This window comes from Homalodisca vitripennis, chromosome 3 (assembly GCF_021130785.1).
Source record: "Homalodisca vitripennis isolate AUS2020 chromosome 3, UT_GWSS_2.1, whole genome shotgun sequence".
NCBI classification, from domain to species: Eukaryota; Metazoa; Arthropoda; class Insecta; order Hemiptera; family Cicadellidae; genus Homalodisca; species Homalodisca vitripennis.
Window position 1 is genome coordinate 86,756,802 of NC_060209.1, and position 72,089 is coordinate 86,828,890.

Genomic DNA, 72,089 nt, shown 5'->3' on the forward strand with positions numbered 1-72,089 from the left:
TCCTACTAAGGCTATGAATATTAGTGATGTTAACCTCTGTATGTGTTCGAATACCAAAATTATCCTAAAACAATTTTAAGGGTAGGACTTTTTTCTTTATTTATGATACATTAATTCCCAACGCAAACTTTATATTACTATTTCAGATGACAACCTCACATAGGTCTTATCTTAGGACTACAGTTAGATATTGATTAATGACAAGGAAATTATATATTTCTAATAAAATATATGGTGTAAGAAAAATGCATGTTTATAATAATTTGTTTCTGAAGTAAATTCATAGTTTGTAAATAAAATATGTTCTTTCTTCCAGCCATCTTTATGCACATACATGAAATAGTTAATACCCATTACCTAAAACGGATGTTCTTTGGCCATAACTATAAGAAGAAAGCAGGAATTCTGTTTGAATGTTTTCCTACCCTCTGTGGATATATTTCAGAAATGCTATCTTAAAGGCCTGTAAACAAACCTTTTCTGTAAAAGTAAAAAAATCCAACCGAACAATCACTAGCACCACCTTAACAGACGAAATTCAAAGACAGCTTTTCAAGGGATTTTTTAACTTTTGTTTCCTACTAGCAATCAGACCTTGCTCGCAATTCCGTTTTTTATCAATTCCCAGTACAAGGTGCTCCTCGCTAAAAGCATATTATTTCAGTACGTTTCCCATTGCGGGGATGATTGCTACTTGTAGACGGTTCAGTTCGATAGCACCCACTAATCATAACGGCAGGTGAGGAACCGCACCGTACCGCACCGGCCCGGTCAGCGCCGCGCGGGGATGCAGCTGCCGCCGGGGTAGTAGCCTTGGCCGGCTAGCTGCCGTTAAGCCGGAAATCGTAATGAAGGCTTGCAAGGCTTCGGCAATGATTGGCCATATTTCATTACATACCGTGTGGTCTCGATCTGGCTTCTAAGTCTTGAGCTCGTCAGCTGGATGAGGACCTTCGGTATCAACTTCCCGAGTCGTTCCGAAGAAGTCGGAAAAAGAAAAAAAAACTCCTGCAGTACTATCGAGTAGTATGGTTCTGGACTGTGTTTCTCACTCCACCACGCTATATAGCCAATCGCTAATATCGCATGGCTTATCCTCCTACTTAGGAGTGAATAAAGTTAACACAGTACAACCATCCCTCTTAAATCAATATTTTTCTTTTTATCGAAGTGTCTTCTACAGAAAATGATTTATATATAGAGTTTGATTGAATACGATATTGAAGTTATTAGTAAAAATGGATTGCTTAAATTATATGGTACAATGGAGAGACACAAATCTCCGGCCCCAGACATCAATGGCGCAGTATATTAGTTACGGCGGTTGTCGTAAAATAACCAAGCAACGTCGAGCGTGGCTGCCGCTTGGATGGGTGACCGCTGAGCGATCCTGTCCTTGCAAGCAGTCCGCCTTCCCGACCAGTGGCGGTGGTTCAGAAATCACCTTTAAGCCGTTGATTCCGAAGTTAAGTTCAGAGAGGACTTCTTATCCCTAATTTAGCCTGGTAAAGACGTTCTTCTTAAACTTTTTTTGTTTACGCTGCTCAAACAACTTTTCCAGCAGTCTCCACGTAACATAATTAAAACAATAGATTATCTTTCAAAACAACTAGTCAATCAAAAATAAAATAAGTAACACGATTCAGGGAATAAACAACTTTGAACCAGCGTGTTGCCGGTAAATAGAGCTGTCAAATTAAAAAGTAAAAGTCAATTTGTAAAACTACAACCACTTTATTCAAATGACTACGAAATTCCTGTCACAGGTCGCCTAGTCCCCGGGACGGTGAATATGTATAAGCTATTTCCGGTACACAGGCGAAGAGGTCTGCCCCGATATACACCGAGTTAACACTACGTAATGACAAATAATTACACTAACTCATGTAAATGGGCGAGGTAAGTGGAGTCATTATGTCAGTTTCTTTGTCTGTTGATGACTTGTTTGTTGGCTGGTAGACAGCGCGGCATTCCTTCTTCTCCAGCGTCCATAGCCCGCCTTGAGTTAGAGTCCCCTGGAATCTCTGCTTGATTTACACTGTTTTAAATTAGAACACGCGTTCCTTTGGAATTTTACGAGCAGCGACTTCATCAGTGTTTTGAAAAAAGCGATGACTTCACCCATGGATTTAGGCTTTCTTAGAGAACACGAATTTCTCTCATGTATGTTTATATAGGTTGTTCGTATTTTATTCTTTTTCTACACCATTTGTTAAAACAGGAGTATTCAGACCTAATATCTTTTTAGACCTAAACTTTTACCGTTAAAAGCATTTAAATTCGTTTTTTAATTAAGTAATTTAAAGCATTACATATCACACATATGCATTACATATAACTGGAAACTAATATAAAAATGTAGGGAGAAAAAAATAGGAGAACACATTTAATAGGAACGAATTATCATGGTAACCTAAAGGCAGAGGAGACAGGTTACGTAAGTTTGATTCTTAGCTTTGTAATGATATTCATTACACTTTGTTTTATCTTTATTGTTGAATCTAAAGGGACCAATTAATTGCACAATAACAATAAATTGCCCTCAATTTATCAAATTTTGTGATAAGCTGGTTCGGTTTGACTTTCATTTTAAATAACACCAGTTAGTTTACTTAATTTACTAAAAAAAATATTGTATGCAATTAGAATGTTTTTTTAAGTTTTAAACAATTGTATTTTATAAAAGAAAGCATTTAAATTTTTGATATTTATTTTTGATGTTTAAGAATACGTTTAATAATAAACGTACAAAACGTAACTATCCTACAGATTCGTTGTACTTATATTATTCATGTAAGTATAACAGGAGTTCAGTCATTTGCTACCGTTCTATGTTTGTATGATTCAACGATATATCTTAATGCTTTTAGACGTTTTAACATCTGAGGAGAAGATATACTTCAATCCTAGAAACTTACTGTTCTATTATTTGTATTGTACCACAATGGCAAATTACTAACTTTCGGTCATCTTTAAAAATATTCATTATCAATAAAATACTCCAAACAAAAGTTATTTGTCTTATAGATATTCTTCTATTGATATATGTTCTGGTAGTTAAGTGTCAATTGGCCTAACTTCTGTTTCGAATGCAGGAAATGTATGGGATGCTGTTAATTTTTTTGCGAATTAGTAGTCTCAGCCTAGAAATTATAGTTATTCCTAATAAGTTATTCATTCATCTTGTCTGCACCATCTTCACTCGCATTTAGTCTTGGAATGTGCAATTTGAATTTATTTGATAAAATTTCATCATATTTCTAAAGACCTACCCCATAAATGCATTGTCTGAGAGATTTCTTTGGGAATCTTGTACAATTCTGAATCACTTAAGTTGCATTTTCAAAACGTGTGGAGAGGTGTCTTTGCTCGTACAGCTCATAATTAACATTTTATGTAGTTCCTTGAGCTTGTAGCTTATCCTTAATTCTTACAATAATTGTTCCGAGTTTAATTTGCCAACCTCTCACCTAGTAACTTTGATCAAAATACAACTAAATACAGGCAAGCTGACAAGTAGTCCATATATCCTATATATATATATATATATATATATATATATATATATATATATATATATATATATATAGGGGGGATTTGTTATCTCCATTGTAATACCGCCGTCGCACGTATAGGACGCTTGAGTGTATGCTAAAACAATTAGGATGTTGTTTTACTTTGTAACTGTCTCTTTATGCACTCCTAAAGACAAAACTCAAAGTCTGATAAAAAGCTGTTAAACTACACATTACAAACATAAAATTATTAACCTACCCATCACAATCATTAAGCCACAGATTTCTAAAACATATGTCTCCAAGTGTGGCTATTGTCGCTGGTATATTTCACAGGTACTGAATAGATTTTGGGAAAGGACGAAATAAAGAGTCGTTGTAAGAAAAATACAATGAGTTACAGTTATCAATTTAGTTATTCATTGTTAGTTTCTATTCAAATAACTAAAGAAGGTTTCCAATTTCTATGATAATTATAAAAGGGTGTAAATTCGATAAGGAACTTTGCCGTATCACGTAATAGAACAGTATTAAAGAGGTCCAAATATTTAAGTTAAATTTTCTAAGACATTACCCACAGCTAATAATTACTAGTTTATAACAATATCATTAGTAAATAAGGTGTTAAACAGTAATTAGATTAGAATAAAGTTTGTTGCGTTGATCATATGAATTTCTACAGTTCTAAATCTGAATTATGAACATCAATTACAAATTAGAAGGTAAACTCCCAAATGACAAAACTTTTCTGTCCAAGTAAGCGCAGTTTAAAGTAACCAAAGACAGCCGAAGTAGAGAAGTAATAAACTGGCAGGTTTACATTTAATATTGGATTACTAAGAGAGCGCTCGCGCAACTTTAGCGCCCTCTCATCACAAACAAGTTAAAGACAAATCCGAAGTTAGAGATTAAGCGAAGAACTCATCAAGAATTCCTCCAAGAACAACCGCAGACTTGTTAACACTGTCGTGGAACATGTAAATGTAATCGTTAACTCAATCTGGGAACGTGTTAAGTGACTAACTGTTAATGAGCTTTAGAACAGGTGCGAGTTGATCGCTGTTTTAGATTAAACGTCACTTTTTGGATGTGACATTGTTCTGGAATTGTGTTCGTGGCTGATTTACAGTGTTTTAATCTTTCTCGAGACAACGTCAGTTTTACGCGTGACGACAGCTTCGTTCGAACTGCCTTGTTTGATTTTACGGGCGTCATTGAAAAGTAACTTGTCCAAAAATATAGTCTCTTCTAATTATGCACCGATATTTGCATAGAGGCGAACCATAGATTAAATTAATTGTATTATAAATTATCTATTTTATTGCTGTTACTCTCTAATTGTTATGTCGTAATTTTGTGTTTTTATTCCTTTATTATATAAATGTTGCAATATTTTATTTATCTATAAAAATATTTTAATTGCGTATGTTATGTTCGGTAAATAACTTAATGAAGTAACTTATAAATGCCTTAATTATATTGAACATTGACTATTTTTATTTTAAAGTGTTCCAATAATATATTTCTGTCAAAGGAATTTTTTGGATTACTATAGTACTTTTGAATGCTCTTTATTTATTAACAAACTAATAAAGAAACAAAACAACTTCTTTGTATTTGTTAATTTACTACAAAGTAACGTAGAGGAATTTTTAAGCGAAACAACTTGGGGTATATTTAATATACTCGCATTATATTTTAAAAATATATTACATTTTGTTTTTAATAAAATATTTATTTGTTTCTTGAACCAAAATGATGAATATTCACCATGTTCTAAATACCTTAGGTTGGTTAGGTGGTATATATATATATATATATATATATATATATATATATATATATATATATATATATATATATATATACGTCACCATTGTTGTAAATATAAACAGTAGTATTATTTCTTAATATTAAGAAGTGATAAGGATAAATATATTGGCGCTCGTACTAATAATAATCTTTTAACCATATTTTTTATATATATATATATATATATATACGTCACCATTGTTGTAAATATAAACAGTAGTATTATTTCTTAATATTAAGAAGTGATAAGGATAAATATATTGGCGCTCGTACTAATAATAATATTTTAACCATATTTTTGTTTTCCAGATTTTAGTAGAATTTATTAACCCAATTCTAATTTTAATTTGACTGCATTAACTTATACTACCACCACATCTTAACACATCGAATATGGTAATTTAATTAAATTTTCTTCCTATTGTCATTAATTCTAATAACAACCGGATAGCGTAATTGAAGTATCTTATCTTTTATCTGTAAGTGTAACTAATGCAGAGTTTTTAACACATTTTGGGTTGTACGGTAATGGTAGTTTTAAACCAGATTTTTGGTTTTACTCAATTCCACTTCCAGTAAAAACGCGTTTTGGAATCAATTGGAGTGTAAGACCATTAATCAATGAACTAACCAGAACCAAATGCAGCGTAAATTACTATGCAGACAGACTAAACCTGGATGTATTATTTTAAGATAGATAATCATCCACCTCTATTGATCATTAAAAAAAAACGGAAAGCTAAAAGCTGTTTTTATTATGACTCCTGATAGCATACATATTTAAATGAGAGCATTACCTTGTTAAGTAAAAACACTACAAGAAACTTAATTTTGAATTGAGGTTTATAATTATCGTTTTTAGCCCTGCAGTGTGGGCGAAGATAATCTCTCAGATCAGGGGTAAGTGCTCAGTATCCGCACCACCTGAACGTCATCAGAACGTAAACGGTCTGAACAAAAAGGGAGCACTGCCCTGTCTAAAACACTATCAGAGAACACCTGTTTTTGTTTGACAAATGGTAAGTACTTGTAGGGGTAGTGGTGGGAGTTGGGGTTGGCCAGCAGGTGAGCGATCAGTTGGCTGATAAGGCACCTGTTACACCGACCCATAAACATTAAATTAACTTGTCCGCGGTAATGTATTTTATATGTCCATGGTGGCGCGATAAAGTGTTTAGGAGATACGACGTCGCGCCGCACCGCCCCAACGCGGGAAAACAGTTCGGCGCCCTAGATAATCCTAGCCGAGCTGCATGTAAACCTAGATTGCTCTTTGTCGATCAAATTTCATATTTCAATATATGTTTGAAACATCTGATTACGTCTCAAAGTGGGTAAATTGAATAAACTGAAAAAAAAAAAAAAAAAAAAAAAAAAATACAATATCAGTTGTCCACTTGCTTGAAACCTTCCCTATTCCCTCATTAGTACAAAATCAAGTAAGTATACCCAAAGTATTGTCCTTGTGCAATCCGGTTATACGAACGAGGTTTCTTTAGCATTGTATTTGCATAACATTGGTTAGTTATTCCAACAAAGAAACAATTAAAATGTGTACTTGTTTGTGCCGTGTATAATACATAATGTTCTGGTAAAGCAGTTTTATTTTGTTAATTAATGCCTCGGCTTAAAGCTAATTTAGTTTGCGGTTGTTTTATGCGGGTTTGCGGTTAAGTACTTTGTGGCAGCGACATTTCGTGGTCGTGAACATCTCGTGGTAACTATCCAATCTTCGTAGGGCTAAGGAAAGTATTTCTGTTTGGAATGTATTTGGAAACGTTACATCCTCTGAAATGTATTCAGGAATGAGGATATTATGACTATGTGTTTCAAAATAAGTAAGTCAGCCATCTTTAATCCCAGGATTGATGTCCGTACAAACATCAGAGTATTACAATAAATTATTATTATCAGCTCTGAAGTTAAATATTGATTTATTAGCGTACATCCTCCTGTACTACAATTTGGACTAAGAATGTAAAAACAAGCATCCTGGCACTTAAAAGACTACGCCATTAACTAATTTAGGATGGTATTAAAGCAGCATAATGTGGAATGTTACATTCCTGTATGTCTCACGAGTTCCTAGTTTTCTAGACTTCTTGATATGAAAACGTTTTTCTGTAACGAAATAAGGTGGTTCGACTCCTAGGATGACGAGTAACAATAGGAAATAATGTTATTGTAAAATTCATATTATGTAAAACCATATAAAAATTATGACTTTAATTTCACATATGACTATCAGTCTTTGGTAAACTGGAAAAAATTAGGTCTGCTACTCACAGTTGCGAGAGAAGGGGAGCGGTTAAAACTGGTTTACCCATCTGATGACTATACAAATGTTAAAAAGTGGATAACATCCATTTAATTTGCAACAGACAAAACCAAACAGCCAGCTTCCAACAGACATTACCCGATCATAATACAATAGTTTAAAAATGCATTTGCTTATCGAACAAGTGTTTATAGTGTAGAACAATCTATAACATCAAGTGCATGTCAATGAATCCTTATGTATTCTATTGTATACTTCTGTGAATAAAGAGTTCTTTAAATAAATGTATTATATCTAGATAGTCACTGTACAGTAGTTCGACACGCTAACTGCAGCAGATGCCCTTAAGTGCTCGCTGTCTTATGACGTGATCATAACTCAGTATAGACCAGCAGTGAAAATGTTAATTAAAAACTTTTCTTTAAAAAAATACAACACAATGTTCGAGTCCTGTAGTATTTTGAGCAGACCATAAAAGAGCCTGGTTGAGTACGCGGCTTTTCCTGCGCTTTATGAATGTTTGTAAATTTACAACAACTATGACAGCCAAAGCTGACAAACTACTGAACATTTTTCAACTATTGAAGAAGAATTCATTTTGTGGAGTGACTTTTTTAAGTATAAGTACTAAGAATTATTAAATAAGAAGTTAAGAAATGAAAAAGAACTAACTAACATAGTTATTTATATTTTCTCCAAATTTAATTGATCTGGCTAACAATTAAGTGAAACTGTTGTACAAATGACAGGAACTTCTGAAATCCCACCACATTTATATGATGATTGTGTGTTAGTTCGATGATTCCCCAGAATAATAACAACAAATTGACGTAGAACTACGCGCTGAGATGCGATCTGAATCAACACAGATACGATAAATTTTGATCTAATTGTGTAGTTAATCTAATTAGCCGAAAACCTTAACAAAAACGTTAGTCAAATTTAGCAGAAGTTATGAAGTGTAAGAGGAACACTACGGTAAAACAGTATAATCAAATTATGTAGGTGACTTTGCAATGTTTCTAACTATTCTAAGGATTTCAAGCAATAATTATAAAATATTAATGTCTCCATCTACACCAAAGTTGAACATATTAGGGGCTTGATTAGAGATTGCGTGTGCTTAAACGAGAGCATCTGTTATGAGTATTATTGTATAATAATTTCGTCGCACAGGTTTTCGCGTAGTGGGGCACACAAAATGCGATTGAAAAGTCTTTAAAATATCATACGTACAGCAGCAGTCTTTAATACACTTTAAGTGACCCAAACTCCTTCCTCTTATTATGCGTCTCAGAGGCAGGGGGAAACTAACTAGATTAAATCCAAATCCAACGTCCCTGTTAGGAAGCAAGGTTCATTCAACCAGTCTGTATTGTCACGTATACCTCCACGAACTTTCACTAATCAGAAGGAAGTATAGAAAATATATCTCAGGTTATCTTCACTATAAAGGATACATGAAATGGAGGTTTCATAGAAGTTGAATTTTTGAATGCTGCACGAAAGATTGACGGAAGAAACGTAATTCCCCGGCAAAAGGAATCCCGGTCTAGGTGAAATCTTTGGATGTTGTAAAATATTAAAAGTGGAAACTGAGTTTTTATGTTAGTGAAACGACCTTGAGTTTTACTACATAAAATATTAAATTTAGATTTTTTTATGTATTATATTACAAGTAACACAATATATGATTAAACCAAATCTACACCTTTATTTCATCGAAAAGTTATGGGAACTTTTTAATTCAAAGATATAATTAATTCACATACAAACGCTGTTTTTTTTAATATTTTTTTTAATTTATAATTTTTAATAGTCAAATGACGAAAGATAAAAAAGTAATGAGGTCTTTAAAAGGGATATATCCCATAGTTAAACAATAAAAAAGTAAGAGTTTAACATTGTTCTTATAAGGGTAAATAAAGATGGTCGCTGGAACAACTGACTCTTAACGTTCTAGTTGGAGGTGAAATCGCCAAATTTATGTTTTATATATTGAGAATAGTTCAATAATGTCAGCCCATTTAAAAAATGAACATCATTACAAATTAATCAATCTTCCATCAGGTTGTAATTTATATTAATCGTAGATCATCACATATTCTATACCAGTGACGATGCATTCAGTAACCTGTCCTGTTTATGCTAACCTTCAAACTATTAATGTTTCTCCAATATGACATACGAGTACCAAGGACGGGACTCCGCTCGTGAATTTGTTCTTTACGCTGTGGCGAAGTGGATATCACAAATAGAGTGAAACATTGGGCAAACATATTTTTATTGGTGTCCATTCCGGTATTAACTCAGGCGTATTGAGACGAATATTTCCAGTTCAGAGTAAATATTACAACGCTACTTTTAACATTATCCCTGATTAATGATAGTTTAAATAACTATAACTTAAGCACTTTTAACATGGTTACTGAACCCAAATCACCAAATTTTCAAAAATAACTTAGAACAGTTACTGTTTTAAACGTAGTTTAAAGACGAGATACACGGCCAGGGTTGCGCTGCTACTACAGGTTATTGAGCTCAAGTCAAAAAACTACTAAACCACATAAACTATGGAACATGTAGAATGGCTGGCTTCTTCTATACGGGCAATGTGACTGTGTGCCTAAGGTGAGCGAAGCAGGGCTTGAATGACTGAAGGTGTTGGGCTTGCTGCTTATTTTTGTTCTTAAGATTTAGGCATGATGCAAGTACATTTTGATATTATCTTTAATTTTTTTGTGTGCCGGCTTTTAGACGAGAATAATAGTTGACGTAGTGAAGCAGTAAGAGATATACAAGGTGTAACAAAACCTTTCACACGAACATTAGGATATTCTTTCGATGAGCTAAAATATATCGCAATCAATAAAATTGTCTATTTATTTTCGCTTACTGTATGTTTGTGATTTTTAGTTTTTATTGTTATCTCAGAAACCAGTAAAGATAAAAAAAAATAAATTTGGTACAATTATTTTACTTGCAGTCTCAAATTAAGATGTTACAATAGTGTTTTTTTTAAAATCTGTAATAGTTTCTGAAATAAAAGCAAAAAAATATACAAACAGGCAGTAAAAGAATTAGTGTAGGCATGAGTTGTATTTAGTTTCTAGCTCATCTTGGTCCATGTAAAGATATCCTAAAGTTTATATAAAGGTTAGTTACACTCTGTATAGACATATATACTAAACCAGATTTTATATCCATTTAAAGAGTGATTTGCTTAAAAATTTATACATATATACCTTGTATTTGCGGAGCTGTTCTTATATTAAATTGGAATTGTATTGTTAATTTTGTATTAAGAAAAGATTTGATATTTGAAAAATGTACGTAATTGTTAAAAGAAAAACAAAAGGGGTTGTGATTTTCTCTCAATCCGTGTACTAACACCAAATATTTCTATAATCCTATTGCAACTCCTAAAAGATGATTAAGATTCAACTTAAATTTGGGTCCTGATTATCACCTATAACAAAATAATAAGTGCCAGATGTCATTCCACGCGGCAATTATTCCGGAAATTCTGCCGAAAGACTTGCCGTAGAGATTCCCATTTACACATTTAATTTTATTAATTTTAATTTCAGTACATAGACAGTATTTTTAAATACCTACCACTTTCACACACGATCTCATGGTATGTAAAATGTTATAGCTGTAATATTTAATCGAATTTTATTGACATTAAAAAATATTGCTTTAAAAACTGTCTTTTAAAATATCCTTTTTCAAATTTTGAGGACCCTAGCTCTGAGCAGGGGCGCTAAAAGTCATAGAATACCAATATATATTGACATAAGAACACGCGGGCTCTATAAACATATTCCGTGTACAATACGTAAGACAGGATCCTGTAATGACAAAGTTTTTGCTATAAAAATTAAATTTATTGCAGAATACCCGTGTTATAGGCGTTAGTGAAATCCATAATAAACAAGTCATAATATATAAGATAATAGCCAATACAAACGATTGATAACGGTCAATCAAGATGAAAATTGATTTACCGTTTCATTTTGCGGTTTCAATACTATTTAACTAAAAATAAAAGTGTAGTTCAATGTAAGAAATTTAAGTTTTATCTGTATTCTTAGTAATTTCAATTATTCTTAGAACATGTATATTTTAAAAACAATGATATTGATATTGAGAAAAAACAATAATATGGTCCTATGTATGCCAAATTACGGACCATAAGTTGCCATAAAACTGGCAAAACGTTTTTCGAAATTTTAAATATGTGCTTCTTGTTGTAAATAGAAGCTTCACTGCTTCATTAACAATGAACAACTTTAAACAATCAACATTATCATTATTATCAAAAGGCTGTAGGAATCAATTCATAATCATAAACATTATTTAACTTTACAATAAGTTAATTATAGAATTTTGGAATATGTAGAACTACACTATTGCTACAAAAGTGGCCGAGTTGCACAGACTTTTAGATTAAATTAACGAAGCTTTATTGACTGATGTGTAGGTTTTACCATTTTTAAAATCCATTTAATCTTTGCTGTATCTCTTAATGTTTCCAATATCCTTTCAGTGTTTATAAAATTTGGAACAATTATGTAATACCAAATTGGTGAACGTCGTTGGATTTTGAAAAGAATAAAAAGCTGAGAGTAAGCCATTTCTTGATATTCAGGTGTCGATTTACTTCAACTTTAATTAGTTATGAAATATTAAAAATAGGATGTAATTTATATACTTATGATTGGCAAAGGATGGACGTGTTTCGAACTGAAAACTTCAGCTCAGCAGTTCGTTTTGCCGCCAAGTCAAAGAATTAAAATATTGGTTAAAAAGTAAGTAATGGTTGTATGACTATGTTGCAAGGTGTAGGTCGCGTCATTAGTCATCTAGATTAATCTAACAATCTACAAGGTCACGCGAGTCTAGTGTTAAATAAATTCACATATACGACCAAAGTAAGCGAGCAATGTATTCATTTATAAAAAAATGGAACAAAATTGCAATTTGAGCGTTTTTACATTTGAACTAAATCGTGCACTTTTAAATTAAAACTCTACACAAATTGGTTGAATTGCGGATGTAAGCACAAATTTAGTTGAACATAATTGCAAAAATGGCATGAACAATTATATAACAATAAAAGTGAGTGATTCTAAAAATGATGACCATGTAATGTTTTTGAATGCTGCATTCGTACATTACAAAAGCCATAATTTTCCACAGATAGGCTATAATTGAAAAAACCTTTGTAAAATTAAAGTACGATGGGGGAGCTAAAATACTAAAATTTACCATAAGTGGAATCTTCTACAACAATAATTTAGGCTATTCTTTGTCTGAACTTTGTTTTTGACGGTGGAAGGATTGGGAAGGAAACATGATTTTTTGTGAGTTACCGATTTTTTTGTGTCACTGATCGATGGCAAATGTCAGGAATATTGTAGGCTACATGGATTAGGGTGTCTATTGTGCCATTTCTTAAAGACAGGGGTCCAACTAGGGGAGTGGGAATTCCATTGTACTAATTATTTTTTTATTCACCGTTTCATGAACCTTGCGTATAAAATCTTATGGCTTATTCAATTTTCAGCAACAAGCATAACTTGGCCAATATTTTCAAGGTCGTCTCTATTTCATATCACTGCTCCAGCTATTATATCTGTTACATAACTTGGCCTTTTTACTCTTGATTGTTTGGTTGATTGTTTTACATATTGATTAGGATTTTTCTTGATGGAGCAAAGCCTTAAAAATTTAAAAGTGAGAAAGAATGTTAAATTTTGAAGTGCAAAGGTTTAGTCATTTTATTGGTTGAGTCATTACGCTTTCATGACGACGGGTTTACATTTCGTTTATACAATATGGTGGTGTAATAACAAACATAGTAATACACTTTGGCCTTGTAATCAATAATCAATGTAATCAATAGAAATAACAAAAAATACACAAATACATAATACATAAATAAAAGGAAAACCTAAGAATTTTTCGCTAAAACAAAGTTTTTGTCAACTGTACATAAATAATATACAAGTAGGCCGTTTCACTTGAACTGCGCTAGTAAACCCCTAAAGGGATGATTGTATTTTCCAAAAAGAAAATACGTCAACTATGTTATAAAGCAAGTGATTAATTTTATTATTGACAGGACTGTAAGTATATAACTATCCCTTTTAATGTCTTGAAACAATTTTATCACATACTGTTTTGAGAGAATAACTGTTAAAGGGATGATTATAACGTACACAAGTTAAAATACAATATTGTTACTATTCATCCTACATGCACACTATTTTTGCCTATCAATTTGGATAGTGTTCCTTGGAAAAGTACCTAAAAAATTAATTAAAAAAATATTTTAATGGTAAAATAACAATAGAACTTTTAACAAAACAAAAAATTAAATTTTGAATAAGTAAACTTTTTATGTTAAACGCATTTGAGTCTGTCAGTTACAGGAAATGGTAGGAAAAAATAAAGCAAAACTATTTTGAAAGTTTGACATTTATTACTCAAAACAAAGTAAAAATATAACAATAAATTATGAATTAAACAACTAAAAATACTTTGTGAATTATTGTTAGGTTCAGTGACTTGCCTCTCTATCACGCAGCAGTATCCTCTTGACCACACTTTCACATTTCACTTTACTTTCACTTAAAAACAAACTGGCTTCACTTCACAAATAAAACTGACTGATAAGACCCAAAACATTTGAAAATCAATACAAAATAAACATTCATAAAGTTAAAAACACCTCTTTAGCACTTTCAAAATAATCATGTTTAATAAAGAACACACAGATTGAAAAAAATTGACGATGAAGAAGAAGAAATCCGAGAGCGGAGAGGGTAGACAGGTGGACGGCCAATAGGAGAGTGGAAGGCCAAGGTCATCAGGTCGGAGACAGACGACAGCGGCACTGCGCGGAAGACACTCCGAGGGCGCCAGAGGGAAGGCGGTGACCGGAGGGTCCGGGAAGATGGTGAGAAGGCGACGGCCGCTACTAGAATGGCACCAAGCAGTCGCTCCCAATTTTATATGTAAGTCAGGAGGGAAGGGGAAAACCCTCTTTTTATATATATATTCAGTATTATTATTCATCCAAGGAGCGGTACGCGGCGAGGCTCATCTGCAAGTCCTATAACCGAGCTAATTATCAAGTTAATATGGACATTCTATATGGAGGAGGAATAGCGAGCGGGATCGATGTAGGGAACTTCGTGAGTACGAGAGAGACAGAGCTACATTGATATTATAAGTTGACTCAATCGCTGTATTCATTTGTAAACTTAACCAGCCCGGCCGGGGAGCTCTCTCTTTTTCTCCCTCTGAGGCTTATGGCTCATGTAAGTTTCATACAATTTAAAGTGGCTGCCCCACTGCTGGCTGCTGTTATATTCAACATTTGAAGCATGGTATTATGCAGGCAGCACCGAGCCATGATAGCGTTCTCCACCAATACGGCGCCTCCAGACACCCCCACCACGAGAGGAGGACTTCTTAATTAGGCTTCAACCATGTCGCAGGCACGCCGACTCGGAAAAATGCCACGTCACGCTATAAGATACGTGTCGAGTGATGGTTCCAAAATTTAGGACATGGTATTGGCCTACTTACGATTTTGGTTGACTCGGGTGAGGGTTTTGGACAGTCGTTGAAGGTAGAGCGATATTGGAGTGAAGGGTAGGTGAGGTAAGTGAAAAGATAAAAATAACAATTTAGATTTCCGTAACTGCTAATTAAAAAGAGCATTTTCGCATATTTACAACAGATTGATACAACAGGAATCTTGGAATCCCTTTCGTTTAATGTATTCAATATACGACGAGGTATGGCCGTCTCTAATATTTACGTACAGCGCTATTTGAAAAAAGTAAAATATTAGCCCAAATGAAAATTCAATAAATTAGTGTTTATTTATTTGATCCAAAATAACAATCACTGATGCTATCCATAGCACTAACAAAAGAATTTCATTATTGATGCGTATTCACTTCCACAGCCATAACGAAGAGAACATTCGCAGCACTCAGGGGTTGTTCCCCTCACTGGTCCCGACTGACACACTGGCCGTAATATGAAGCCCTGCTTTCCCTACGTGAACACCCACTAAGCAGGAGAAGTTAGAATTCAGTGAAAGTCAACAACTTCTTAACCAGGATAAAGCAGAAACAAATTTTGTTTTTAATTTGATTGAAATTAGGCCAAAACCACCACTATAATGGGAGTACTTCCAGAAAGTATCCTAATGTTTTACCCCACTATACCAAACTATAAACATAGGATTGTGCAATATATAGTGCAATTGTGATACGATAAAACTGTTAATTGGAAATTTTCTATAAACTGAGAATTGTGTTTGTCTCGTATTTTCAATATAACAAGATCTCTTTATCTATTTTTCTGACGATGATGTAAGTAATATTTTATGTGACTGTTGGTTTTCAATTTATCAAACTAAGAAAAATTTCATCTAAGATAAAAGTATTGTTTGATATTTTTAACCCTTTTCAACCATTCCAGTCCGAGTACTTAAAACTTTCTTAAAGAAAATTCCTCTACGTCTCCAAAAAACTAGGTTGTATGATTGTACAATGCAAACTGGATATTGGCTCATTTGGAAGAGTAGAATTATTCAGATTATATGCCTTAATCTGTTTTAGATAAACATTTTCAAAGTGTTTGACTCACGGGATCTATTTTACTGCTCAATTGTTCAAATGCAGTAACAGATAATATAAAAAAGTTTCGTCGTGAGTACAAATATGATCACCAATAAACCGCCTTCTCTAACATATAGCCCTACATTTAAATTTAATTAGGTGCAAGAAGTCGGTCTAGGAAATATCACAAGGTTGTGATACTGTATGTGATCGTAACACGTTTTACCACTAATCTACTTTGTTTTATACTGTCTTCCCTAATCTGTCTGAAAAATACTCGCACACGCTAGTTGCTCAAGAGAAAGGGCAGGTATGACTAAAAGGGCACTGGTCTATCTAAAACCCCTCAACAAACCACAACAGCGTCTAACCTACGTCGCTAGTGACTGACGTTGTTTAGTGTTGATTGTTGTATCAAGAGAGTTACCTTATGATGATTAAAGAAAATTAATAATAACTACAGATAACAAAATGAGACTCTAGAGATATTAAAAACTCTACTATTAAAAACCAAAATAAACAACATAATTTAATAAAGGGGTAGTGTATAAAAAACGAAAATAAAGTTTGTCAAAAAAGGAGTGACTTACAATGCATTGTTTCTAAAGACACTGTTTGTACAGCAAACACGATATTCATTGCAATTAATCAACATGCGATAAAATTGCTTCAGATTTATTCTAAAACCTCTCCGTAATACCTTTAATTTATATTCAAGTCAAACACGACTTTTGAGTTTCTTGAGCCGGCAATACTTTAAGGAAGTAATCCTTTGTACACTCTTCTCAGGAACTCGAAGGAAACCTTCAGTGAAATCCACGAAAAACTTAATTAAGTCGCGGACCGACTGGTTGGTTCGTTTAGACTCGAGATCAACCCTTTCTTCGATCCGGGAGCGGAGCCTCTCCTCCCTCCGCCACCCCGCAGCCTCATTGAATTGCAATAGGACCTTAGATTTATGCCATTTCTCATATTGCGTAAAGTGAATTCAAAATGGCGGCTGTAGCTTACATATGTCGCTTGGTGACTGAGCCCGGACTTTATTCTGACAGCACGACGTGGTGCGGTTCACCCCAGACATAACCCACTCTTTCATCTTCGTCATGGCGCTGTTAACTTACAGCTGCGGAATCGCACAAACGTAAATAGAGTGGCTTTCCATTAGAAGCATGTTGACGATATGAATTTTTATCGAATCACGTATTTGATTCTGACGTTACGAGAATGTAAATGTCACTTATGAAAATTGGCCGTCTTTCTGAAGGTTTCCCTTACATTCCTATTACATATTGAATTGGATGAAAGAAACAGATGAAGAGGTCGAAAAGATTAGTTTTTATGCCCGGTGAGTGTTATATTTTACAATCCAAGTAGATTTTATATAGCGGTTAAAGGATACAATTACAATTTTGTAAATACAATTGAGCGTCGAAATATACTAAAACAAAGTAAGGTTATCTGTTTCAGCTATATTTTCCGACGCGGGAATTACAAATGCAATCCTCTCGGCCAATAAACTTCGGAAAACAGCGGCGCTAAAGAAAACATTACGTAAAAGGAATCTTCGCAAGGGGAAAGAGACAAACAAGATAAAAACAACAGTGAGATGAAATGGGCCAGGTTAGGTTGTTTTGAGACGCGCGACGTAAGTGTTCTCAAAATGAAACGGTGTTTACGGGCACCTAAGGAGAAAATCTTTTCAATTTGCCGCCAGTACATTTCCTCACATACATTTATGCATCGCTCCATTTTAAATTCAGATTTCCCCCACCAGCCCGTCATATATTAATGTAAAGCGTGTTATTATTCCGTGCGACGACAACTTGAATGCATAAGTAAGTGCAGCTTTTTCCACAATGGACTCGGCCGGTGATGGATCAGTCAGACAGCCCATGATTGATGCTCTCGCCACGACATCTTTTGACGACGGATTTAATAAACCCCGCCGAGGAAAAACCGACAGATAAGCTCTCGGCCTTTGTGGGCTGTGAGGCCGGCCGCAGCTTTTTGCGACAGGGCACGGAGACGTCCGCTAGAAATAAACGAGTGCGGTAAAAAGCCCCCGCGGTGGAGTCGAAATTGAAAACGTGTCGACAGAGGTGACCAGTTTACACTTAATGGACAGTCCTGCCTGGTGTATTGATATTTATATATTCGTATACTGATCATCGAACTGAGTAGTTGAGAGAAATATATAGAAACTTATGTGGTCTTAAAATGTAACATGTAACATATGCACAGAAATAAATATACTTTCATGATCATAATAAATATACCACTTTTAAGGCCCTATATTTAAGGACCCCCCTAAGGTTTGATTGCAAAACTGCATTCGGCCCTTAGTAAATGCTGCACAAAGACAAAAAAAAAACCTTTCACTTATCTAAAACTCTTTCTAAATTGAGTAAAATGTATAGCAACTATTTAACACTGCCATTTAAAATCGACACAATGCTGGCTTTAGTTCATTTACAAGTAAACCTGGTTTAAATAAAACAACTCAAAAAGGGTTATATGTTGTAAGTAGTACCCAGACGTTTGGTTTGTACACGTCTTTCGACAGGAAACACATCAAACCTATAGTTAAGCCTTGCCAGACTTGGAATTAACAGATCAATTTACTTAACAGCTTCCGAAATAATTTACTAAATTTCAGAAGCATATAAATTTCCACACTGCAAATACTCGCGGGAAAAAGTTACAGAGGGTGTTTTTGTTGGTTACGAGAGCTGAAGATCGAGGTACAAGTTCGTGAATGGTCCGGTCCGGCACGACCTTTCCACCTGTTCGGCAGGTGATCTCAGATCAAACATCCAGGTGTCTGTAGGACTAAGCAACTGAACTGTATCTGTCTCGTCGAGGAAAGAGCCAGTGTGTATATATAATAACATTATCCTTATTGCTGTTGGTTAAAGAAGAAAAAAAGAGCTGCACGTTTTGTTGCAAGTGATGGAGTACAAGTTATTAATATGTCGATATTGATGTATTCTTCATTCAATATTGAACAGACTATTTTCTTCATCACACAAGTGGAATAAGGCTTCATTTCAAATACTTGAAAAGACGTTACAATAACAGGCTACGTCATTTGATTTGAAAATTGGAGAAGATTAATGTTTACGGTTTACGTTTATCTATTTTTCATGATATTCCTAGCTCTCAGTTGTCCTAAATCTGAGGCTACCTGTGTTGACTACATAAACAACTTTCGTTTGGCTTCTTCAGAATTCCATCATTCACTAACTGGTCTAGCAGTTGATATATTCTCACAAGTACAGCTGTATATCTTATGATATGGCAATAACTTAAGTATTGAATTTAAAAAAAAGTTTATAAACTAAAATACAAGGAAGTATTCTTGTGTAAGAACAATAGACTGTCAATGCTTACTTAAGTCCAAACTCAAGACAGAATAAATTCTTTGAAATGATTAACATATGATAAGCACGAAGAGGGAGCGCAGTGAGTTGGTGGTGGTTCGAAAGTCACTTTTAAGTGTTAGAAAAGGCTTTTTAGCCCTAACTTCGCCTGGTAAAATAAGACATCTTTACTGGTTCACTTTTACAATTAAATAAAGGGAGTGGGTAACTTCATTTTCTTTCGTATATTAGTATGGGAAGTCCTTAGAAAGAAGGAAACATTAAAATGGGATGTAAGAAAGTCATTATTAATGTTGTTTAGCGATAAGAAGGTCCGGAATCCACTCGTTATTACTGGAATGTGTGAAACTGTTAAACCAATCATTTGCAGTCATTGGCGAGTCTATTACAATTTATAGATGAATACAAATATAAACTTATCCTTACCTTATTTTGTTAATCAATTAAATGCTACTTTTGGACTCGAAAAATTACCATCCGGTAGTATTATCGTAACTTGAATTACGTACTGTTCTATTTTGAAAAACACCTTCCAATTTGGCATAAATTGGCTTAAAGCTGTGACAGTGTCAAATTTTAGAAAAAAATTTGCTTCCAATAAGATAAATAGCTAATTAAATGATCAAAATATTGCTTAAGATTTTGATGGAAGTATAAAGTTAATGAAATGTAAACAAGCAAGTTAAAAATAAATGTATTTTTATTTGGAATCAAATCTATTACTCATTTCTAATTTTAGACTATATATTCCAACACAATCGTTGATACAAAGCACTTTTGAAACATTTAAACCAATACGAGTTCAATTTGTCACTTTCGCATAAACAAGGCAGAAATACGCCATGCATCGTAACAGGCTTCGCTGAGGTTGAGTGCAAAATTTCAAATATAAAGCTCATTTCATTTTCGAGATGTCCTTTAGACAGATAGACAATAACACAAAAAATAATTTTATACGAAAATGACGGCTCATAGAACTCATTCTTGAAGAAATGAGGTTCGTGTAAAATTTAAAAATCATATTTCTTGCCACGTGATACAGTCAGATGATACAATTCATTAAATTGGGTTTCATATCAGTGTTAAAAATCAGTGTAATAAAATTATACACACAAATTCACTATAACATTATGTTATGATAGTTTTGTTGTAAAATTATGTTGTGTTGGGATAGTTAGGATACATGTGTTAATATGTCACATTATTGAGTATAATATGGGTGCATTGAGTTTGTTTACAAGCTTATTTATTATAATATTTTCTCGTTGCCACCATGGTTACCCATAAGACCAATAAGAGTATTCGCTAACGCTCAGCCAAATACCATTGAGTGACATGCCCCATCGTCGAACTCAATGTTTCTCATATATACCATTGCTATAGCTTCTTGTACAATTTCTAGTCTACAGGACAGTCGTTTCCGTGATATCGTGCGGACAGACAGACGGAAATGATTTTTTCCAGCCTCCCGAGTGATAGGCTTCGCTGAAGCTCAGCCAATAAGTGATGTTAGATTAGAGGCATCCACAGTATAACCCAAATATATAATAGGCCACTGCATCAAGAGCTGCGGAGTCCAGATCCATGGTGATACCCACTTAGAGAATAGTAATTACATTAAAACTAGAGAGATTAACACATTTGTTATGTTATGTCTAATTTATGACGTGTCTTGCTGTATACAATAAGTACATAAAACATCTCTTTCTCAAACTGTTGTTATTATTGGCACTGGAATATTTTCTTTCTTCTGAATCAGAGTACTCAATCCAAACAAATGTTATTCATTCGTAAATATTTAATTTATTATTACACTAAAGAACCCTCAACTATTAGTAATTAATTTCATTTTTAACCGTTATTATATATGCATGGTTTTATTTTCTAAAAAAGAAAATAACATTTTACAACCGTATTTGGCCTTAGGAAACTTTAATTTATAAAATCCCGTTTTCAACAAATTTAACTATTATAAACAAATATCTTCGAATCAGCAATAACCTTTATATTAACCTTAATAATAAAAAAATACTATAATTATACTAAATCAACACGTATTAAAAGTGATTTATTTTATTAATCGATATGTAACACTTATAATTTGCAAACTCAAAACATTTGAGTAAATGTATAAAATACTATTTGAGTAAATGATTATAAGATCTATGTAAACAAACATTTTACTACACCCGCAATTAGCAATGTAAATAATCTAAAACGAACAGTGATTGTATTTCCATACAAATATTTTTACCATAAACCTATTTTAGAAATAAAATTTAAGGTTTTTTAATTTTTGTTCTCCGAGTGGCTCCAACAGTGGGAAAAATTTGAGATACCCCAGGTTCGCCCTCTTTCTTATCAACATTTTCTCCATAATTTACTAATTTCGGGCTCCTCTCATTTTGTTTTATTCTTTTATAAATAAACCAATTAACAACTAGCTAACATTTCACATGGCTACACTCATTAACCATATCTAAAACGAGCAGCGTTTGAGTGTGTGATCGATTTTTGAAATAACACTTACTTGTTTTAATAATTATTTATGTCACTCGAGGGTTCAAAGTGCTCGCTGGAAAACTTCCAAAACACCATTTACTATTAACAGTCTATGAGAAGATAGACTGTAAAATGTAAGAAAGACTAATGGGAATTTTATTCCATTATAAAATCTGTTGTCCCTTCAAACGTTCTCGTTGCTCGATATATAGAATCAAACAATAGAAACGGAAGTTATAAATATATTAAATAAACTTGTTAAACATTTTGAATTGAATAAAACTTTAATAATAACAAAAATACTCGTCTTTTACTAAAACATTCAAATGAATTACAACTCCTAAGCAAAGTATTACCGCGGTGGTACAGTTTACAAGTTGACTAGCCATTGTCTCACAAACCCTTTACCACACATTCCTCATATAGATGCGAAGGTTCATTCTCTTTTGCAAAGTCAAAGATATTTCTATTATTGAGGTTTATACATAATATGTACTATTTATGTAAAACAAATATTAATGACGACTAGCCATTGACTCACAAACCCTTTGCCACACATTCCTCATATAGATGCGAAGGTTCATTCTCTTTTGCAAAGTCAAAGATATTGCTATTGTTGAGGTTTATACATGAAATGTACTATTTATGTAAAACAGAACATTAAAAACATTAATATGTTTTATTGTAGGCGTAACATTTAATTTGAATTAAACCGTTAATAAACACACAGTTTTAATATTTGCAATATAGTAATAAAGATATTGAAACCGTTCCCTTTTTTAATTTCGGCCTCCATCAGAATAGTGATTTCTGAGATCAATGTACACCTCTGGTACTCCCATTAAAACGTTGTCTCAAAATGATTGGTAAAAGGAGTCGGTAAAAACGGAACGAATAGACATTATCGTAAGACACCTAATCGTTTTAGCTGTAATGAAAACGATGTTTTATACATTACGATGACATCTGTTTTACTAAAACAGCATCTAATAAAAGCAGTATTAAAATTATAAAGGCAAATCTACGTGCGTTTTTACACATTTTACATTTAGTATTTAGTGTAAATTGCTACTAGTTAATTTAAAAAAATCTCTATTTCACAGGGTATGATCGAATTTTTATAAAAAGATATCCAAGTACCTGAAGAAATAGAAAGTTCTTACCACCCAACTTCGAGTGGTCTGCGGTATAAACTCCATTGTTTAATGGCATGTGCTTGGTTTTAAACGTATAAAGGTAAAAACGAAGATTAATATTCGTTGACAAAACTTACGACGAATTGTATAGGCTATGTATAGTAGAGTATGAGATTTATACAATGTATGGAATGAATGTTTACTACAATATTTGGAAAAACATTGAACGTCATAAATAATAATTAGCAAATTACTTTTTAATTTCAGGTTTTGATTGTAAAACGTATAAGTTCAAAGTTTTGCTTTAGTAAAAGAATTTCTCCTACTCAATAAACACCATCATAAGTTTTCTTAAGAGTTGCACTACAACAAACTAAATCATTATTTATTAGAAGCTCTCTAATGTCAGCCGAGTTTTGGCAAGACGTCATGTCTTCGCGTTTAACTGTAAAATGATGATAAAAATCTGATTCAAACTTCGGTGGAAACATATCTCTCAAGTTTTCAGTCCACACTGAAATTCTAAATTTTGGTCTCCAGTGGGCATACTAGGTGCAGCATGACATTGAAAATACATATCAGATTACTTTTATGCCAATTTTGCATGTAGGGTAATTTCCATGTCGTATTAGTATAATTAGGCATGTGACGACCTTTTATAGAGGTAGTAAGCTGCGTCGCTCCTTTCCATGGATATCTTGTCTAAAAGGATTGTACTGTACAATTTTTATTCTGTGTCTACTGCAACTGTCATTAACCTATTATACAGTTTACGTTAGGTGTTACTTTGATCTGTTATTTGTGACACAATTAAAAGAAACACAGCAGTTACCTTCGCACGCAATTCCTGTTGAAAACAAGGACACCATTGGCTTATTCTTTTTAAATTACACTCTAAAACATTCCAGCGATAAATAATAATCACTAGAATAATTTCCAAACTCCTGATCCATTTTAGATTTGTGTGTAAAGAAAAGGGGTTTGGACCTTAAAATCGGAGAGTGAAACCGTTTTAAAAGTACCCATAAAATAACTCGAATTTTTATCAAACACTACACGATTTGATTGCATAGCTCCAACGATTTCATTAAACATTGCTTTAGCAATCGTAATGTCGAAGCTCTTAGCTTTTCAGTAATAAGTGATAGGGCTATACGTAGTTTAGAGACGGATGTAACCATATTTTAGATACATATTAGTCCATGGTTAACAGCTACAGATTTTAATCGACAGTGCTAATGGCTCTTATTTCAGGCTTTGAAGAATGGATACTGTATTTCTGTTTCGAACAGATCATATATCCGAGTTTATCTTGTTTAGCCACTCAAGAAAATATAGACATACACAGGATTCAGATGCCCAATTCAGTCATAAAGCGTCAATTTTTGGGCATCGTAATTTACTTCCACTCTTTAAAATATTTATGGTGCCACGATTATTCTGCTTTATTGCGCCAACCCATATCTGACAAGCTTACTTTAGTAAAAAAATTGTTATAATAACAAGTCTTTAAATCAGTAGAAAAAGTCAGATTGTAATTTTGACTTTGATATCTTCATTTCATTACTTATCACACACAGGACACTTAATATTTGCTGAAATGTACAGTTTCAAAGTATATTTTCACTGAAACTTATAATTCTATTATGTGGATAGACTGTGCTCAACAGCGATTGCAAAAAAGGTTGTATTGATATTGAACTTACTCTATACTTCCAATACTATAAGTAAATAAACAAAAATGTACCAAATTTCATGTCTCTATGTATACGGTGTCTGCTGGACGTTGATGGATCTTGACAGTTAGGACAACTCATTTTGTACATAGAAATAGCATATTTTTGTAAATTAATCGTGACGTGTTGTTTTTCTTTCTTATACATTTTTGTTTCATATCCATGTCTTTTTAAATTCTAATATTCTGTCAGAAAATGCAAATTCAGATTTCCAACAGACAACGTCCTTTTTATTGTATTTTTGTGTATTGTTATGTGATTGTTGCCATGAACCTCGTCCAAACTACATATAATAAAAAAATGTTACCTATAAATTAATATTCAAAATTGCGTTTTATACGGTAGGATCAGTCCATAATTACAGATCACGTCATCATGAATAATACAGGAACAAAGTCCAATAATTCTGAATCATTTGAATTCAATGCCGATCGAACGTGTAGTATATAAAATTGACAACAGTTTATTTATAAAACAGTTTTCGTACATTAATTTACATTTGAAGAATAAATGGTTAATATCCTAGTGCCTCTTCGGCACTCAGAATTTAGTTTCATCACAATCTTAAATCATGCGCTTGATCCTTGATAGGAAGTGGTATCACCTTAGTGGGCCAGTATTATTTAACCGGTTTAGAAAATGTTTGCCATAAGATTTTGGGCACGTATATTTTAAATGTAAAGCATGTTAAAGTCACATCAATTTTGAGATTTTAAAAGTATGGAAATTGTGATAACCAAATATTGCTATCTATTTCCTAAACAAAATTATGGCCAATCAGTTTAAATAAGGATTTTACGTTACTAACCTTTTCTTAGTTCAGTAGCCTATTAACTTTTATATTTTATGCACAAATCAGATAGTTTGTAGGAGAGATGATTAATAAATGTATGTCTTACAAGGGATGCTAAGAAACTATTTACTAAATAATTTTTGTAGCTCGGGTTTTATCAATTGTTGACGTGAATCTCGTTAAGGGTAAAAGTCTCCTCTTTATTGATTGAGCCTTATAAAAAAGTTTTTACTTTTAAAATTCGACGGTTTTATCTCAAAAACACGTAATAAGTTTAAATACATCAAATTAAGTATTTTACTATTTGCGTAATACAAAAGTTAATTATTTTTAATGCGTTCTTGTATTAAGTTATTAGTTTGGATTGTTTTTCTTCCTAATTTAAAATCATTATCCATAAAATAATGTATCCCACCATCCTGTTGGCAAGTTGAAAAATGGAGAGTAAGACTGCGCTTCCTTAAATTTTGAAAAAATATATTTTTATGAAAATATTTTGTGGAAAAGAAATGATTTCCAAGAGAGGGATGGAGGTGTTAAAATACACTCGTGTGATACCAACACACAGTTTTCTTTGCTTTTTTTAACGATTGAAGTTTAGCAATAAGAGAATCTCTAATGACCCTACATACTTTCGGCAAGAGAAAATACCTATACACATTGAACTGAGATACATCAGTAAAGTGTAAATTTCAAGAATTCAAATTGTTGGTTGATTTTAAATAGCTATTGCCAATTTCTCCTTTAATTAAAAAGCAATCAAATATAAACATTTCGTACGACCGCCATGTGTTACAGGCTTGTCCTAATATTCTGGTTACTTTTCCATAAAGAAAATGAAATAGTCAATCCCACAATGCTAAGAGCAAACTTTCTTTTTACTCGAAACGTTTTTCAAATTTTTTTCAGTTCATGCGTACTAACAGAAACACAGTTCAGATTACTCGAATGCTACAAGACATCCAAGGTGCTAAGTATTTGATACAAATTATTAATTTGGAAGAGTGCGTGGACTCTGAGCCTAATTACCTTCTACTATTGTTGGATACTTAAAATCTCAAAATATTGAAAGTATTTATTATTAATTCTTATATGGTATTATCTCGCCACTTACAAGAGCAGACAAGTAGATAAGTTATCTAAGCCGGGTGCACTTACGATCTTCATTTAAACCTCAAAACAATGTTGTTGTTCCCAACACTTGTACGACCTTATTCTTAGCCGTACAATTATAGCTGATGTCTCGTATTAGAGAAAAAGTAACATACATCCAAGAACACTTCCAGCATTTTTATGAGTTAATTAGAACAAAATATAAAACATTCAATGTTTATATAAGAAATATATATATATATATATTTCATAAGGAAAGTAAAAAGTCTTTGAATACGAATTAATATCTTTTAAACTGAACACCTACCTTAACACCAAGACCAAAAATAAGGTCGGTAAGTTGTTAGGTTTGGGGTTAAATTCGACGTAGTTTCACTAGAGCCAGCTTTTAAACTCATTGATTTATTACTTGTATTTGTGTTTCTAAAATTAAAAAAAGGAAAAAGATAAAAGCAACACTGATTTACATGCTGCCACCCAATATACCTTTAAGTTAAAATAAATTATAATTTACCTAAAAGGGTCGTCCAGCATACCAAATCTACGTGTTACAAGGGGAAATAAATAACACACAAATCCTATGAAGACGATATATTTAAAGCAATGTCAATTCTAAGCAAAAGGAACTAATAATATACAATTATTTACATATCTTCATATAAAAAAACAATAAAATTAACAACACATTTATATATTTTAAGATGTATGTGTGAAAAAACAAGTTGGTTCACTATACAATTTGAAATGAGCAATATTTACAACAATATTTACAAGTTTAAATTCTATCAACAAATTACCACAGAAAGAAAAATAACTCTTGATACAAATACGACAAAGCATGCAATTTTTGTTGGAAGTCTTAATCTCAGTTTAAGTAACACAGTAGTAAATTAATTATACACAAAAAACCATTGAAATTATAAAAAAAATACCTAAATAGAATTCTTTTTTTAACATATTTAAGTGCAAAGACTATTCAATGTCCAAGTTGCTTGATGAAAATAAAATTATTTCATCTCCCAATGCCAGAATAATATCACAAACAGGTCAGAAATTTTTAAATCACAGATGATGAAACAAGTCTTATAATATAACGAAGATAAAATAATCGTCATCATATTAGATAACCAAGAATATCACATATAATTTTGAAGAATGTTTCAAGAAAATATTCATAAATATGACGTATTTAAAATCCTCTTTACTAAATTAGCTACTTTCATTTAGTATCGTATTTCCAAACGTTAGCCTTAAAAATAACCAAGAAATAGACATTTATTTCAATTATTTTCAAATATATTTTGATAGTGTCGGTAATAAAAACTGTATACAAAACCCACCTTCTACTCAGTTTCATTTGTACTATTAATTACGTTTAACATACTGTTCTAAACATGTAAAAATCTTAGCTATTATTTTCATCAATTTCTTGATACCTAATGTACATCATTTTTCGGACACAATCTTTATATGTTTCACCAGGACCTGGAACAACGCCTGTTGTTTTAGTTCCTAGCCCTGCTGAGGCAGATCTTCTTTCTGCCTGAATAATAGTTGTCCGCCCCTGATTCTTTTTACCCAAACCCATTCCTTCTTGCCAGCCCATCTTCTGTAAAAGCTTGTTCCCTAAATTGTCTGCTCCTATGCCCATTTTTGTAGGCTCTTCATAACTTATAGTTGCCTCTTTCGACTTGATATAACTCTCTTTTAGTTTATTCGGTTGAGGTTTGTCCGGTTCTCCGTACTTCAATCTCCTCTCTTTAGCTCTATCTCTGTACTGCAACGACCGTTTTTGTACATCATCCGGGTCTAAACCTCTTGACTTGTACCATTTATTTAAGTTCTGTTTGTGTAAATCTGATATCTGTGTATGCTTCATTAGGACTTCTCGGCTGTTGAATTGTCTCTTACACAACAGACAGTTTAATTTATTCCAGTCAACATGTTGTTTTTCTTCTCCTTCAACAGTTTCTTCCATGTCATCCTCACTATCGCTACCAGCGCCATACGCTGCTACTAGGCTATCAGGCTGCTCTGGGAGACTGGGTGGTGATACAACGGCCATGCCACTTGGAACTGAAATGTCTTTCCTTTCCAGAACAGCAAACCCAATGTCTGCAGCTCCTTGAGCTTTTAACGAAGCTGTGTTCACAGCCGCAGCAGTGACCAGGTTTTGTTTAGCAATTTCTTTTTTGTGGTTTAATGTTTTAGCCCACTTTTCCATATCTTTGGCAATTCTTTTTGCTACTTTAACCTTATCTTTATCATTACTTTTATCTTTACTTTTCTTGTCTTCCTCTTTCTGTTCTTCCTGGTCTACATTTTCAGATATAGATGCTTGTTCTGAAGTTGTTGCTGCTGTTGGTGCAGGTAAATATGTGTTTTTCACAGAATCCCAATACAAGAACTTTCCTAACTTTGAGTTGTAATAATACTGAGAGTTTGCATCATAGTAAAGAGTTGTGTGAGGATCGTAGTAGTAGCCTGAAGTTTTGTCATACTGATAGGTGCTTACGTCAGGAATATTGTAAGTTTTGGATCCCGATCCATCCGGAGCTTCCGTTAGTGGTGTGCTCACATCTGTTTTCATGCTATCATTTGGTTTAGCTGGATTTGCACTTGTTGAGTCAGCTGGTAATGATATTTGTTCACCTTCTGAAATCATCTTTTGGTAATATTGTTGATAGTATGCTAAATATGTGGTTTTTTCTTCTGGTGTTTTAGCATACAAATTAGCACTGTATTCAGCTAGTCTGTTTACATCTTTCAAAGTATACTGGTTCACATCGCTAGCACCTGACTTCTGATGACTCCACTGAGCCGCTTCAACAGCTGTATTCCCTGCTTTAGAAGCCTGAGCACTAGCACTTTGTGTTGCAGCATCAGATTTGTAGTAAGATACAATTGGAGTTTTACCATCAATTTCAGGTGCAGCCATAAGCAAAGCATTATGTAAGAAAGTGGCATCCATTACATAATTCATTTCTATGTAGCAAACACCCAATGATGTTCCAGTTACAGGATCTCTTCCAATTCGAACACTCTTTATAGGAAGATTTGATAGATCTTGTATGGACTCAAGTACATTTGATTCTATAGTTAGAGTATCTAGTCCTCTTAACAGCACAGTATTTGTTGGATAGGCACTTACTTCATCCGCTAATGCGTTCTCTCTAGTGCAACCACACTTATAACACACGTCTCTTCGTTTGAAATTATGAGCTGAACATTTACAATGCCAATCACTGTAAAACCTTTCTCTTGCATCTTTAGGCAAACTAAACTGCATGATTGCCCTATAATGATTGTTCAGCATCAATTCACCATTTTTTGACTCCATACACTGAACAGCTTCTTCAGTTGTTGCAAATTCTACAAAAGCAAATCCTCTAGAAGTACCATTTTTTCTTCTTATCATTCGAATGTCTGAAGGATCAAGATTACATTTTGCTATTTCTTGCCTGATATCATTTTCAGTAATGTGCTGAGCAAGACCTCTTATAATTATAGTTCTGTTCTGCATTGGCTGTACTCCAGGGGGTAACTCAGCCCATTCATTTCTGTAATCATGAGAATCATTGAAAGATGAACTGCTCTCATTCCCATCCGACTTTCCCCATACTTTTTCCAGCCATTCATCTCTCATATGGATTCCTCCAGAACCATCATTCCAGTCCCTGCCATAGTCCCTATCACGTGCTGCATCATCATCCCAACTTCTCCTATCTCTGTGACCTCTTAAATGATGCCCTTCTTCATTCCAATTTCTAGACCTCTCACCCCTATCATATTTATCATCATCTCTTCCTCTTCCAGGAGAACCCCTGAAATTCCTCCTCTCCCTAGACGAAGACCTTCTCCTTTCTCTGCCACGATCTCGGTCCCTAGATCTGCTCCTACAACTTCTATCTCTAATACGCCTCTCCTCTCCATCAAGAAATCTATCAACCGAATTTTCCCACATATCCCTACCCCTTCTACCCTCCCAATCACGTGCCATGCTTGCTTCTCGCTGCCTGGCATACTCCTCAGCATTATCACATCTCTGGTAGTAGGCGCTCCCTCCATCGTAGTGTCTCCGGTCCATGGCAGTCTAATGTTCATAATAACCAACATAATCAAAAACCAATTAGTCAAAAATATAGAATTGACTACATAAAAATAACTCAAGCTAAATACAATGTCCACAGTCGTGTCTCTGCCCACTGGGGCTATAATTAGAAACCAGAATAAACAACAATGCAGATCAGGGCAGCATATCTCCACGTAGAGAAGCTGAAAATTAAGTTAGCTTTACATTTTAAAAACAATTTACACTTCCTTTCTAAAATTGATAAAAAGGAAGATGTCCCTTTCCAGTATTTCATATTAAGAATATTTTCAGATGGTTTGACAAATTCCCACTCAATATAAAACTGTAAACATTTACACCAAAACAGTTAATTGAAATATTACCATAAATAGGAAACCTATTACAGGACATTCCGTTATATAATTTGATATTTAGTATCATAGAAAACACTACCAATACTTACTTTGCTTGTAAAAAATATTACAGCTTTACAATTTTATACCAGTTTAAAATGTTAGATCCTTTTCAAAATACCTGACCTTAGTACATGAAAATGGTAAAACGAGAGAATAGTCCTACTTAAGATACGTTGAGGTAAAATCTATAATCTAAAATAATTATAATTAACTAATGACATAATTTTTCAAAACCATATTTAAAATCATCATTATTGTTAATTTTAATAACTAATAATTTGTTTGGATTTCATAACTTTACTAACTTTTTATGTAACAACAAAGTATGCAGAACATTTAAATTATTCAATTAAATTACCAATAATAAATCAAACAAACTTTTACATCATTTATGGGTGGTGCAAATTTTAGTATTGTACTTGCTCCTAAAGTATTTTAGTATTTGTTCCTAAAGTAAAGTTCTTTTTGTGGTTCAGCTGTTTGGTCTGCTCCCATTAAACATTTATCCTTTTGTGCTTGAAAGGCCAGCAGCACTGGCCACACTAAGCTTGTGTTAAGTTTTGCCGTAGTTTATCCTCGCAACTCATATAGCCGGTAGAGATGGCCGAGCTACTTTCATTGACAGCTCGACTCTTATTTGCACAATGTTTAGAAAAGAATCATAAGCTAATTTAAAATGTACCGATTCATTACCTAAAAATTACTTTGAAATACAGCTGCTCAATAGGTTTCAGCACTAAATGACTGCTAGATTTAGTGGCTAATAGTGCTGGCCTTACGAGCTAAGGACATATTATATCTTAGCCAGTACAGCTGGACATAAGAGCTGAGATGACATTACAGCAAATATTAATCTGCGCTTCCTGGTAGCCAGTAGAAGTGGCCATACCAGCTCCAAGGACAAATTATAAATACTGCCTTCGAGTGCATAGGGTTAAGAGCAATAATCCTACTGTTAATTTAAACAATTTTTAATCATTAAAATAGTTATTATTTTTATAAAGTTCTATTATTTGAAATCCATAGTCCAAACTAATTAAATGATCAAAAGGTTTAAGTTATAATTCTCTAGCCCTGGTTGTGACAGGTGTTGCTTACACAACTCTTGATAGACCAATGAATGGCAGGCATTGCCTAATCAACTCCTAGACACTCTATTTAAATAGTGGTGAGACAGGGACAGAAGCTTTGTTTTTCAACTGCTATTTTTAGAAAACCGTTTGATTTGACTGTGATATCAGCCATAACTTTGCCTAAAAAAATAAAGTCATTTTTATTTCATATGAGAGAGCTGTAATGTTGGCTTTCAAAGGTGCATTGGTAATTTAAGGAGTGTAAATTACTTAACATAATTTTTTTGTAAATAAATATGTATTTATACTACTCTGAATTGTATTTTATTGTAAATACATAAGCAAAAAGTTAAAAACATCCAGCCCATTAATTTTGTTTTTATGTTGTCATAAAATAAATCTTTATCGACCACAAATTTATAAAATTTTTGTAGGAAACAGTTCCAGCACATAATTCTATATTTCCATAATTACATAAGAGCAATGAAAATGAACTGCAACAGTGGCAGTGTATTTGCTATAAATAACTTATGTTGTTCATATTAAAACTCCATATCCGGCTTTAATAATATCTGTTCTACACCATCACCAATTGATTGACAGGTTTTACTGTATTTAACTTAAAATATTGTTATAAATATATTTTTGAATTTTAAATATACTACCAATTTTTAGCAATCTCATATTTTAAAAACTTTAAAAATAGCAGCATATGTTTTGGGTCAAACATTTTAAAACAATTGTTTGAAATGTAAAATATGTATTTATGTTTATTTTAAACCTAACATATTTGTCAGTAATTTTGTTATATATATATATATAACAAAATTACTATATATATATAAAACATGCAATTGTATAAACACCAGTTACACCTCAGTACATACTGTACTCCTTTAACACCCATAGCATTTTTAAGGCACTTTCCGTCACTTTAGATGTTGTATATTCGTATTTTTATTGAATTTTATTTAGGTGTGTCACGTATTTCTTTCCATATACAGTTCTAACACACTTTTATTAAATTAAATCCATATTTTATTAATGCACAAGTTTTGTGTCTGATTATATAACTTTGGTACTTTGATTTTACACGAATATACAGGACACATTGATTTCACTTCTATAATAGAAATATGGTAATTTTAGCCAGCCTGTATTTAACTCTACAATGTAAAAATAGAACGTAGCCATTCTTGTTGCATATGACCTAGTACCCGAGTACTGTTGCATTACTTCAATGGGGCTCAGCTGTGACACTTACTACAACAAAGGAAGCTTTCACTATATTGTTACTGTTAACAAGTTATTACTGGTTTTAAAAGTCAGTTATATTTAATCTAACTCCAGCTGAAGTAATAAAATGAACAAGTTCAAAGCTAGAGTATCATCCAAATCAATCCCACCCACAACACTGAAGAATATCATATAGTATCCAAATGTAGAGAATGGTTAATTCATGATATTTTAGCTAGAAAAATTAAAATTACAAGCTCAATAAGGTACACTAACATAGCAGATGAACGCATACTACTATAGTCAACAATTGTACCAGCACTTCACTTTTAAATTGTAATTTTGCTGAAAATTCGTTATTATAATAAAACTAAAATGTTAGTAAATAATGAATTTGTATGGTAAATGTAAACATAAATGAAAAATTCAATAAATGAAGTACAAATTATGAGTTGTATTCCATTTTACCTTAAAGATGCTATAAACGACATTAAAGTTGCTATTATTTTGATACGAAATAATTTATACATAATAATTATTACAATGAATTTTGTTTACACTAGTTGAAAAACCAATTTAAATAGAATAAATTTGTCAATGTCGTTCAAATTAATATTGACAAAAAAAAAGTACCAAGGAAAAAAGTAATAAACAACCAGTTATGAAGAGGAATACCTGCAAAGTCAGTGATTGAAATAAACAAAGGATGGCTAATAAAATGTTAAAGCATCATAATTCCTTACCGTAAATGCGAAGTTCCAATAGCAAGGTGAGAATATTGGCACAATCCAGGAAGACTAATTGAGGGGAAATGCTATCCAGAAAGGAATTCTTATCTGTAACAAGTTGTGTAATTGCTGTGGTAAAAGGCTCAACAATATCACAAAAACTCCAATGAACCCTTCGAAAGTCTTGCCGAAAGTATACAGTCCAAAACCAACTTTCACTTTTTTTTTAAAGTCCACAGTACATTAAGATGACAAGACGACTCACTGAAGACAATTACTAGATGAACCTCTAAACTGTAGCTGGTCTCTCTATCCATTATGTAGAACATGTGGCCAATTAAAACACTTGTAACAGTCCACATAAAAAAACACATTTTTATAGGCCAATATGTAAACATTATTAAAATATTAATTTTGTTAATTATTTCTTTTGAAAAACCTGATATAAGATATAATTTGTCTGAAATTAAAAAAAACTGATTGTCAGTGAATATGAACAATATTACAACTAACTACAATATATTGTAATCCACAACTAATAACGGATCTTTTCTAAGTATTTTTTTCCATTTCCATTTACCAAAAAAATTTGAAATTTTCTTTAGTTAATTCTTTAACTTTTACTTGTACCCAATCAAATTTCTTTAATAATGACACAACAGTGCATTCTTGAAATTGTGTTGTTGTCCGTCTCTGTGATAACTCTTTTAGAAAGTTCAACTTTAAAGTCAAAAGAACAAAGAGCAATCCGTCTGTCTGTCTGTACGATCACTCTTAATATATCAGTTCTAGAGATTATAAACTTGATATGTAGAGTTTCTCAAGTAAAACCCTATTGACTTCTAAGCCAATAACTCTTTTGTTATGTTCTCTTAGATCCATTGATATTCTGTTTTATCAGTTTTTTTACTTTGTGGTAATCGTAAAACATCATTTAGCAGTTTTTCTTGCTAAATTAGAAAATAAATGTGCCACTCATTTGTATTTAAAAATTTGTTCGTTTGATTGTAAAGATATAAAAGAGGATCACTTATAGTTTGCTTATATATGGTTTATTTAACAGAAACTTAAAAAATTGTAGTACTTAAACATTGCCTTACAAAATTTACACTCGTAATGAGGATTATATTTTAACTTACTTGATAATAATTTTGTATAATAAAATGCAAGAAAATTTTGTATTAAATATGAGTATAATGGTACACTAAATGTAAAATAAATGTATGGATACTTGGACTTTTTTGTAAAATGGGAACAAATTGGAAATATCCTGCAATATACTGGATACATACATGCTTATTTACTACCAACAATTTTTATTTCAGTGTTTTATTGGGAAAAACATTAATAGACTGAAAAAGATATAGGATTGAACAAAAATCATATAGTGCTAAATCATAAAATGAAATTTCATGTTTTCTACTGTATTTACAATTGGACTGGATTAAAATTACTTCATGAAAAAGTGTTGACTAGTTTCTGTGATAGGAAAAACGCACATCACAGAATAGCCCATGCATAAAAACAACAGCTTAGGAACTAAGACCAAGGGAATGTACCTCAGAAGCTGATGCTGTTCTATTTCTGCCAAAGAATCTGTTTCTGTTGTCCAAAACTTAGCAGCTGCTCTGCAAAACAGGAGTCACAATTTTCAAATTTATGATCAAACTTTAAATCATGACAATTTTACAGGACCTGTCAATGTTGACCTATACAGCAAATAACAACATCTAATTTTTTAAAATTAGTAATGGGTGTAAACTAAGAAATATCTCATTAATATAAAACTAAATGTCTAGTACGACACTAAGCCTGTCAGTCACCATTTCCAATCTATTATTAATCAGACTGTAATATGGATTAAAATATTAAACGGATAGAAATATATTGACACACTGAATTGGATAATTATGCAAAAACGTTAAAACTATTCATTTCAAAGTGTTTTGTTACATTATGCAATACACTTGAACCACTGATAAGTGATATTGCACTATGTAACGTTTTCATTTTGACATGTTACAGACAGATGGTTTATATATATATATATATATATATATATATATATATATATATCCATGTCCTTCAGAAACTAATATTTTTTTATTTTGAGCAGTTGAAATAAGTAAGCTGATTTAAGTCAGTGTATATATATTAATATTGTTTACAAATTTTACTATTTAGTTTGAAGAAATATCCATTGTTCATATACTTTATGTTCCTATTAACAGTATATGTGAATTTTAGCTGATGAAACATGATTATTTTAAAACATATTTGTTCTAAAAAACTTTGGTGTATTATTTACCTTATTCAGAATAACAATTAAACTATTTACATGTATTGGAATTTTTATTACTGTTTTTAAAAACATTTACAGTACCTTATCAAGTAGGAATAAACAGAGCAAGTACACCTCTTGCATGAACACGTGTGTTTACTTGAATCTAATTTAATGAATTCAAATATAACAATGCTGTACAGTATTTTGATGTATAGCACTGAATAAATTAACCATTTCATTGTGCAAAGTAAGGATTATCATAAAACTTGTTTAATTTGAACAAGATCTAAGTTCAATTTGAAGTTATGGGGAAAGGAATCACTAGCACGTTCGCTACAGTTGACTGCCCAGACAACTAACTAACTGCCAATTGATCTCTTCTTTTACTTGCTGAGACCAACCATAATCTCTCTGAAAATTTTAAATTTATTCTATATGAAGTGCACTGTCTTTCTGATAATATTTTGAGCTAAAGGCTTTTTGAATAGTTGTTCCCACAGTAACAACATAATAGTTGTCTCTCTCTGTTATTTGAAAGTATATTATAAAAACTAGAAAAAAAAATAATTATTTTCCATTTCCAAGTGATTAGTTATTACTTTTTTTATATATTGTCATATAAGAAGGACATTTAAATGGGCAGTTATTTTAAAATATAAAAACCCAATTAAAATTTTCTAAATTTATTTTTTTGTTCTGTATACATTTCTTCATTGTCCTACATAGTTACCTTATTTATTTAAGCACTTATCATATATTACAACAAAATTTGGAATTCCTTATTCAAAAATTTTGTCGCCTGCACTGGCAATCAAGAGTTTGTGGCCATTCTAAGTTCTTTAACATTGTTGAAGTATTTCCTGACAAGATGTTCCTTGTTTTAAATGATGAAAAGGTGATAAATTTGTTCAGCAAAACTCCTACATTAGCTAACCACGTCTTTTATCCTATATCATTCAGCAGAGCTTGGTTTGAGTGGTACAATAGGCTTATGCACGGATTGTTGTTCCTCGTGGCATTAATTACACCAGTAAACCACAGATAATCCCAATAAAAACTGTTGCCACGATATTTTGCTGTGACACATCTCACACTGCTGTCCAGACCCAGGAAATGATTGACTCTTTTAGATGGCAAGTTTTGGGTCATCCACAGTATAGCCTTATCTAGCCAAGCGATTACAAAATTACTTTGTATTTTTAAATACTGTTTTATATATATATATATATATATATATATATATAATTGATTTATTTACTAAAAATGGTCCTTGCTTCCCTACATTCGGAACAAATGTCTGTTCCGGTGACTCTCTAAAAAAAAACCAGGAGCAATTGAAAACAGAAAACTACAACTCTGTACATTCAATTTAGCAAGTGAACAACATTGGTTTGTATTTTACTTCTATTAATCATAAGTTTTAAAATGTAATATTTTGGTTGCTCTGGTTTATAGTTGATTTTCTTCAAGTTGTATTTTTAAATTTTCCATACATTTATTCATCTTTGTTTAGTTGGTTGATAGGCCCAGCATTATTAAACAAAGATATTAAAGTGCAAAAAGAAAAATTGATAGGAAATTCATCATGGTGAAAAAAAGTTAAGTACCAAAATGTAGCTGATACTAACATACCATGGTTTACTTGATCTTGTTCTGAGAACAAGAGTTACCCTGATTAACCAACGGAGGCTACATTAGAGAAGTATTACACATATTACTCATTTGCTGACCTGGTATTACTATGGACAATGGTGAGGTTATTTATAACCTAAAAAGGAACATACATGTCATTAAATATTACTAAATGTTAATGAAAACACTACTTTTCCAAATTGTTTATTTTTTGGACGAGGCCTTTCGAAACCAAAGGTTTCATTTTCAGGCAACTCCACAAATAAGTATTTACATATTGTTTGTTACAATTAATATTAAAATAACATGTAGTGTAAATATGCAAATACAGAAATTTTGGAAATATTTCAGCGAGTATGAAAAATTAGATTTGACTATAGTTTAATTTTTGAATAAATTGAGAAGAAAGAAGACTGGAATTTTCAGTAGGGGCCTCTTCATTTTTCATGAGTTTTTCTTTATTTCAGTTTATGTATAGTGTTTCCCAAGCATTTAAGGTCATTGGTTTTGTTACTTCTTTTAATTTTAGATTTATAATTGATGTTCTGTGTCCTGATTCAATGCAGTGCTTGGCTACAGCAGATTTGTCAACTCTTCTATATTTTGGTGTGTTGATAAGTGCTATTTAAAATTGTGTTTTTATTGTTTTTTGTTTGTTCAATATAAATTTTGTCAGTCATCACATCTAATTACATAAATTTCTGATTTATTATCATTTGAAATTTTCTGTTTAGGATCTAAAATTTGGAATAGTTTGTTGCTTTTTCTGCAAGTGACAGTTTATTTGTTATGCTTTTTGAAGGTTTTGCATATTTTGTTCAATAAAGTGCTGTATGTTGAGCAAATAAATTCATGTTTTGTGTCTTGATGTAGCCTTAATGTTGTCTTATCTTTTCTACTTCTTCTTTTTAATGCTCTTTTTAGTATATGTCAATGAGTTTGTGTAGTGTAACCATTGAAACATAGCAATAGATTTTATGTAAATAGTTTCTCTCTTGTAGTTTTTCTGTTGTAAAGTGGTGTATTTAAGAGTCTGTAAATCATTGAATTAAATGTTGCTCTTTTTGGTGCAAATGGATGGTTAGATTCATTGATGATGTCCTAACTGTATGTGTTGTTGGTTTCCTGTAGACATAAAATTTAAATTTTGTTTCATTTCTAATAACTAATATGTCTAAAAATGGGATACTATTTTTTTGTTCAATTTCATATGCAAATTTAATAGTAAGGTAAACCTAATTTAGAGTTGTGATAAAATTTTATATGTTTTCATCTTTATTAAATATTTTTTAAACATCATCGATGTGTCATATCCATTTTCTTCGAAATATGTAATTTTAGATTTTGGCAGTAGTTTTCAAAATAGCTCATAAAAATATTGGCAATAAAACATGAAAGAGGATTTCCCATAGCCTTTCAATCAATTTGGGTGTAATAAGATTCTCTCTATATTAGAATGTGCTTTGATTCATATACATAAATTTATCATACTCGAGTATTCATCAATTATTTCCTTTTGTAAATTTTGAGAATTTAAACCAATCTGTAATTATTTTCATTGTATCCTTAATTGGAACATATGGATAAAGTGATGTTACATCAAAAGAAACAAGATATTCATCTTCATATAGAACAACGTCTTTAATTGATTCTATAAAATCGTATCTGTTCCTGATGGAAAACGAAAGAAAACTTACTAAAGTTTAAAGATTTTTCAACAACCATTGAGACAGAAAATATGTTGGGGAATTTTTACATGACACTATTGGTCACATTCAATTACCAGGTTTGTGTATTTTTGAGAGACAGTGTAATTTTTTGAATGGTAGGATTAGGAACTATGTTTTCTGTATAATTGGTTGTTAATTAAATTTTTACAGTTTTTTAAGGTTTCTGATTCTGAATTAGTACATTTTTTGATTGGATTTTTTCTGAAGGACATTGTATTGTCCAGTGATTAACATTTGTTTAACTCTTTTATGATATTCTTCTTTGTTCGTAATGACAATATCAGCCTTCAAATAAAATACATAATTCTGTTTAAGACTTTATTGTATTTTGTGTTATGTAAATGTGAGGGAACGTTTTTCTTTTAGATTCTTGAAAAAGGTTAGAGTATGTGTCAGATCTGATGGCAGTCTTTGTACTGTCATCTAAATATTGAATGTTACTTTCTATATCAGCAATTACATTTTCACTGTAATTTCTACTTGTTAGGTTCAAATTTAAACCTTTGTTTTGAAAGATTCATTTTTTTCTTTGGTAAATGTTTCTGATGACAAGTTACACACAAGTTGTTTGTTTTTTATAGGAAATTTGGTTTCTTGATGAATAAATGGCTCATTGGAATTTAGAAGTAATTTAAATGTGTGTTTCCAACTTTTCCTGTTTCTTTCTGTATTTAAAATCAATACTTTTCAGCATATTACAATATTTTTCTTGAAAAAGTTCATGATAGATCGTTGACAAGTTTTTACTTATGTCCAATTTGAACAAAACAATAGTATCCCATTTTTAGACGTATTAGTTATTAGAAATGAAACAAAATTTAAATTTTATGTCTACAGGAAACCAACACATACAGTTAGGACATCATAAATGAATCTAACCATCCATTTGCACAAAAAAAGAGCAACATTTAATTCAATGATTTACAGACTCTTAAATACACCACTTTCAACAGAAAACTACAAGAGAGAACTATTTACATAAAATCTATTGCTATGTTCAATGGTTACACTACACAACTCATTGACATATACTAAAAAAAGCATTAAAAAGAAGAAGTAGAAAAGATAAGACAACATTAAGGCTACAGATCAAGACACAAAACATGAATTTATTTGCTCTACATACAGCACTTTATTGAACAAAATATGCAAAACCTTCAAAAAGCATACAAATAAAACTGTCACTTGCAGAAAAAGCAACAAAGTATTCCAAATTTTAGATCCTAAACAGAAAATTTCAAATGATAATAAATCAGAAATTTATGTAATTAGATGTGATGACTGACAAAATTTATATTGGACAAACAAAAAACAATAAAAACACAATTTAAATAGCACTTATCACACACAAAATATAGAAGAGTTGACAAATCTGCTGTAGCCAAGCACTGCATTGAATCAGGACACAGAACATCAATTATAAATCTAAAATTAAAAGAAGAAGTAACAAAACCAATGACCTTAAATGCTTGGGAAACACTATACATAAACTGAAATAAAGAAAAACTCATGAAAAATGAAGAGGGCCCTACTGAAAATTCCAGTCTTCTTTCTTATCAATTTATTCAAAAATTAAACTGTAGTCAAATCTAATTTTTTATACTCGCTGAAATATTTCCAAAATTTCTGTATTTGCATATTTAAACGACACGTTATTTTAATATTAATTGTAATAAACCGTATGTAAATATTCATTTGTGGAGTTGCCTGAAGATGAAACCTTTGGTTTTGAATGGCCTCATCCAAAAAATAAACAATTTGGAGTAGTGCCTTCATTGACATTTATTAATGTTTAAAGAATTTTCCAATTGCTCCAAGAGTCTTCAATACATGTCATTGTTACAATTGGACGTGAAAATTCAAGCAGAGTTTTAGAGAAAGTTCGGTATGTTCCTGACACAGGTAGGAATTTAACATCTGTGAGTTGCTTAGGTGGAAAGGGTTAAATTATCAAAGCACAAACGGTGAAGTTAAAACCCCTCAGTAGTTAGCTCAACAACAAAACTAATATAAGTTGTATGAATTGGATATAGAAGTTTTAATGCAAGTCATCAGCTGTGTATTGTAATAATGTGATTAAAACCATGTAAGACCATGTAAAATGCCATGTTTAATAGAAAAAAACACATGTGTCAAAGTTTTTTAAATACAGGAATATTATTTTTGACACAGAAGATGAGTTTGGTGAGGGATGTGTTGTTGGTAAACAATACAGGTACCTTTATCACACTCGTACTATGAAATGCACTGAACGAAGTGAAGTAATCGATGCAGACTTTTTTGATCCTATAGAAATTTTATCCTTTGCAGGAAATCTATACTGCCTTTATGTGTTCCAGGAATACTTTTGCAAGTTTTAGTTACATTGGAAAGACACCTCGAAAAATGAAAAGTTATTTATATGACATACGGGCCTCGGTACTTTATCCTTAGAATTTCAGTAGTGTGGAGGTGAGTCAACCAACCTGATGATAGCTTTGATTTTAGGGTTGTGAGATTATTGTATATTTAACTTCCACATGCACTTACAAACATTTCTGCATGTGTGCCGTGAGAAACCTCCTAAGTTGTACCCTGGCAGTAGTACTTGAGTGCTGTAATTCCTTAAGCCTGTGCTCTGTCAAGGTCACCAGATCAGGTGAATTGACCTCAAGAATGTGTGTTAGTCTGTTTATTTTCCTTCCTATACATGTCCAATGTTTTAATAGAAAATCTTCTATTGGTGGTCCTGGATGTGTTTTATTTTTTATTTGCCTCCATTTTTGGGGGTGAGGGATTTAAAAAAATGGTTTCCAGGGGGTGTTACTTATCAATTTTTCTGGGTGAGAAAGAGGAGTTTTGTAAAGGAACTAAGTTTAATCTGGTGAGGTTATTGAAATAGTTGTCATTGATGGTTTTGTAAAAGTCTAAATATTTAGTAAAAAATACTTCTGCATTCACCATTGGGACAGAATTTTTAAGTAGATAGAGGATTTTTGAGCTGTGCTGAATAGAGGACAGCTATTCAGTTTTTTTTAATGAGTGGTTTAACTAGCTCCAACTATGTCAATTTCAGGAGATTGTTCTGGAAGAAGTGTTGTGCTATTACGATTTTAGTAAGTGGTTTGTCTGGCTCCAACTGTGCCAATTTCAGTTGTGCAATTAAGTTTTTTTATGCGGTTTGTCTGTCTCAAACTGTCAAGTTCAGAGGAACAGCTAAGTTATTCTGGAAGAGGTTTTGAGCAATTCAGTTAGAGTTGTGTTTGGCTGGAGGGATACATTGAAAACATTTTGATCCTTATCTGGATCGTTTATTTCATGTGGTTTGGTACAAACATTTTACAAATTTTTTGACCAGGTTTACATTTATTTGTCAATTTCTTGTGTTATCAGCTCACTAATATTGCAGATTTTAGAAGTATTACTACAGAAAATGTTGTTCCTAGAGTTAGGAAATATAACAAACATTCAACACTGCATGTAGAATTATTAAATTTACTTATATCTGTCACATATATCATATGAAAACTGATCATAGCTGAAGCAATGTGATTTTTTCTCAAGTTCATACTCCTTGAGTTTATTAAAAACTGAAAATGAATGAAAACAGGTTTGGCTCCCACCTAAATTGAGTTATTATAAAAACTGAAAAAGAACATGATTACATGTGATGAAATTAGCGGACAGTACCTTTTTTATAGGCATTCAGAAGAACCATTTGTCATGTTAAGGATGCTCTTCTTCCCACTAATTCATCTGTAATTAACAAATCAACATGAAAATATGAATTAAACACCATAGAATATTACCCAACACACTGTTTCGTGTCACAAGTTGTTAATAATTGCTAGTAGAAGAGGTGGCCTCAAACCCAACCACCAACTTCTAAAAATTATCTAATTGAATACAATTATCTATACACTACAAAACTTACATTGCATCTGAATATTATTACCACAAACATTTTACACTGTGTAACTAATCAATAAATGAAATACATTATTCCCAACATTGTGGAGCTGTTCCATCCGGAGAAAACTGAAACAATGAAGTTAGAAACGACATTTTTACATCGACATACCTCTGTCCCCAGACAAAATGCCCATATTAGAGTGGCATGTAAATGTTGAGTCTTTTGAGAAAATAGGCATATAACTGCCCATACTAGTTTTGCAAAAAAGACGAGTGTGCATATTACATCTGCCCGCATGCTAACATTTGTGTAATACTCGTATGTAGAAATAAAAGTATAAAAAACTAAAATGACTTGCTGTATGGGAGGGGCATATTCTGTGACTCTAAAAATATAAAAAACCGAAAATGACTTGCTGTATGGGGACATATTCTGTGACTCTCACAAAAGTATTTCACAACTTATTTTGGCAGTACAATATATAAAGCATATGTCTATTTTTACAAGTACATACCAATTGTAGTGTCAGTCGCCAGTGTGGTTGTAAAAATACATTTTTGATAATGATTTCAATAAAATGTTGTATTTGAATAAAAAAACAACATAAGGAATAGAATATTAGTTCCAACAGTAAAAATGATTTTGTTGACATAATAAACTGATGGTGAACTTAAATAACAAATAAATGGATGATTTTCAAACTATTCTACTAAAAAAATTACTGATAAATGTCCATGTTATGGACAACTTAATTCTTTATAATTAGGTAACGGATGGTGTATGTATAATACATAGCAATCTACTTATGATTAATCCTTTTAAACTACATTTTCCCCACTTTTACAAAATCTTCAATATCCTAAAAGGGTTACGCTATATTTAAAGTTTAATAATACTAAATAATATATTTCAATAACTGAGAAAGCAAAGCAAAGATATTTCAAGAATTTAACTGTAAAAAACAATGTTTGGATGTAGTGCGAACCAGAAAACATAGATTGGTTGTATCTAAACCAAGTTAATGTTTTAACAAACAAATTTATATGCTTATAACGATCTTTGTCATGTGAGATGCCTAACTTGAGTCATTGTACCAGTGTTGTACATATTAACTATCTAAACTAAAAATGCATTTTGCTGATGGCTCCATGGTCTAATACACAGGACTTAGGATCTTAGTTAAAAGAGTTAGTGCAGGTTCAAATCCTGTGTAACTGGAGCACATTTTATCAGTACCATCGACCTTGTAATGTATTAGCTCTCTTCCTTGCTATGGTTGATACGATCCTCACACAGAACTGTGGTCCATACGAATGTTAAAATAAGACCTAATAGGTTATCAGAATTTCCTTTAAAAATATCTTCACTGTGACATTTTAAGATGATAGCTAAAAATGAAATTTACCTTTATTCTGACTAAGCCGGAAGGGATTTTTTTAAACCAATGCAAATTTGAAGTCAAGGTGTAATCACAAGAGATGTCTTTCTCTTAGATCTTACAATATAAATATGATTTGCTCACTAAGATTACCTTTAATTTCGGTAATACTAGTAACATATTTTTGTTGACCTAATTTAACCTTTATATAGGGACAGAGAAGCCAAGCTTCCTTGCCGACATCGCTTCCTCTTGGAAGGCAGAAAACAAGAACTGATTGTCATAATGACAAGTAATTTTCACAGCAAGTAAAATAAAGGTTGTTATTTATAACAATGTAGTTTTTTAGTCCCTGGTAAGAAAAACTCTTCCAATACAGTGACCTCCTGATAATAAAATGAGAAGGCAAAAGATAATGGTGAATATAATTAACTGAAAAGCTACATTTGAAGCATCGATATAGTGAAAACGAACATTTAACATTGTATATGGTGTATATGGAATTCAAACTGTTGTAATCATTGGCTAAAATAAATGGAAATTTTACTAAGATTGGTACTTGTTTACTGAGAGAAAATTTGTTTTAGAATTATATTTTTTATTACTTGCATTTCAGATATTTAATCGGTATGTCATTTAAAACAAGACACAGTTACCACATCGCAAATCTCTACCTATGTAAGTATTAAAAGCAGGCTGTAGTGAAATGACAGAGTTTTCCCAATAGGAAATATGATGAACCTCATTTACTTTTACGCCTCATTGTCAAGATATAATTAATACACATACAAACCTCTTTTTATTTTTTTTAATTGTGCATTTTTAAATAGTATTTAAACAACAGAGTATGAAAAGTAGTTTTTCATGAATACTTTTAAAATACCAAAAAAGAGATTTCTACCAAGTGTGAAACTCGCACTACTGATTACACTTTAGTGTCATGAAAGGCTTAGGCTAATTAACATAAATGGTAAATATTTATACTAATAGAGTTAATACCCGTATGATGAAGAAGATAGGCACTTCTTGTCTAAAGGTTCAAGCGCCACAAAGGCCAAGAAAATGGACTGCTCGTCTTCAGACGAGTAACAATTTAGTTTGCATATTTATTACCAGATTAAAGCATACAAGATTACTAGTTTTTGGTAAATGTTTATGGCAAGTCCCAAATCACGTTTTTTTTTAAGTAGGCTACATCAAAAGTGCTAAGGATAGCAATATATTAAAGAAAAAAGTGAGGAGAGAAGAATAAGAAAAATGTTTACACAAGGGAATAAATTCCTAAATGTAGAGAATTCTTTTAATCTTCCCAATACTTTATATCTGAGATTTTAATTAAAACATTATTGAAAATAGATGAGAATAAGATTAAAAAAAGCTATTTTGTTCATGAAGTTAACAAAAACTGACCTAACCTTACTGTCTCGCCTAGCCAAGGGCCAACTAACTTACTATCTCGCCTAGCCAAGGGCCAACCGCATGGAGCGATGTTTCGAAATATATTTTTACTTATAAATAAAACATGTAGCCTATGAGTGTTAACTACTAAAAACTTCTAGACCAGGGGTCCTAGCTGTTAATCTCTAAACTTAATCTAAATAGGTTAATATCACTGACATTAATAAATATTATTGGTGTGCTTTCGTGAATCCTAGAGTTTACCCTACCTCACATTGGCTATGTTCTATTATTATCTGATAGTTTAAAAGTTATAAAAGTTGCAATTAATTACGTAGATTATTAGCTACCATCGATTAAATTGAGGTTTAAAACTCCCAAGGTACATCAATATTTTCATATTTTATGAAGTTTATGTATGTTTTACTAAACTATAGTATTAGTAATTACAGGTGAAGGGCTAGGTAGTAACATCGCATGCACATATGACCCACACTTACATGCACTGAGGGCTTGGACCAGCCAGGGACCTGCTGTGTCCATCCCATTTTTCACCTATTGCCTTTATGGCCCCCTTAGGATTAAAATCGTTTGAAAATTATAAATAAATGTTTTAAATTTGTTCTGCTCTTCAATAATAAAAAAATTACACAAGTTTATATAACAATTTAGCAAGAGTTCTATGCTAAGCCATATTTTAATGGTAGTAACGAATAATGTTTACTTTACCTAGTAATAAAAAATATCTAAAACCTCTTTTAACAATTTCTTAAAATAATATACTTTTATTTCAAGAAATAACTAGTTAGGCCGTTACAAACATGCACCGAAAGTGTTTTAAAATTTAGGTTACATACCTCACTCTGTCTATTGATCTAGACAGAAATGACAAGTTAATAATATGAATTAAAATTTTTTGTGTACTTCTGGAAGAGTTAGGATATTCGTGTAGAATAGTTTAGTTAAGAGAGTTTGTAGTATTTTCTGATTAAACGGAGGCCACCAGTTTAACAATTAAAAAAGTAGGTATATAAGTAAAATTGGATTATCAACACAAAAACTATACCTTTAAGTAATTTACAAAATTATAAACACACATTTATATTTGAGTGTTCCAAAAGACGACAAGGTCTGTAAAAAGTTAGCAGAAAGTACCAAAAAAACATAACAAATGAGTTACAGAGTTAGGTTATGTTTGATAAATCAAGACACGAATCTGATAACAGCACTGTATTTACTCCGGGTAATGACCTTCGACTTACCATACTTCTACTTGATTGTTCGAGAAGGTAACAATTGCTATAACGAAATAATTGTGTACAGATGATACACATATATGTTCTACAGTATTTTTTGTGTCTGCCCACCTAAACTTGCTAAATTCCTTTTATTATGGGTTGCCTCTGTTTAATCAGAAAGTACCGAGTTTGTTAATATTTTTAGTTCTAAGCATTAGTGATCAATATTTGGAATTTTATATTCGGTACTAACTCAAGGGATGTTTTTCACGGTACTTTGGGATTATACCGACCACACCAGTATGAAGAACACAAAAATATAAATTTATAGAAACAAACATGATAGAACGAAAAAACAACTGTTTAATTACATAATTACAAGCATTTCCAGGTATTGTGATCGGTATTTTTGTCGCTGTTATCTTATCTTTCTCGATAATCCCGATTAGGGCAGGGCGCGGCATCACATGATTTGCACGGTACATAATTGCCTTTCCATTACAATTCAATTCATATTTCTGATCAGCCCCTCTAGAATTTGATATTTTACTGATAGGTACTATCTCGAGGGATGTTTTTCTTTTGTCGACATCAGCGCGGGCTTCGGCAGCACCTTCGGAGGCACTCGCATTTTGGGTGGCGGAGTGTGATCAAGAATAAAAACAAGTTTTGAGTGTTTTTTCAATAAAGAGTTTAGTTTTAGTTTGGTAATGTTTGTTTTTGTTGAATTTTTATGTTTGGAGAAATGTAGAGGTAAAACACGGAAGTACAACAAAGCGACGCACCAGCTGAACGGGCGGCGAGACTCTGCAATCACGTTATCTACTAGACCGCTCGACTTTGACCTCTGTCTGAGGGTGGGGAGGGGTTTGCGATAAGACAATTACTGTTTTATATTGACGAAATATTGTTCTACGCTAATCTAGTAATCAGTAGAAGCAAAATGTCAAATAACGATTCATGTCTGGGTGTGGTCGGTATAATCCCAAAGTACCGATGTTTTTCATTCGTCACCATCAGTGTCACATTTTCAGCATTTCCCTCTTGAAATACATAAAATATTGTATATTTCAATATACAGTAAACATTTACTGTGTAGTCACTTAAATGTAATAGTCTTGAGACCATGTGTCCTGAAGCCATAATCTTTCTCCATGTGATTTGTTGGACCTAGTCTTAAATCAATGTACGTCAATGACTACAAAATAGTTTTTTTTTAATAAGTAATCTCACTAAATGGCAAAAAGTTTGGTACGTAGACATGACAGTTTTTGACACATAGCTTATGCAATGTCATAGAAGAAAACATTTGAAACCTAGAAATAATTATAATAAACTAAGAAAATTACGAGCTGTTGCATGTTGTAACTTATAAGCCAGCTCTACAGTAGACGTATTGATTTTAACCCCATTAACAATCTCAAAAAAAAATTTTAAGTTACAGAGATGTCTCAGATCAAAATATAATTAATACGAATACAAAACGCTTGTTAGTTTGTTAAATATTTTTTTCTGGTTATATAGGGTATTTGTAAAATAAATCTCAAAACTTTAGCAAATTTGGGTGGGCAGTTACACAATAAATACTAATGGTTAGGTTAGATAAGTAAACCTAAATCACCTAACATCAGCCGCAGTGTGCTTTGAATAGGTGGCAGCTACAGTATAATAAGAGGTCACCACCACAATAGAATCATAGTATATTCTTAAAAACAGTAAATAGTAACTAAATGTTAAACTGTTTTGTTTGTTACATTTTATAGATACACAACATAGATAGTTTTAATATGACTAATTCATGTAAACATTTTTGTTTCTATAGTTTAGATAATAATAAATATGAATCTATTGTGGTGGTGGCCTCTTATTATACTGTATCCTAGGTGGCCTCCATTTTATCAGAAAGTACCTAAAATAATTTCTGTAGTGAGTACACCATCAGCAAGAACACCATTAACGCTCACAACAATCTTGCTCCTTTAAATGGAAAGTGTGCAATTTGTAGTGAGGAGATAAAAACTAGAATTAAAGGTGGAAATCCAATAGTGTTTTGTTGCAAGTTAAAACAAACATAATTTTTTTAATCTCATTTGAGAAGACTTTTATCACTATAAAATTTGGGATCTATATATATAAAAATGAAACTGTTCGTGTGTAACATTTTGCATCTACTCACAAACGGCTGGACGGATTCGCCTAATTTTTTTTTTAATTTGTTCGTCTTGATCTGTAGAAGGTTATAGGATACTTGTCTTATCCAAACTTTCCCGATTCAGGATTCCGCCCCACAGAGGTCAGAAATACCCGTAAGAAAACGTGCATTGCAGCAAACATATGTTATTAAGTGAAAGAGTCTTTTCAAATTTTTAATCAGTGTTCTTTGTAAACATATATAATGCGACACAAAAAATTTATTTTGACAGTAAAACAAACATTTACCAAACTAAAACTCTTCTATGTAAACAAACATTTTTTGACATTTGAAGCAACTTGTTTTGTATCTGCCGGGGAAGATGTCTTCATTCCCTCGCACCCAAAATTGCCTCCGGCCATCAGCGCGGGCTTGACAGCACCTTCGGTGCTCCCCGCGCTGCGTTCGACGAAAGAAAAACATCCCTCGAGATAGTACCTATCAGTAAAATATCAAACGTCGCAGGCTAATCCATCTGGAACCCTCATAAATTGAATTGAAATGTCAATTATACGTCGCTTGCAAATCACGTGAAATGCCGCCGAAGAACCTTTATATTTATGCTCGAGAATAATACAACTAATAACGTTGTTTACCAACAAACGATCACAATACCTGGAAAAAACTTTTATAAAGATTTTATGATATTGAAGATGTTTAGTAGAGCAATAAATGTAATTGGAAAAACGTATAATAAAATTAGTATTTCTTGTGTTCTTGATACTGATGTGGCCCTCTCTATAATCCCAAAGTACCCTTTTATCACTATAAAATTTGGTTTAGTGAATATATTAACAATCATGTACTATTTTGATTGGAACCAGACCAACTAGGCCTAACTTTCTAATAAATGAATTTAGTTTTGAAATCAGCATTACAGGCTGAAATACCATTTTAGATAGGCTTTTATTTGGTATGGTTATTAAAATATAACTATAAGTAGACTACAGTATACAACACTCGAATGATTGATATTCACGACTAAAGATCCTTGATATAACTACTTAGAACAAATTCTGTTATAGGTATTTGAAATAATTCCACAGTATAATATATTCATTCCTAGCCTCCTTGCTTGTACGAAATGGCCTTAGCTGTTAATGGTTACTGAGTAACATAATACTAGAAGTTCGTTATGAGAACGCCAAATCATTCAGCTCAGCTATTACAGAAATAAAGGTATCTCGGCAATAGGTTATCACTGACTTACCTATATATTTCATTTTTGATACGTTCATTAGAGACACACACAAACACACACACACACACAAAACACATAGGTTACTGACACGAATACTGTAATAGGAGCATGTACATTGGCTATGTACATGTTTTATTTGTGTCAGACATGTCTAGCCTATCCTTTAAAATAGTAAAAAGTAAGTAAATTTTATACTACTTTGTTTGTTATATTAGGTAGGGTACAATAAGCGGAATTGCGGTTTTTATATCGAAATTGGCAAACGATATTACTTAATCATAACCATCGATATAATCAATCGATACTGATTAATTATTTTGAATTATTAACTTAAATAGTCTAAATATCAACAGCTGTAAACACTTTAAAATAATACACGTTGGGTAATATTTCAATTTTCCGTAAGAAATTTTTATTATTAAAAATGGCAGTCAATTTTAGAAAACTACACAACATTGCTTTGAAAGATGATAAGACATAAATAAAATATATTGTTTTTGTGGCTTCAACATGTTGGACTGGTTCCGAAAACCCCATTATGTAAAATTTGTGGCAAAGAAACAACTGTAACTGTAAGAGGAGCAAATATGGTTGTCTTCAGTTTTCCTAATTTTTGTTATAATAATTTGTTTGATCACTGTAAATATTAAATTCATATTTTAATTTAAAACATATGATTGTTATTGAAGGACTATAGATACTTTTATATTGATTGATAGTCTAGAATTTGAGATGCGAATATTAGGTATCGAAGACTATATTCTTCGATATAAAAAACCGGGTCCGCTTATCGTACCCTACCCGTTATATTTATAAATACACATAGCCTAGATTGTTTTTATATTGACTATAACATTAATTTTTATAGCCTACTTAATTTGAAATGCCTATATAACGTATAATGGTTTACGTATTTGTATCAAGAATTATTCTAATCATAAATACCGGTCATTCGAATATTGGAAGCTTATTATACTGCAGCCTATTTTGGTTTTAACAGTTATAGATAATCATGACTACCGACGATTCGATTGTTGTGGTAACCGCTTCTGGGTAGGGTACGATAAGCGGACCCGGTTTTTTTATATCGAAGAATGTAATCATCGATACCTAATATTTCCATCTCAAATCTTACACTATCAATCGATATAAAAGTATCTATAGCCCTCAATAACAATCATAGGTTTTAAATTAAAATATGAATTTAATATTAAGTGATCAAACAAATTATTACTTATAACCAAAATTAGGAAAACTGAAGACGACCATATTTACTCCTCTCACAGTTACAGTTGTTTCTTTCCCACAAATTTCACATAATGGGTTTTTCGGTACGAGTCAAACATGTTGAAGTCACAAAAAACATGTCTTATCATCTTTCAAAGCAATGTCGTTTAGTTTTCTAAAATAGACTGTCATTTTTAATAATAAAATGTTACTTATAAATAATTGAAATATTACATTATGAGTATTATTTGCAAGTGTTTACAGCTGTTGATGTAGATTATTTAAGTTAATGGTTCAAAATAATAAATCAGTAATGATTGATTATATCGATGGTTATGATTAAGTAGTATCGTTTGCCAATTTTGATATAAAAAACCGGGTCCGCTTATCGTACCCTACCCACCGCTTTTTATACTGCAGCCAGTATTTATAATCAATAGGAATAATTTGATACCATGATTCAATTATGGTTTTGGCTGCTGACTATACTTCAGCCTTATGTCAAAAGGAACAGACAAGCCGGCTTTCTACTTTGTAATGGGAAATAAAATTCTCTGTATATGGCCTATTGTTATTCAATACATTTAAAAGATGTTGCTATAATTAATTGTAAATACTTCGATAGTTTACATATTTATAATCGATAATTATGTACCCTAACTTGATTGTAGTTGTGGCCACTTACTATTTAATGCAGCCTGTAAGATTAGTGGAAGTTTCACATTGTTCTTATAGGGTCCAACCGAATGTCATTTTGAACTTGCTCTAACCTTAAACTAAAACTCAAACACACTGCTAGGCTATTCCAAGCCAAAAATTGAAGCATCACAGCCTAGTGTACATGGTGGCTACAGGTAAGGCATGATGTTACACAAATTAGACAGACTTGCCTACAAGTTACTACCCACAAAAATACTTCCAATATCTGATTAAATATATGCTCACAGTATATCTCTGACATAAGTGTACAATTAGCACTGCCTCATTACAAACTTATGTGTAGGCATTTAAAGTTTGAAAATAATCTAAATCATTCCCAACAAAAAGCCAGTATAACTCATCACGACCATCTAAAAGGTAACACAAAACTTATATGATTGAAACAAAACAAGCCCAGACATCTTGAAATAGAAATGGTAATTAGAAGCTGGATTCTGCAGTTATAACTGAACCATCGGGAAGAACCTTGTAGTAGTTGAAAACTTTACATACGTGAGCAGTTCGGAAAACTTACCTTCTCACCCTTTCATAATCTATTAAATCAGGAAAACACAAAAGACTAGTTATCTAAGTTTAACCTTAAATTCACTGTGATAAATCTGTATACAATCTCAAAACTAATTTCTTAAACTGAACAAAAATGGCGTAACACACAATGTCCCAAATTGGTATAAGGGAGAGAAGAAGAAGTACGATCTCGATGACGTACGAACAAGCTCCGAATAATCAATAGAACGGAGTTGCTGGAGAATAGTATGTTTTATATGTAAAACAGTAAATAGAAAACCAACAATAAATCCAAACAAAGTACTAAGTTACGAATCCGCACAAATTAATTCATTTTATATCCAATAAATTCTTAAATAATAACAATAATAAAAAACCTAAAATAGTCTACAGGAAAGCGTAAAATTTAAATCTTGCAATTTTATTTCATTGCTACCAGCTTTAGTATCGCCATAGAGGAACCAAAGTTAAGTATAATATTTTTAATGCACCTTGCAAATTATAAAAGGGTAGGTCTACTTTACATTAAAATTGCAAATTTTGAAATATGTAGTGAATTCCAATATACTGCATATTCAGTTCGTTTTGTATTTAGTGCTCATTGATTATTCCAGGTGAAGCTTTAAGTCGTTCAAAGAAAACAAAAGTCCGCACCACTAATTACTCACAAAGCTAGATATTGATTTTTTTATATTAAGGAATACAATGTTCACTGAACAGGAAATGGATTAATACATTAGGGCATAACTAAATAATCAATAACTAGATTGTAATTCTCCTAGAGGCGAACTTTTAACATATCTGCAGTTATTAATCAATAACTTAATTTTTGAATTTGTATTAAACATTTTATTACATTTCTATGTAGTTACTTTTCACACAGAAACTAAAATAAAAAAATAATGAGAAAAACTATTTGTTTACATAACGTAGCTGCAAAGCTTATTGTGTTTAGTAATGTGAAGATAGTTGTAAATTATACTACTATAGCTATTTTGCTTAAAGTTACTCTTATAGCAATTACATAAGTTTTAAGTATTACATTTAACATTATAATTATTATTTTATTTTACTCTATATAAACGTTTAATTACTTTTCTGTGACCTATTTAAACACTATTTGTTTCTTTTACCATTATATAGAGCACAACCATTCCGTGTTTAGTAACAAAAGACTGTATTATTGGTTGCAATATCTTCTCATTGGCTATTACCTGAATAAAAGTTTTTTCTTAGATTAATGCAATTATTTAGAAGACTCGCATACGAAAATAAAACATGAGGGTTTTGGGCTTTTATGCAACACACTCTTTTTCTATTATAATAAATATCAATAATCTTACAATTTTTACAAATATAAAATAAACACTAAACTTTCTTAGGAAATATGTTTGATCTAAAAACTATTTAGAAGTGGTATGTATTGCAATTTACACGTATGAGATGTTTTTAATCATGTGGTTTCATATACATAATTATGTTCAATGCTTGTCACCCTTTGTTTATTTTAAAAATTTTGTTCTGTGTTATTTTATATGTTCAAATTTTCAGTAAAAGCAATTTTGCAATTTACAATCACAATTATTATAATTAATTACATAATCTGATGTATTCGTTCGTGATCGACAGTTTTGAAACTGATCACCACGTATGTAATAAAAAGATACGAAAACATTAGAAGAAAGATTTTCTCGGCGTTCTATATTTAGTTGAATACACGAAACACGCTAACCGGACGCGTATAACCGGCAAAATTTTGAAGTGTAACGTTTCAGCCCATGTTTATAAAAAATAGAGTAATGCACTTATTTTTAACAGGATTTCCTTACGAAAAGTAAGGTATTTACTGGGCACCAGTTAGCATTCCACGACAACTTTACTATTTAGTGGCTCTATCAAGCAACCGTAACCTTTGAGTTAGAGATTAATTTATAAGTAGCCTTCAATTACCTTGCATAAGGCAAATATGTTAAAAATTAAATTCTGGACCTTAGTGATGCAGTAAAACAGGTCCTCTCCTTAGAATATGCTGGGAAGTAGGCGGGTCAGGATACTCTTTATCCTGGACACACTGCCCTCCTTGTTAGTGTCGAACACCCATTCTTTGTTGCCTAGCTCCTGCCACAATCCCTTGTGACCTCCTTATACCATTCTAAATCAGCCTCATATCTATGATTAAGACTGCAGAATTTCGCCTCATAACTCACCTATACTCTTCGTGCTTCAAATTTTATTTTTGCGGAAACATATTTCACGTAAGAACAGATGCAAGAGACGCCACTTGTAACCGGTGTGGGAAAAAAATTAACATTATTCAAAAATCTGTAAAGCAACACTACTTTTAATAGTCTATTGCTTCCTTATTAGTATGATCTGTTGTGAGGTCAAGGCTCTTTGCCCCCTTTCGCAATGTTATTGTTGAATTCTACTTGAATAACGTCTCAGCTATCTTTCACATTGACACAGCCAGATTGTCACTTACGTAACTTGCTATTTGCTCATCAACACAAGTTGAAAATCCACCCTGAAGTCAATAATGGCCCTAACTGGTTTAACTTTCTCGCTTGAAGGTTTTGTTATTGCCGATTTAAAGTTGGTAAGTTTTCACAAACCCAGAATTAAGTTGATCGTCTGAAAAGAGTTATGGGCAGGCATGCGGATGAGCTATGATCTTCTGAAAGAGCACGAGAATATAAAAAATAATTTCTTGACGTCAAACTTGATTCCCTTAAAGTTCAAATCCTTACCAGCTTCAGTCATGCCAACTTTACACGTTGCTTTAAAACTTGACCCCAGATTGGAGACATACCGCAACTCGATCAAGACCCACCTCGCATGAAGATTCCAAGTTCGTGAATTCTGAAATTTCGAAACTATTATCCGAAGGAGTCATTGTAGAAAATAACTTTCCGTGGAGTACAAATATTCATTACTAAGAGTAAACATCACAAGAAAAGGATGGTCTCCTACCTTGTATTAAAACTTATTACACTAATCAATAAAAATTTCAATTTGTTTGCACTATTAACTTAAAAACAGCTCATCACCAGGTCAGTATCTATTTAGAGGAGATGAAGTTCGTAGTTTTTGAAGCTTTGTGGTAAACTCTATGAGTTGGCGTTAATCCCTTTCGGTGTAACAAATGGTGTTGCTGTTTTATAACGCACCATTGACTGCTATCAATGAAGGTTGCCCCCAAGAAACGTTTGCTTACCTCGATGATATTACAGTTTGTGAAAAAATCCCAACCTGGCCATGATAAGTACCTTTTAAATGTTATGGATTGCGTCAAAAAGTACGGTATAGTAATTAATGAGTCAAAGTCTATATTTTCCAAAGAAACTGTGTATATTCTTGGACAAATTGTGAATTACAGAATCATCAAATCTGACTCTGAGAGAATGAAACACATGCTTGACCTTTCTGCTCCCAAATATTGAGGCTCACTCAAACGTGTAATGTGGTGTTTTGTCTACTACTCTAAGTGGATTCCCCGTTTTCCGATCAAATTAACAGTAATAATAAGAGATAACTCCTGCAATACTTTTTCATTGTCCCCAGACTCACTAAACAGTTTTTAAACAATAAAGCAAAACATAGCCAATGCTATAGTCACAACCACAACTCTAGTCTCTCCTTTCGTTCTTGAAACAGATGTCTCAGATTTCCCTCTCCACCACGCTCAGCTAAAATAAGTGGCCTGTAGCCTTATTTTCTCGTACCCTATACAATAACGAGAGAATTCACTCTGCTTGGTGAAAGACGCTCCAGCCATAATTTAATCGCTCCTAAAACAGAGAGTGTTTTCGTTAGGAAACCCCTTCAAGCTCGTAACATATCATCATGCATTAATTTTCGACAAAAAGCGATCTAGTAAGATAAAAATTATAGCATTATGAGATGAGGACTGCAGTTAAAATCTATGATTTTGAAATTGGGACCGAGAATGTCCAAGCAGACATGTTGTCTCGTACTTGTGGAGGTAATAAGTACCACTTCCACGGAACAATGTGCCACCTAAGGGTAATGGCTGTGTACCAAATCCCTGCCATACTCTCTAGAAGAAGTAAGAAGGAAGACATCAGATAGTCACATCAGGTTAAGCTTCGGTTTTAAAACACAAAGGCCACTTATTAAAGTAACAGCATATATGGAACTTCTTAAACGGCCAATCGGCTTCAAAAGCGTTGATCTCTCCAGATCTCGTTATCGTTACTTCCTTAATGTAATCGATGAGTATTTTCCATTCTACCTAATTGCTACAAGCCTTACGTCTCTTTACAATCCCAGAGGAAAAAGCCAAGTAGAAAGGTACAATAGGGTACATTTGGATCACCGTTACTCTTACACGGAATAGTAAAAAGCCCACTACCACTCACTTGGGTTATGGTCGTGGCGAAGGCCTTCATGTCATTCGATCCCTATTATGTACTTCGACAACTCTGTAGTACTCCTCGTGAACAATTCCTGTCTACTTAACCACGTCGCACTTGAACCGGTTCTACCTTAATCTCTTGGCTCTTAAATCAAGGAGAGATTCTTCTGTAGTAAAATTTCCGGCCTAACAAGTACGATGAACTGGTAGGAGAAGCAGAAATAATAGAAGCCAATCCAGAATGTGCATAAGTTAGGAAGAATAATGTCACTGAAGGTTACTTGGAAATATATATTTAAGGTTGGCATCTCTGTATGGCCCTGCTCCTAGAGAAACATCCTACCCAAGAGAATGAATGGGGGAAATGAAATGATTTTGAACCATTTGCTGTATTAGATATTGATGCTTGTCACATTTTGCTTACTATTCGTTCACTATAAGTTTTAAGTAGTTTAAAGCCTAATGTATCGGTTTAAAGCTTGCCTATATTTTACCACAATATGCTATTATGTACGTTTATTTTAATTATTTGGTAGTAAAAAAATAAAACATGAGACTGGTAAAATTAACACCAACTGAGATCAGAATCTTTCAACACAGAAGTTTATAATTAAAGAGCATAGTTATAAAATGTTTTACATTTTAACTAAAATTCAGGGAAAATAATATTATTGCGATAATTAAATTACGATGTCCTTAATCAGTCAACAATAGCTTAATACCATTAATTTGAAATTTAACAAATAATAACATTGATTATAGCTAGGTCAATGTTTTATGTGGTTTCTAATTGATCTAGTGTAAATTTAGTTATTTCGGTGTCAAAAGGTTAATTATAATTTATATTTGAAATTAGAAGATGTATTGCAAGATTCATATTCATAAATCTTAAGTAAGTTAAGATATGATTTCAGATTACATTCAGTGGTATGATATAATGGGTAAATGTTACATCTTGAATTATGAATTATTCCCTCACCTGCATATTATATCGGCCTTTTAATTTGAAGTTTTCGTTCTATGTAAATATGCCCTAGGTAAATAAATTAAAATATGTGGGATTCTGTTCACTAATATTATCACACACACCTTAAATTCCACAATAGAAAGCTGTTTGTACATGGATTCATCTATGTGTTTTTTGAGTTGTAGTTCAATGCTGAGCTGAAATAGACGTATGTGCAATTGAATTAAGTTACGTAACAACCTTTTTTTAAGTCTGTAGAAATGTTTGATTGATTATGATTGATTATAAAGGATTTGTATGGATGATTTAATAGATATTTATGCTCTCGTCTTTCGTTAAGAAGTACACTTCGTACTCGTATATTGTGGCTAATATTTCGTCTATCAGCCTTTATGTGATTTTACATTAATTAAGAAATTAATAATTCATAAATGCATTAGATTACGTTGTAAGTTTGCTGTATTATTATCAGAATTACACGTAAGTTTATCGTTAAAGAATAAAACACATTGATATAAATTATGGTTGGGATTAAAAAATATTCATGTAAGATATCACAAAAGCATTTGAATGCACGCAAAAAATTAAAAAAGAAACACAAACTTTTGGCAACTATTTTTTCCAACCATACGAAAAATATAAGATAATAATATATTTGTATTGTAAAAATAATCTAATTGACATGAACTTAAATGTTTTTGGTTTGTTAAAGAGTACTACAAAGAATGTTATCAGTTATTTAGAATTCTGCCCTAAATATAAAGTGCCAACAAAATAAATGACAATGAATAATTTACGGGGTATCTTTTAGACATTTCTTTAATTAAATTTTTTGTTGGTTTTTGGAACAGTTATCATTTTCACAAGTCACGTTATGTAGCATAACATTTTGTAGGGGGTGGTTGTGGTTCATTTTCAGTGAAGTTACGCAAAAATGGTCGCTTATTGATACAATGAAAGTGATTGCAATAGGCTGATTTTGTGTACACATCAGGACTGTGAAGTTGAATAACTGACATATTACATGAACAGTGAATGAAAGATGTAAAATCGGAGACATATGAATTCGCTTTTGATTGATTTCTAAATGATTTTCAGAGGGAGTGGTGCCACTTGCAAAGGAAAACAAAAGTTGTAGCATGGTACTGGCTCAATTAGTTTATACCAGATTTTACATCTTATAAATAAAAATGAATCGCAAAATGTGTTGGTAAGCGCTAATCTCGATAACGGCTGGACCAATTCGGTTAATTCTTTTTGTAAAATGTCCATTGAAATCCGAAGAAGGTTTTTATTAAGAAAAAGTTAAGAAAAGTTACCTGGAATATTTTTGAATTCAGAAAAAATTGTAGTTTTTACTTTTCATAATTCAAATTAAACTGGTACTGAACAGCTGTTGGCAGATATAGTAATTCCACAAACTTACTGAAACATCTGTTTACATTTAAATTTTATCAATAATAAGTAAACAGTGTTTGATCGGTAGTGTAAGGCAGATAGTAAATAAAACATTAATATATAAATTTTACTCCGGATTGCGCCAGTGACGAATTAAAGTAACCTAATGCATTAAATACTGTTATAAAACTAACCTTAATGAACAAAGTTATGAATGTTTTCACATAAGTTACTGTTACTATAATAAACTGGTGGGCTTTCTTGACATTATGATATTACATTTTAACAATGGCTTATGGAAAAACAGAGAAATGAATACCAACATGTCTCAACGATTCATTCTTTCACTGGCTACAGTCTAAATAACAAGTTTTATGCAAAATTTTAATAACGATTATTTTGGAATGTTGCATAACCTTAATAAGGATTTTCCTCTTATACCGAAAGTACATAAGAAGTAGGTAGGACTTCCCCCTAGGTCATAATAGGCTTTTCAGTCCTACTTACGTGTGTATTTTCTTCATCAACACGATTTTAACCAAAATAGATTTCCGAGAACTAGATAATCGAACGTATATAGTATTTTAATCGAGGCAATATGGCAAGCTAAACTGTGACATAGTAGGTAAGTGAATATAAACGGTCTTAAGTAGGCAGTTTTAACCGAAGTATGCATCTCGGTCCTACGTAAGTATATATACATACATATATATATTCTTCGTCAGAACAACAAAGCAAACTCTACTATGGTACTGGAAATGTCTTAGACCTGAAATATATGACAAGGACTAGAAATATACGCTTTTTGACCGAAGTAAGTTTCCAAGACCTGTGTGATCCGAGATTTGTGTTTTCTTGATCGGGTTGACAAGGCAGATTCAGCTGTGACGTTATGTATATAATTAATTAGAACCAGAAATGCTCCTACACGTGCCAAGCATGATATAATAATAAGATAAACTCTGATACTATTTACCATGAACTTAAATAATATCTACCTGATGTATGCCTACTTACGTTTAAAAATGTTTATATGACTCCCATCATATTACATCATAATTGCTTTTACTAAGTAATATAAGGACTTCGGTTCTAAAGATTGCGTGCGAAGCCGCGGGTAACAGCAAGTTTAACAATAAAGGTAATACGAGTATTTTACCTGGCGAATACAGACTTTGTGTCACAGAGATGGTACTAAATAAAGTAAATCAATACGGTAATTTTGGAAAGAATATTTATGTACAACACAAAGACTAAAGGTTATCGATAGTAAATATTAAATTTTACTTTGAACCGTCACCGTTCACTCTGTTCGCATGTACTACAAATAGGATAGATGTCTACTTGCAGCCTCAATGTGTTCAGTGGCTTTATCCAGTGCTAACTGTATTGTCGCACAAAAGTTCTATAACACTTTGGAGATAATTAATAAACGTCTTATCACGTAAATAATTTTAATTGTTTTGCCGAAAACTGACTCGAGTCACTACGGAACATGCGTACTACTTTCACTGTGTTCCAATATTTATTTGTTAACTTCTTCTCCATGAATATAAACAATACGTTATTTTAATTGCAGTGAAATGTGATAAATAAAGCCATTCTTGTAAAATAATCGTGTAAATCTTGTGGTTTGAGTTATGTAGGCCTAAATTCACAAACACATGTGCGGACATTTCAAACGCCCGCCATATTAAAATACAAACATGAAGAATTTTAATTGTAATTTTAAAAATTTGATATTGTTAATGTTAACATACATGCAAAAAAATTTTAATTGTATGGATAATGGGTGTAAAGAAAATGTTTTAATAAAAATACATAAATACATACAGACAAGATAGCAAAAATAAAGAAATAAACTATATAAAAACATGAGTTTACTGTAAACATAGCAATGATCCCCTAAAATACTCGGCAATAGTTCTGAAACAACCAGTATAACACTTGCAACATAACATTTTGGATATAGATATATAATTACATTAGAAGTAGAAATTTACATTGGTGCTTTCCCGTAAAATTCTCATTGGGTATTTTGAAAAATGCCGTTCGTCTTTTTCGATAATATTACTGACTGTACTGTCATGGAGGTGGTCAAAGGACCTTACCGATATAGACCTCTCCCCGGTTTGTAATAAGAGTTGTTAATTAATTTTTTTTGTACTTATTCTGCCCGTCTTTAAGGGCCACAATCCAAGACTGTTGTTCTGTCTTCTGCTGACAGCCTCAGAATCATGTTCTGTGAGATTTCTGTGCGATAGACCTATCAATAGTTTGTTGTGTTAATTCATCTATTTACTCGTTGTGCTTTGGACTGTGTTTGTTAATGTTAAGCTATGACTACTCCAAATTTATAATCCCAGATTTTAATACTTGACGAAAGATGCCTTGATAAAAGTCGTAACTGCAGTAGTGTTTATGAATACTATTGAACTGTTTGACGAAGGTATGTGTTATAAATTGCAATTTTTAATTGCTATTCTAACCTACCTAAAAATCAAATTGGTTTGAATGTGTGCTACTCTTCGACTTTTAAACAGCTCGTATCTCGGTTGTAAAATACGTCTTATTATGTGTCTAAAGAATGTAAATCCCTTAAAATTTGTGATAGCCTATATGTCCTAAATGTAGGTGCTGAAATTTTAAGAGACTTTATTGTTTATTACAAGATTTTTCCAATTTGAATATAATTATAATTCATGAAATGATGTGATAACATTTGAATTTGAAACACTAATGTCCTAAAATTATATTGAAATTAGCACAATACACATTATTGTTTTTCCGTGTAATTAATTTAAAAAAATCTATATTTCAGCTTGTCTAGGCTATTGTTGGAAACCTTGAGTGGATAAATAAAATATTTTTCTGTGAAATCCATAATATTAGTTATTATTCAGCGTTCATTCGAGGGAAGTAATTTGTATCGGTGAAATCCAACTTCCAATCAAGGGATGTGGAATATAAACATTAATGACCATTTTAATCTTAAGTGAGTAGTTACTGATAGACAATCTGTAAAATATTGGTTAGAATAAATAATAATGAGAATGCTCTGGGCAAGGATACGTAACTTTGAACAATTTATATTTAAGTTTGTATTACTACTTAGAATATTAAAACTTTACAAATGAAATTATTAAAAGCAACCATCGTTGATGGGTTGCGAAATTAGATAAAAGGCGTGGAGGTTAAACCAAAATTTTACAATTTGTAACAGGGTGTATTGTTATAAATGATTAGTTTTTGATAACACAAACCGTTTAAGATTGGTGAGGATTATAACCAATTAATTGGTTTTATGTTAATAGATTTTACTTAATTTTCAAACGTTTAACACAACAGCTTGCATCAGCTATTGTGAGAACTTTACTTGGATAAATGAAATCTTTATCACTTAGTGGACTGGCACAATTTCTCTTTTGTCTGTCTGTCTGTCAGCAGGAATATCTCTAGAAATAATTGAGGTAAAGATTTGACATTTTTCATGAAGCTTCATATCTATGTAGTTATAATCAAGTTCGATGATGATTCATGTTCCTCTGTAACATTTTGGCTGAGCGTTAGCGAAGCCTATATCATTCAGGAGTATATCTCGAGAACGAATTGAGGTAGTGACTTAGGATTTTGCTTGAATTATAATTTCTATAATATAGGAAAGCTGGGGTTCAATGATGGTGCGTGTTTCTACATGGGATGTTCCTCATTCTTTTCTTAGTAAAGTCTGTTACACTACTGTTGTCTGCCGTCCTCCTTCTTCGTTTATATAGAAAACACTCAAGACAGGCGATGCTGAATACTTGACTAAATATGTGTTTATAATACTTCTTATGGGCATAAAACAAAATAAATATTAAATCAAAGTAGGTCCTGCCGAAATCAATTTTGTTGTAGTAGACAAAACTTAATTACAAGTTATCACGGATTCGCATTATCATATTGTATTACGTTTGGATACTGATGCGTAATCAACTCATGCCAAGTGCTTGTTGATATGCAGTTCTAAATATTTTTCCATTTTAAGCTAGCCTTTGTAACATTTTAATGTATTGTAAATTTGTCATACAGCTGATCCCAAAGTAGTTATTCGGTCACATATACTTAATGGATCGTGCCCTTCTTTTATTATAGAACGGAAAGTCGATGTATAAGTTGGTGACATGTTTGATTTCAGCGCACCCTTGCGTTGAAGTACTTTCCCTAGCTCTCCGGAACCTTTATTATTTGATCAATGCTATGAAACAACTTAATGAACACAAATGTAAGTGTATCATGTGGCAAAATATCTTGAGAAAGATTTTATTTTTTTACTTAAATTTTACATGAAACTTTATAGACGAGAATGAGTTCTATGATGTCCAACCATGGAATTAGGCTGAGCGCCTAATTCCATTGTATTAAGTAGCCTGACATTTTTTTCTTATGTCTGCCGGTGTGTGTAAAATTCTTTCTGTACGATTGTCCGTCTGTCTACCGGGCGGCAAGATATCTCAAGAACGGATGAGCTATATATCTGATATTTTGCAGACAACATCAGCGAAACCAATTACGCGACATGTGATGTTGTATACTTTACTTTATACCTACTTATTTTTAAAGTTGTATTTATTACTAAAAACCCATTTACAAGTTAAAACCATAAAATTATACCATAATTGAAACTAGATATTTCAGAAGAAGACTTTTAAATTATATATGTATAACAAGCTAATACCTCATGTGGTTTGGAAACATTTTATCAAACATGTCGTAATAATTAGTTTATATTTTATATAAATTAATATATCATAAATAAAAATGTATACGTGTTACCGTATGTAATTATATTTCTGCAAACCACAATTTTGTGTTTAAATCTAATAACTTTTGCAACACTAATTTTTTTTCTTCGTGTGAATACAAATTTTGATTTAAAGTCTAGCAGCATTATTAACTGATTTAAATTAACTAGTATCCCTTCCGGCTCGTCGGAAGAAAGGGAGATTTTACACGTAGCCGTCATCTCTAGACGCCAAACTGAAGATTCATTGATTCAGATGTTCAATTCCTCACAACACTGATGGAACGATAAAAAACTGTCATTGTTGGCATGTTAATATAATTGTAACATTTTCATTTAGAAACTCCGTATTCTTGAAAACAAAAATTGTAAAATGCATATAAATTTCCATATAAAAGTTACTCGATTTAGAAATTATGTTTGTAAACATATTTACTTAAGGATAAACTGTATACTTCTATAACTTTAAACGGTAACCATCTTGACACCTTCACAGTTATCAAAAATAGTAAAATTACACGTTGCTTGAAAGAAACTTGTCAACGTTTAAGAAAACTGTCAAATTGGATTTATATTATGAAATGTACAAAGTTTAGTTTTTATATTTTAAACATTATGGCAGTTATCGTGTTTACAAGCTTGTATTATATTGTGTAAGCCCATAGATAGATACATACATAATTTTTTTCTGTGCCCTCATGGCATTTATATTTTATTTTTATTTATATACAACAACTCCTATTCTAAACTTTGAATGGCCGTGATCGTAAAATCTGTAGAGATATCGAAGAAGTTCAGAATAAAACTTTTCTAATTATAATTACATAATATATTTTTTTAATATGTACCGTACTCGGTCTGTATTCAGATTTAGTGGATATAAAACTTTTGCTTGAATATGAATGGCCGCCATATTGAAATTTTTTATTGGTTAAAATTGATTCACGTACTCATCCAAGCTATGTACTAGAACTGCTTTTGTACTAAATTTAGTCTGGATATTTAAGAAATTACGGCAGTTATCGCATTACCAAGCTCGCGTTATATTGCAAAATCCCATACATATACAATAAAAATGTAATATATATATATATATATATATATATATATATATATATATATATATATATATATATATATATATAGTTTATGCATATTATAGCGCATACATATGCCTGCAATATGATTTCATAGAAATCTGCCTATAATTGTTTTGCAGGACACAACATGGTAGTTTTACACACAATAGGTAGACATTACATGGTAGTTTTTTATGTGAGTAAATTGAGATTATGTGAGTGGTCTGCCTATATTTCTAATTTGGTGTACTGTAGTGGGGTTATTCACAATCATCGCCCTTAGTCGCCTCCCACAGGAAATTCCTAATAGTTAAATTTCCTAATTACTAATTCGCTAATCTTTCAAAACTGTAGTTTACGGGTGGTATGAGCCAATGTAAACTGCAAACCTCATTAACAAAACGAGCCCAAAATGTGGAGTCGGGACTTAATTACTCGGTCTCGCGGTGGAGGTGTAGGATGAGCAAAGTTCGGCCAGAAGGTTGTGGTTCCCCGCCTCACTGACTCTGGCCCACTTCTCTTTCATCTCTTTAATCGTCTCCCCACCTTAGCTCCGCTGCTCCATAAAACATCAAACCCGCCAACTGCTAACTTATGGATACTGATGACTCGCCTCAATGAAGCGCTCTCTGCGCGTCTCTCCTGCGACCGTGTGGAGGTAATGTTATACGGCAGCGAGTACGGGCTGACAGGGTAAATCTACTGTGCTTCTAACCCCCTCCCCCCACACCTCCCCCCACACCACCCTCGCACACAGTGCACGGCCACCATTCAATATGATGAACTTACCGCCAACTGAAATCTGTCCGTGAAATTTATGTCGCAACTTTGTTTTGAAGGGGATTTACCCGATGATGCCAGCCTGCGGGTGGTACAGGAGTAAGTGACTTGGAGCCACAAAATACTGTATAGTTTCTTTAACTTCTTAAAGGTTATACAGTACGTGGTACATACCACTGTTGTAGTTTGAATTATAAAAAAATAAACTCAAACAATAATATAAATACCATTATTAATATATTAATATCAATGATACGTTAAATTAAATATAGATTTATAAATTTATTCTACAATAAAAATTACACTAACTGTCCAGTAAATTTAAAATCGGTGTGAATTTTCTACTACAAATGTGTTCTTTAATAAAGAAGAGCTCCTCCTTTAGTACACACATATTAATTAAATATATTTAAAATATAACCTAACGCGTGTTTTAATAGATTATTATTTTTTTAATTCTTCGCACCTATTCTGTAAATAGTATTGATTCTCTTTCTAACGTGTTATAACCTTCGATCCTTAGGGAAGGATTATAAGTATTTATGTACGACTCAGCAAAAATACGGCGTTAAACATTTCGCACAAATAACTGTAGATAAGTAAACATTGTTGAAGGTAGTACAAAATTAATGTATTGCACTATAATCTCAAACAATTAAAAAATGGAACTTAAACTTTTAAATATTGATTTACTGCAAGTAAAAATTAATAGATTTTGAGAGGGAATGATAAAAATTGTTCTATCAGAATTACGTTAGGTGGCATGTGAAGTCAAGTTACTTTGTATGTACAGTATACTGATATACTGTACACCATCTTAAAAAATAAAGACATATTTTATTTAATTTTAATTTTATTTCATTATGTTTTTAATGTTTCAGCGACTACTAGCTAACTAGAAATTGAGGGACCTATGGCAGTTTTGAGTTCCAAACCATTCAAGTATTGTTCCGGCTGTATTGTGTATTTGATAAGGCCGATTATGAATACTCAGTGTTGGCAAAATCAGAATGCCCTCTCCTTACGACACCAAACTTGAACCCACCTCATTTCTCGATTTGTTTTAAAATTCTGGAATAGTTTTGCTTAATAATTTAATAATTTCAGTTAATCTGGGCCAATTTTCTTGAATGTTAAAAAAATGTTTAGTCAGAGTCCTTTATGAAAATTTTCCTGAAGACAGGCCACATAATAGTAACTAATGTTTTAAGGCTTTTATAGTATGTGTATTAATGATTCAAGAGAGTGTCATGGATCTTACTTATAAAATAGCATTTTCCGTATAATTAAGGCGATGCAATTTTTATAAATAAAATAAAATTTCAAATGCCGTAATCTTAAGTAATTAAAAATTATTCATGAGTCATTCCTCGAAGTTATAATCCATATACGTAATACACAAATTCAAATTATTCTATTTTTTCCTTGTCCCTAGTTGAAAAATTGCCGAAAATTCCTACTTTAAATACATATTTTGGCATTGCTCATGATGTAATGATAAAAATTCTGCATTCAGTCTTTAAGATATTTTTTATTGTCTAAACTTTGAAATTGTCCAAACACCGCTGTAAGGGTTTATTGGACTAAACGTTTATTCCCATAAACAATCTTCCGCCGGCTTATCTCGTCAAGTGGCGCAAACTTTTCCACACAATAAAGCCACCGGTGTAAATTTAAACGGGGCAATTCGTCGACACAGCCGACTGTTCAGCACTAGGAGGGCAGACTGTGTCTTAAACGGGTGATCAGGGGCGAAAACGAGACGTGGCGAAATGAGAGATGAAAAATGCAATAAAAGTGAAGGATAGGCGTAAAGAATGATGGCTCGCAGAAAAGGACTCGGGGGAGAAAAATTGTTGTTTGTTTTTCAAGGGGCGGTGGCGCAGACATCAAGAGCCGAGGGATAAATCTTCACTCAATAAAATCCCCACCCCAGCGCTCCAGGAAAAATGATAATAAAAAACAGAAGGGTGGCATAAAGAAGCAGAGGGATAAAAAGTGTAACAGGAGAGAAGTAGTTGGTGGATGATCCACAAGATGGCGGCACGGTGTGTGCAATGGAGCGCAGACTTAATAAATGTGATAACAAACCGGCTATGCGCGGTGCCCGGCTTTTGCCCCCAGTGAAATATGCGATTGTAGAGACATTGCTCAGAAAATATTCTGCTTGGAGCGTAATAGTTTATATCATTTAAAAAAGCATAAGATTTGCCGTATTTATGTTAATTTGTAGCCAACTTCATATTGCTTTGGTCTAGTCGGAGTTATTCAAATGATTAAAGCGGTGGAATTAATTTTTTCTAGGAACAAATGATTTTAAAATTTGAAATTGTAGCCTTTTATCTCACGAGGAGTTAAAAGCAATATTAAAGTACGACATTTAGACAACTTTGTACCCAGCGATAAATATTTAAAAAAAAAAAACTGTAGTTTGTATGTACGGCAGCTGTGCAGTATGTACAGCTTGTGTGAGGGCATTTGATAAAGAAGTATTTCTTCGTTAATTATAATTTGAGAGTAACATGTTTTCCATAAAAGTTTTCTTAAGAAAACTACTTTTTGTTATAAGTAAAAATTGGGTTGTTCCAGTTATACTTCAAGTATGTCCTGAAAAACTCATATCCTTATCTTCAACTCTTTTTTCGGATTTTACTATAGGATACCTCAAAGTTATACTTTAAATAAACTCCTCGTGAAAAAATCAAAAAAGGATTTTCTATTTTCCTGTCTTCAGACAAGACATCTTAATAGTTGTGGCAAAATGGTAAAAATCAAAAATATTGATCCAGCCAAAAACCGACTACACCATCCACGAGAAGATAATTTGTACCTATTAATTAATTTTAACTAAACATTTTATTTTTAAGAAATTCCCCTTATACCATGTATTGAGAATAACGGTTGTAATTTTAAAGTATTGTTCAGCACAAAGTAGATATTTAATCCCTTTAAATATAAGGAGTAAATATTTATGCTACTAGAGAAACAAAACTCTTTTTTTCCGAGGAAGAAAAATAATACAGCTGCTTTATTGTTACTAGTAAAATCACTTACGACAATAATTCGTGTAGGGTGGACATTTTATTGTGAATTAAATTTGTATGACCAGTAATGTGTAACTGTCAACATGGTAACCCACTTTGTATGTGTAAAACAACGCATTAATTTAACAATTTAAGTTAATTTTGCAGATAACCACTAGGCATCCAATTAATAAATTAACTTGATTCATAAAAGTATACAGATAAAATAAAAGTAAAATAACTCCACTTTAGGCCGCATTATAAAGTAAGTATACAAGGCCAGCCAAAAGGCATACCGAAAAAAACAATAATTGTTGACGGAAACAAACAATCTTGAGATGTTGAGGTCGTAGTATAAATGAGTTAGTTACAGTGGATCAGATCACAATAGGCCTCAATGCACAGTTCATTTTAATTGGGAGTGGAAGAAAAATTGAGTGCCATAGGATTTCCTTACTTGTCACTCTGGCCAGAATTACCACCCTCGACTCAACCTTGTGCTGTAAAACCTCTCGCAGCTTAATCAAGCGACGTTTGTTACTTAAGCCATAAATACGTAATTAAATACCTGTTCTAATTTTTACCTAGTAATTATGATCAGTAGTTTGTATGGCAGCATTATGATTATTATGTTTATTAAATAGATTTTGTTAAAATAAATAACGTTCTACAAGTGTTTATTTATGTATTGCAATCAGATAAAACGCAATATGATATACGCCAATTACTGTTTTTACGACTTTTATATTTCTTCAGACCAGATACCGACACCGAACGACCCCTACAGTTGTTCAGTATTAAACGTTTATATTTTCTCAAAGTTGAGATTTTTGTAATATAGATCCTGCGACTTGTTTTTTTTTTTTTTTTTTTTTTTTTATTTATACGTGGTTGTTGTAAAACGTTTTCGGACTGTTTTATTTTTTATTTTTTAAGCGACGCCGTAAACAATTTAGAACTATCTCTTGTACGTGTTGCGTAATAGGCTCTGCTCAAGAACGTAGCCAGGAAAATATTTTGGGGGGATCCAGACATTTGATATTTTCCCGTATTGGACAGAGAGTAAGGCCCGATTTTGTTCTTTAATAAGTTCTTGACCCACGTATTTGTTGATCTTTCAGTAGTACATGCCAGTAATACTAAATTACTTAAATAATAATAATTGTTTACTAAAAAAAGTAATGTGGGGTGTCTGGATCCCTTCGATATCCTCGTTGCTACGTCCTTGGCTTCGCTGTGGTCGAATGAAAAATTTGAAGTCTGTAACCTATTCCGTTCTTGAGTTGTAGTTGTCCATGCGGCCAGATAGACATAGCCTACAGAGAACCATAAAAAACTGATACTTCATTGACGCTTTAAATTCCAGGGTTAGAACTGCAATCATTAAACTCATTCTTGTCTTTGTAGAAATGAAGTAACTTGCAAAATGTAGTGTATACAGATAAAATGTTTCTCGTCTCTTTTTGCCACATGGTAAATCACATTTTTGTTCATTAATTCAGGTTTCATAACAATGTCTGGTGAGTTGGATGGGTAGGGGGGGTTATATAACACATGAGTGCGCTAGACTCAAATATTGTCAATGACTTTTAATACTGATCTTCAATTTTCTCTTTTAGTCTACGAATATAAGTCAGGTGCTGAAATAGCATATGATTTGTCTCAGTTTGTTTACAAATTTATTCATTCTGCTATTTCTCCGCTACCCTTAAAACTAATGTAAAAATATTCGCTAACGATCAGTCCATCTTATGAGGTAAGATGCACCATCGTTGAACTCAGCATAAAATATAGTGTATTTTTACAATTTAAGGAGTTAGAATAAAATATAGTGTAAAGAGTTTGGTA

At 32.3% G+C, this 72,089-nt stretch overlaps 1 protein-coding gene across 2 annotated transcripts; it reads right to left on the minus strand.

Annotated features, from left to right (window-relative positions):
• Positions 1-27,489: 27,489 nt before the first annotated feature.
• Positions 27,490-54,008, minus strand: LOC124357149 (RNA-binding protein 5-like). 2 transcript variants are annotated; one of them, XM_046808648.1, is made up of 5 exons: positions 53,844-54,008; positions 43,754-43,819; positions 35,998-36,066; positions 34,454-34,546; positions 27,490-31,006 (listed from the first exon to the last, which is right to left on the minus strand). In XM_046808648.1, the coding sequence occupies exon 5, from the start codon at positions 30,998-31,000 to the stop codon at positions 28,319-28,321; it is 2,682 nt and encodes an 893-aa protein (XP_046664604.1). In that variant the 5' UTR covers positions 31,001-31,006; positions 34,454-34,546; positions 35,998-36,066; positions 43,754-43,819; positions 53,844-54,008; the 3' UTR covers positions 27,490-28,318. The 2 variants fall into 2 exon arrangements, with proteins under 2 accessions (XP_046664604.1, XP_046664605.1); XM_046808649.1 differs by lacking the exon at positions 53,844-54,008 and adding an exon at positions 53,295-53,821.
• Positions 54,009-72,089: the final 18,081 nt, after the last annotated feature.

Bases quoted from the DNA above. Each gene is read 5' to 3' on its own strand.
- LOC124357149 (XM_046808648.1), bottom strand. From the start codon at position 31,000: ATGGACCGGAGACACTACGATGGAGGGAGCGCCTACTACCAGAGATGT.